The 72,089-nt window shown below is 46.8% G+C and overlaps 1 protein-coding gene and 1 pseudogene across 1 annotated transcript in view; both read right to left on the reverse strand.

Annotated features, from left to right (window-relative positions):
- Positions 1-14,503: 14,503 nt before the first annotated feature.
- On the reverse strand, positions 14,504-18,418 carry LOC123080827 (receptor-like protein kinase FERONIA; annotated as a pseudogene).
- Positions 18,419-72,075: 53,657 nt separating this feature from the next.
- Positions 72,076-72,089, reverse strand: part of LOC123076636 (polyubiquitin-like) — a 654-nt gene continuing 640 nt past the window's right edge. The window contains exon 1 of the mRNA XM_044498783.1: positions 72,076-72,089. This exon is cut by the window's right edge and continues 640 nt beyond it. Within this exon, the coding sequence (XP_044354718.1) occupies positions 72,076-72,089 (14 nt within the window).

Here is a 72,089-nt window from a genome sequence, read left to right on the forward strand (position 1 = left end):
TATGAAGTGGGAATATTGTCTCCCATATGCCGAGTTCTCCTACAACAACAGCTTCCAAGCGAGTTCGGGCAAGGCCCCATTTGAAATTCTCTATGGCAGAAAGTGTCGTACTCCTCTCAATTGGTCTGAGACAGGTGAACGCCAACTTCTTGGCAATGACTTGATCACAGAAGCCGAAGAAATGTGCAAAGTCATTCGTGAGAATCTCAAAGCCGCGCAATCGCGCCAGAAGAGCTATTATGATGACAAGCACCGTGATGTGGCTTTTGAAATCGGAGACCATGTCTATCTCCGCGTCTCTCCAATGAAAGGCACTCGTCGCTTCGGTATCAAAGGGAAGCTTGCCCCTAGATATGTGGGTCCTTTCAAGATCATTGGCAAAAGAGGCGATCTCGCCTATCAACTTGACCTTCCGTCAAACTTTGCAACGTGCACGATGTGTTTCACGTGTCACAGCTTCACAAGTGCTTCAAGATGCCCGAGCGCACTATCAACTTCGAAGAGATTGACCTCCAAGAAGATTTGTCTTACCATGAGCATCCCGTTGCTATTCTTGAAGAAACTGAGCGCAAGACTCGCAACAAGTCAATCAAATTCCTGAAAGTGAAGTGGTCACACCATTCCGACCGAGAAGCTACCTGGAAACGCGAGGATCACCTCCGTTCCAAATATCCTGAGTTCTTTCAGTCCAAGATCTCGGGACGAGATCCTCTCGTAGTGGGGGAGTGTTGTAACACCCCGGATATAACTTCCCATATTTGTAACTCCAACTCTTGCCATTTTCGGCTATGTGCTATGAGATTTCCTTCGTGGTTGGGTTTTGTCTTCGTTTTGCATTTTGTTCATGTCATGCATTTTTATCATGTCATCATGTGCATCGCATTTGCATACGAGTTCGTCTCATGCATCTGAGCATTTTTCCCGTTGTCCGTTTTGCAATCCGGCACTCCTACGTCCTCCGGCGTCCCCTTTTGTCTCTTTTCCGTGTGCGTGTGTTAAACGTTCTCGTAATGGACCGAGATTTGCCAAGCGGCCTTGGTACACCACCGGTAGACCGCCTGTCAAATTTCGTTCCATTTGGAGGTCGTTTGATACTCCAACGGTTAACCGGGTAACCGCAAAGGCCTCTTTGGTTTGCAGCCCAACACCCCTCCAAAGTGGCCCAATTACCCATCCAAACCTATCCCATGCTCTCGGTCGTTCGATCACGATCGTGTGGGAGAAAACCGCACCTCATTTGGACTCTCCTAGCTCCCTCTACCTATAAATATGTGTCTCTTCCCCGAAATTCCCGCAGTCCAAACCCTAGCCCCGCTCCCTCTCCGCCGCCGGACACGTCCGGGCAGAGCCGGACGCGTCCGCCGCCGCGCCCCGATGAATCCGCAGCCGCCACGTGTCCGCCGCCGCCGCCCACCGCGCCGGCCCACAGAGCCCATCACGGTCCCGCGCGAGCCCGACCGCCGCCGGCCGCCACCGCCGTCTTTGCCCCGCCGCCGGCTGCTTCCACCGCGCCTCCTCGCCGCCGGCCGCCGCTCCACCGCGCCCTTCGCCGCCGGCCGCTGCAGCTCCGCCGCCCCGCGTCCGCCGCCCGCCGCCGCACTCCCCGCCGCCGGCGCCGCCCCGCGTCCGCCGTCGGCCACGCGCCGCGCTGCCGCCCGCCGGCCACCACATCCCCGGCCTCTCCTTCCTCCGCCGGCCCGCGCCGCTCCAGCGAGCTCGAGCCCGAGCCGGCCCAGATCTGGATCCGGTCTTTAATTTTCATATTATATTGCCATGTTCATCGCATCATATCTCATCATCCGTAGCTCCGTTTTATGCGTGTAATATGTCAAAATGTTCATCATAAGATGCTCTTTATTTTGTTCCATTGTGACATATTCGTTTGAGTCCATCTTGATGCCCAAATCATCATTGCAAGAGTGCTATATGATGTTAACTGCTGTCTGTTAACAGAACTTGGTGATTTGTCATTTTTATTACATTTTGTGTGTGCATCCTATGAGCATGCTGTCTACATGTGTTTTGTTCATCTCCATGTAATATTTACAGTGGTGCAAGCCTTGTATTTTTATATGTTCTGTAGTGAGTGCATCAAGCTTGCAAAGTGTGCTACATGATGTTGCTGATTACAGGGACTGTTCTGCTGTTATTTTTATGCCATGTAAACTTGTTGCTACCATCAGATCCATGCAAATTTAGAGGTAGTTCAGTAAGAGTGTTTTATAGATATGGTTATGATCCATCCATTCATGCTTCTGGTTGTAATTATAGAGTGCTCTATCATGTCTTAATCTTGCTCTACTTTTGCTATAAAATGTTCCTGGCAGTTTGTTTACATGTTATTCACTTTTGCCACGGTTGTTGCTAGTGATACATGCATGCTATGAACTTGATCTTGCTATGATTATCTACATAAACATGTCATGTTGCTGGTAGTATGCTTGTCTTGTCATGCAAGGCCTTGTGATGAGTGATTTGAGCTTGCAAAGTTGCCTTCATGTTGCTGTTTATGCCATGCTCTCTAATTCTGAATCTGTAACGAAACTTGCTATGTTTACATGAGTGCCATTATATCTTCTGTGCTTTTTTGGCTAATGATCATTAAAGGACTTTTGTTCTATGCATTTAGTAGATTCATGCCATGCCTTGTTTTGCTCTTATATGTTTCTGTAGCATGTTGTTTGCTTGCTCTAAACTTGGCATCGTGATGTTAATTTCTGGCATGTTAGTATTTTCATGAAATCTGTGAAGCTGATATCTTTTGCACTTTTGCCATGCTTGTTTGAACCTGTTCTGGTGTGATTTAGCCGTAGCTCAGTGTTCATGTTTTGTAAAGCATCTTGATTACATCACTTCCATATGCTTTGTTGTGATGTTGGAGTGCAGTAGCTTAGTTACTTGTTGCATTCTAAATGGCATCATGCTGTTAATCGCAGAATTGTGCCACTTGTTTTGCTTGCCATTTGCAAACCGTGCATCCGAATCCGGTGATCTTTATATCGATTTCAACCGAAATCATCTCATCTTTCCAGCGGCATACTTGGTTTGACAAGTTGATTCCTTGTTCATCATTTTTCCTTCCGGAGCACGCATATGCATTGCATATTACATCCCGCATATCATGCCATGTTTTGCATCATGTTGTTTGAGCCTTGCACCGATTTGATTGTTGTTTCATTGCTTGTGTTCTTGCTTTGGGTAGAGCCGGGAGACGAGAACGTGAACGAGGAACCTGTTGAGAACGCTTACGAGGATCAAGCTTTCAACAACGCTGAGAACTTTGCAGGCAAGATGGCCATACCCTCGAAATCACTTCTATCTTTGCTTGCTAGTTGTTCGCTCCATTGCTATGCCGCGCTACCTACCACTTGCTATATCATGCCTCCCAAATTGCCATGAACCTCTAACCTTTGTCACCCTTCCTAGCAAACCGTTGTTTGGCTATGTTACCGCTTTTGCTCAGCCCCTCTTATAGCGTTGCTAGTTGCAGGTGAGGTTGGAGCTGGTTCCATGTTGGAACATGGATATTTTGGGATATCACTTTTATCTCTTATTTAATTAATGCATCTATATACTTGGTAAAGGGTGGAAGGCTCAGCCTTATGCCTGGTGTTTTGTTCCACTCTTGCCGCCCTAGTTTCCGTCTTACCGGTGTTATGTTCCTTGATTTTGCGTCCCTTACACGGTTGGGTGATTTATGGGACCCCCTTGACAGTTCATCTTGAATAAAACTCCTCCGGCAAGGCCCAACCTTGGTTTTACATTTGCCTACCTAAGTCTTTTCCCTTGGGTTTTCGCGAGCCCGAGGGTCATCTTTATTACCCCCCCCCCCCCAGGCCAGTGCTCCTTTGAGTGTTGGTCCAACCTGTCAGCCGCCGGTGGCCACCAGGGGCAACTCTGGGCTGGCCTATCGGAAGTTTGGACAATCCGGTGTGCCCTGAGAACGAGATATGTGCAGCTCCTATCGGGATTTGTCGGCGCATCGGGCGGCTTTGCTGGTCTTGTTTTAACCTGTCGAAATGTCTTGTAACCGGGATTCCGAGACTGATCGGGTCTTTCCAGGAGAAGGAATATCCTTCGTTGACCGTGAGAGCTTGTGATGGGCTAAGTTGGGACACCCCTGCAGGGTATAAACTTTTGAAAGCCGTGCCCGCGGTTATGTGGCAGATGGAAATTTGTTAATGTCCGGTTGTAGAGAACTTGACACATGACTTAATTAAAATGAATCAACAGCGTGTGTAGCCGTGATGGTCTCTTTTCGGCGGAGTCCGGGAAGAGAACACAGCCTTGTGTTATGCTTGAACGTAAGGAGTTTCAGGATCACTTCTTGGTCTTTCTAGCTTTCGACCGTGTGTTGCCTCTCTTCTCGCTCTCATTTGCGTATGTTAGCCACCATATATGCTTAGAGCTTGCTGCAGCTCCACCTCATTACCCTATCCTACCCATAAGCTTAAATAGTCTTGATCTCGCGGGTGTGAGATTGCTGAGTCCCCGTGACTCACAGATTCTACCAAAACAGTTGCAGGTGCCGACGATGCCAGTGCAGGTGACGCAACCGAGCTCAAGTGGGAGTTTGATGAGGAACTTGGTCGTTACTATGTTTCGTTTCCTGATGATCAGTAGTGGTGCCCAGTTGGGACGATCGGGGATCTAGCATTTGGGGTTTATCTTCTTTTCAATTGTACTTGTCTGTAGTCGGACTATGTGTGCACTCTGGATGATGTATGTTTAATTTATGTATTGTGTGAAGTGGCGATTGTAAGCCAACTCTTTATCCCATTCTTGTTCATTACATGGGATTGTGTGAAGATGACCCTTCTTGCGACAAAACCTACAATGCGGTTATGCCTCTAAGTCGTGCCTCGGCACGTGGGAGGTATATCCGCATCGTGGGTGTTATAGAGGATCTACAACTCATGAGAACATTCTAGTTTCGGCACCTTCTGTCATTGGTTTCTATAGGATGGTTCTCAACAGGCAAGAATCTTTTCACCTTCGCTCAACATTTATTTATATTCAACTTAGTTTATAACACATTACATAGATGGTACCTAAACCAGAAAGGTTACCTGTTAATCATGCATCTACGAAGGTTTGAGCGATCGCGTCTTGTATTCCGTATCCTGCTTAGCGGACATTATCTTTCTCACTTCTGTGTCAGGTTAGCTTAATTGTATATCGGGTATTGATGTACGTATTGTTTTGGTTCAGCTATACAAAATTGACCTCGCCGGACTGCATTATCCATTCAAACATGTGCTAGCATAAGTGCTTTGAAATGTGCAAGGATATAATATACTCCCTCTGTCTCATAATATAAGAGCATTTTTTACATTAGTCTACTGTCAAAAACGTTCTTATATTATGAGACGGAGGGAGTAGCTTTCAAATGTGCAATACAGTTGTATTGTATGTTTACGGTGTGGTTAGAGTTGGATGACACGTGAGTACTCTTGAACAATTAGCTGCCGTGACAAAATACATGTATCCCATGTGCTGATGCTAGGGTATCAGACTTTGTCCTTGGATACATAAAGGCATCAGCTCCTTTAAATGAGTTCACTGATGTCTCAGCTTCTGATTTTAAGAACCCATTCACTGTACTTTCTGTTGTGTTGAGCTCATCCTGGAGACAGTTTTTTTTTACTATACACAGTAAGGGAAAATCCCCGCTGCAAATATATTTATCTATTAAGAAAAGGGGAATCTTTGATATGGCCAGATACTTTCATGTATGTCTTGGCACAAAATATGGAAAGATTGGGCTGCATCATAGTACATATCGGTAGTACATATATCAATTCAACAACGTACAGTATTATCAATTAGGAACATAATCAGAATGTACAGTTGCGCAGACAGATATATGAAACTGCTAAACAGCAGACCCGCTAGTACATAAGGAGCAAATCCACCTGTAAATCTTAATCTACCAGCTTTACAAAATCAGCAGATCGTAACTAAATGTCCTGAACGTACAGGAGTTCCGTCTTATCGGACATCTGGATGCATGATCTCTGAGAATACAGCTTTCTGTCCTGAGATGCTCATTGCTGAACCTGAAGATGGTCGCACCCCGGGGGCCATGAGTGATTACGTGTTCAACAATGGCGTCTCCTCGGAGACATTGTAGTCATCCTCCTGCAGCTGTAGTGCGACCTGGAGGCTCCACAAAACATCACCCATAGATGGCATATCCACGCTATGTTCAGCAACACATTGCTCTGCAGTTTCTGCAAATTTTCTGAAGCACTGGGGGTGATTTTGTCTATAAGATAGGGGTCGATGATCTCATTGAGCACACCTCTCCTCTGGCAAGACAGCTCCCATTCACGCAAGCCCACTTGCTCCTCCGGAAGCTCAAGGTCTATTACTGGACATGCGCACATGGTTTCAACAAAGTTATATGTTCTATTCCGTATCTACACCCATTACAGTTTAGGTACTTCTACTGTTTGAAAATACTTGGCCCATTGGAAAATACGTGTGCATGCGTTCTTTTGCACAAAATAATGTTCTATTCGACGTACAAAGAAAAATAAATATTATACTTATAATATGAAATATCCTTAACTGACCTGATAACCATTGGAATATGATTGGAGTTTTTTTTTTTAAATGAGAAAGGCAACACCCTTAAAGCTGAAATAGAGACAGGAAACTAACGAAAGAGTGTGTATCGAGAGAATGGGAAATGTGAGAGGATTTTAAAGGAAACAAACAATACAAAGACCCGCACTCTCGTCAATGGCATGCCAGACAGAACAAATCAATAACTTTCATGACTGACCTACAAATTGCCCTGAATGGCATCTCCAGAATTGACACCTCCGTAGAAAGTGACTGCTTTTTCTTTTTCATATTTCAATTTGCAATTTCTAGCAAAGAAGTGAATATGATGGATGACCTTGACTCGTAAATTATACAGCTAGATATTTAGTACTTAGCTATTGAATCAGAATCGAGATAGACAAATATAATGTCCCCACAAAACGAAAATCTTACATTAATTACTAATTGGAGTTTCCTTTCATGCTACTGTAATGGTCCACATCAAGTTAGTTGAACAACAGGATATTTATTTTGTGGCTAGAATTAAATGAGGGATTTTGTTGCTCGGAGTCCATGGAAAATATCAGGCCTGCCATGCATGAGGTTTATCTATCTCAAATCTCGATGAAGCCTGTGTTTAATTACAAGGATTGTTTACAACCAGTAAGAAAAGGGGTTGCTTTCAAAGTAAATAGCCCAAACAGGTCATGTCAGTAAGCATACGCACACTGTTCTTATCTAGCTCGATGGAGGTATGTCGATAAGAAGGCGTCCAACTACATCCATTTTTTTTAGCTGTCCAGCCAGATCCTTGTGGGGACTGGAGTTGGGAGAATGGTCTGAACTGATGAGCATTTCTTGGGAGATTTGCCTTACTGTGCAGGATGATTCCGTTGTTTGGTTACATAACTAAGCATACGTATGGCGTGCTTATGTAGCTTGATGGTGGTACGTAGACAAGAAGCGTCCAGCTACTCCCTTGGGTGATCTGGAGTTGTTAGGAGAATGGTCTGAACTGATGAACATTTTATAGGAGGTTTACCTTACTGAGCAGTGTTAGCTAATCTAGTCGTTGTGCTTAGGCTAGTTTTTTTTTATTTCCGTTGAAATAATCTGGCTGCATGAGACGCGGGGTGTGCGTGCCATGCAAGTAGCTTGCACGGGCCGGCTGGACGTGGTCACCACGATCAGCCCGGTAGTCTCGCAGGTGGCTTAGGAGGCACGATCAGCGCTCTTGTTAGGAATCTAGACTCTCACAACTCACGATCACAGAGGAGACGAAGGTTTTGCGTTGCGTGCAAACTTGCAACTTTTCCGATTTTTTTTCACTGCTATTTATTCGTTACAAGGAAGGGGAGGCAGGTAGCGATCCTAACTATGCGCCACGATCCGCCGTGCTCGCGCCATCCCACGAGCGCTCATCGTGCCTCCTAAGCCACCTGCGAGACTACCGGCCGATCGTGGTGACCACGTCCAGCTGGCCCGTCCAAGCTACTTGCATGGCACGCACACCCCGCGGCTCATGCAGCAAGATTATTTCAACGGAAATAAAAAAAAACTAGCCTAAGCACAACGACTAGATTAGCTAACAAATCATCCCCCTAATCTTGGCGTTGGCGTATTATTTCAACCATGCCGATCCTCCTTCTCAGCCTGAAAGGCGAGACGCCCGAGTGCTTTCGTCAGAGCGTCGGCTAGTTGCTCGCTGGTTCTGACGTAGTCGATGAAGACGCGTCCCTGCTCCACGCACTCGCGAATGAAATGGTACCTGATCTCAATGTGTTTGCTGTGATCGTGGAAGGCAGGGTTCTTCGCCAGGGAGATCGCCGACTTGTTGTCGACGAGGAGCTTCGGCTGCGCGGCTTCCTTGTTCAGCATCTCGCCAAGCAGTCGCGACAGCCAGATGCCCTGACAGGCAGCGGCAGTGGCGGCCATGTACTCGGCCTCGCACGAGGAGAGCGCCACCACCCTCTGTTTCTGGGACTGCCAGCTCACCGGGCTCTTACCGAGGAAAAAGATCACCCCCGTTGTGCTCTTCCTGTCGTCCGTGTCCCCGCCGTGATCTGAGTCGCTATAACCGGTCAGCTGCAGTCCTCCGTCGCCGCGCTCATATGCGCAGCCGTGATCCAGTGTCCCCGCCACGTAGCGCAGGAGATGTTTCACCGCAGCGTAGTGGTCGGAGGCAGGCTTCTCCATGAACCTGCTCAAGTACCCAACTGCGAAGGATATGTCAGGCCTTGTATGAACTAGATACCGCAGTCCTCCGATGATGCTGCGGTACATCGTCTTGTCCTCCGGGGTGGCGGTGCTTTCCTTGCTCAGTTTGAGCCGAGCCTCCATCGGCGTGTTGCTGGGGTTGCAATCCTCCATGCCCGTGCGCTCCAGTAGCCGCTTGGCATAGGCTGCCTGCCCAAGCCCGATCCGATCGCGCTTCTGGCTCACCTCAATCCCGAGGTAGTAGATGAGCTTGCCCAGATCGCTCATGCGAAACAGCTTGGTCATCTGCTGCTTGAAGGCGTTGATCTCTGTCGTGGCCGCCCCCGTGATGATGAGGTCGTCCACATAGACCCCAACGATCAGGAGAGAGCCGCCCGTGCCGTGTCGGTACACCGCGTGCTCCGATGGGCAGCGCTCGAATCCCAGCGCACAGAGGCTCTCGTCCAGCTTTGCGTTCCAGGCCCTCGGCGCCTGACGAAGCCCGTAGAGCGCCTTGTGGAGGCGCAAGACTTTGCCCTCCTCTCCGACCACAGCGTACCCCGGCGGCTGCTGCACGTAGACTTCCTCCTGCAGGTCGCCGTTCAAGAACGCGGACTTGACGTCCATGTGATGAACCTGCCAGCCGTGGTGCGCCGCGAGCGCGACGAGGACGCGCACCGAGTCCATGCGTGCGACCGGCGCGAACACCTCTTCAAAATCCACGCCGCGCTTCTGGACATAGCCCTTCATCACCAAGCGCGCCTTGTGCTTAACAACGGCACCCTGGGGATTCTTCTTGAGTTTGTAAACCCACTTCAGGCCGATCGGTTCCCATGTGCGGTTGGTGGTGATGCTGCTCATTTCTTCGTCCATTGCAGCACGCCAACCTTGCTCCGTTTCGGCCTCAGCAAAGGAGGCCGGCTCTTCTCCCACGAGCATGCACATCTCGCTGTCGCTGTAGATGGCCTCCACCTCTTCGGTCGTGTCCCACAGGTTTTCCAGCGTGCGGTACCGGCGCGGCGCCTCCGCGCCAGGTACTGCTTCTGAAGCGCCAGTTGGTGGCGACGCATGTTCAACACATGTGGGTGTCGAGATTGGCGTTCCGTACGCCGGGGAGGTAGGAGTGGGCGCGGTGAGCGCGCTCTGCGGCGTGGACGGCTCGGCGTCGGGCGCGGGCACCGTGTGGCGCCCGATTGGGGAAGACGCTGGCTCCACCCGCACGCTCGTCGTGGCCACGGGCTCCAGCTCGACTGTGAAGGACTCAAGCCCCTCATCACGAACAGGTGAAGTGGCGCCCCAATCCCACGACGTGTTTTCGTCGAACACGACGTCGCGGGAGACGTGGGCGCGGCCTGACGGCGGATGGAAGACGCGGTACGCAACCGATCCGGGCTCGTACCCAAGAAACACCATAGGCACGCTGCGATCGTCGAGCTTCTTCGTGTTCGGGCGCGTCACCTTCACGTGAGCCACACACCCGAAGGTGCGGAGGTGCTGCACGTTGGGCCGACGGCCGCACCAAGCCTCATACGGTGTCATGTCGGAGACACTCTTCGTTGTTGCGCGGTTCAGCAGGTATACTGCCGTGGTCACGGCCTCTCCCCAGAAGCGTGCTGGGACGCCCTTCGCCTTGAGCAGACACCGCGCCATGCCGACGATCGTCTGATTGCGCCGCTCCACCACCCTGTTTTGTTGTGGCGTGTAGGGGGCGGTGAGCTGCCGGTGCACGCCTAGCTCTGCGAAGAATTCGCCGAGGCTCGAGGAATTGAACTCACCCCCGCGATCAGTGCGCAGGGTCTTCAGGTGGCGACCGGACTCGCGTTCTGCCGCCGCCTGGAACTGCCGGAGCGCCGTCTCTGCCTCGTCCTTGGTCGTGAGCAGGCGCAGCCACATGAACCGGCTCTTGTCGTCGACGAGCAGGAGGAAGTAACGTTTCCCTCCCGGCGTGGCCGGCGTGATCGGCCCGCACAGATCCGTGTGCACGAGCCCGAGTACGTCCTCGGCGCAGTTCAGGGCCTGACGAGGGAAGGGGGCTCGCCGGTGCTTGCCGGCAAGACACGCCTTGCAGAGCCGATCCACCTGATCGACGAGCGGCAGGCCGTGAACCATGTCCTCACGCGCGAGCGACCGAAGGGCTTGGAAGCCGATGTGGCCGTAGCGCGCGTGCCAGAGCCACACATCCTCGCCTCCATGTGCAGCGAGGCAGACCGGACGAGCCACGCTGAGGCTCAGCACGTACAGGCGCCCGTGGTTGCGCTGCACGCGCGCGAGCAGACGCCCGCCCGGGTCTCGTAGCTGAAGGACGCCCTGGCTGATGTGCGTGTCGTAGGCGTTCTCGTCCAATTGGCCCAAGCTCACGATATTGCTGCACAGACGGGGAATATAGTACACTTCAGAGAGTACCAAGTGCTCACCATTCAGACACTGGAACATGATCGTTCCCCTCCCTTCGATCTGCACCGCGGACCCGTCGCCAAGCCTGACGGAGCCGCGCACGCCAGTGTCCAGCTTGGAGAAGATCTCCCGCCGCCCAGACATGTGGTTGCTGGCACCGGAGTCCAGGAACCAGGAGGGGTCGCAACCTCCATCATCCGAGGCGGAGCGCGCCTGCGAGCGCTCCTCGTTCAGCATCACGTGCTACACGGCCGCCTCCGTGGTCGCGGTGAGCGCGCTCAGACTCGCCAGGAGGAGCGTGGTCTCCTCGGTCCCGCCCTCGGCGAGATTGACCTGCTCCTTGCGCTCGCGCCAGGGCTCGGTGCAGTCCCGCGAAAAGTGCCCCGGCTTGTTGCAGTTGTAGCACTTGACTTTCGTCATGTCACGGCCGTCGCTGCGACCGCTGGACCCGCCAGAACCGCCAGCATTCTGAGGCGGACGCGTTCCTCCGTCCCTGATTCTTTCCGCGGCGGTTGTTCTGCCCGCCGCCGCTGCCGCCGCCGCCGCCGCCGGAGCCTTGGCCGCTCTCGCGCGCCTGCTTGCGCGCCTCCCACTGCTGCTCAGTGAGGTATAGCTGCCCACCGCCTTGGCTCAGCGCGGGCGCGGCGCAGCGCTCCTCGGCGGTCCTGAGCCGCCCGATCAGCTCCTCAACCGAGATCGTACTCAGGTCCAGGAGAGTTTCGATCGCGACAGTGATCAGCGAGTATCGGGGGGGGGGGGGGGACAACACGCAAGAACTTCTGTACGACGCGTACCTCCTCGACGTTGTCGCCGAGCGTGCGCAGCTGGTTGACGAGGCTGGTGATGCGCATGCCGAAGGCGTCGAGGGTCTCGCCGTCGTGGAAGGCGATCTGCTCGAATTCCGCGCGGAGTCGTTGCGCGGTGGCCTCACGCACACGGTGCACCCCCATCCTCATGACCTTAATCGTGTCCCAAGCCGCCTTGGCCGTCTCCTTGACGACGAGAACGCCGAGCATCTCCGGCGGAACGGCCCGGAGAAGGACGCCGAGCGCCGACTTGTCGTCGCGCACGTGTTGCGCGTTGCCTTCGATCGCATCCCAGAGCCCCCAGGACTCCAGGTGAACCTTCATCACCAGCGACCACTCGATGTAGTTAGTCGAGGTGAGGGTTGGGAACGTGGTGCCGGCGCCCGGCACGAACGGCGCGCGCTCCGTGGCCGCCGCCTGGTGGATCACCACCTGCCGTTCCCGCCTCACGCGGCTTCGCCCGCGGCTGCGCTCCCGTGGTGGAGTCGCCGAGCGCGCCAGACCGCCTCCGCCTGCGTTGAGGGCCGCGGCGGCCGCCGCCGCAGCCGCGTCCGGCTGTTCTCCGTGATCGGACATGATCGCCGGGATCGCTAAATGAGGCTCTGAATACCACTTGTTAGGAATCTAGACTCTCACAACTCACGATCACATAGGAGACGAAGGTTTTGCGTTGCGTGCAAACTTGCAACTTTTCCGGTTTTTTTTCACTGCTATTTATTCGTTACAAGGAAGGGGAGGCAGGTAGCGATCCTAACTATGCGCCACGATCCGCCGTGCTCGCGCCATCCCACGAGCGCTGATTGTGCCTCCTAAGCCACCTGCGAGACTACCGGGCCGATCGTGGTGACCACGTCCAGCCGGCCCGTGCAAGCTACTTGCATGGCACGCACACCCCGCGGCTCATGCAGCAAGATTATTTCAAAACTGAGCAGGATGATTCTGTCTGTTGTTTGGGAGTTCACTTATAACAAGGTGTACACGGCTAAATATTTGTATCATGCTTTGACTTGCAGGGGATGGAGCGGCTGATACTCGTCTGCAAATGCTTTGGGGGCTTGGGATTCCTCTCAAGAACAGAGTTGTTTGCCTGACAAGTGATTCAGAGCAGAGTTCCTACAGAGAACAACTTCAGAAAAGAAATGGCCCAGGGAATGGTCTTTTCCCTTGTTTTGACCTTAATGAGAGTGTTGATAACCTTTTCTTTTCCTGTCTTGTTGCATCTTCTGTTCGGTTTACTGTGAAGGGTGTTTCCAGTTAGGCACCTGCTGAATCTGCAGCCAGGGTAGTTCTAGATTTGGATCAGACAGTTGCCTTTCTTTACGGGCAATAGCAGGAGCTCTGCATTTTCATTATAGCAGGGGAGACGAAAACAAGTTATAGGTTTGGTTTGTATGTTCAGGTACAAGAGTACTGAACAGCCCAGAGAAGCAACTCAGAAAGAGAATCAGGATTAATCAGTGCAGCATTGTGAGTCGATAGGAGTGACATTGCCATGGTTTATCGCCTCGAAATATCCTCTGCAGGCCATCATTTTGACATGTGCCAGATGAATTTATAAATACAGAGTTACTCTGCAGATGCAAATTACTGAATATTGGGACCTGCTCTTCGTATGAAATGCTTATATCTAATGGTATGTACCAAGAATTCTTTTTGCTGATGCATTATCCCTCCGTTTATGCTTATTTCTAACAGATGTACATGCATGCTCTGTTCTTCAGGGGGGGGGGGGGGGGGGGGGAATGCACTTGAGGATCAAAAACTTAAGAGGATATCCTAGGTTCTCCACCTTCTGTCATTTGTTTCTTTAGGATGGTTCCCAACAGGCAAGAGTCTTCACCTCCGCTCAATATTTATTTATATCCAAACAGGGGGGGGGGGGGGGGGGGGGAATGCACTTGAGGATCAAAAACTTAAGAGGATATCCTAGGTTCTCCACCTTCTGTCATTTGTTTCTTTAGGATGGTTCCCAACAGGCAAGAGTCTTCACCTCCGCTCAATATTTATTTATATTCAACCATGGTTCAATCATGCGTTAGAGAATTTAACAACTTGCAGGCATTCTTCTCCCTGGGCAACAGAGCATGTAGTATGCACCTAATTGGACAATCGTTGACTCTTTAGTGGTAAGCACACGATATCTGATCTTGCCACCACCTCAAGCCTGAGTTGGGACTACAAATGACAATTGACATTCAGTTGTCGACCAGTACGTACGTGGATATGTACACATGGCAAGCACAGCAATGACATCTACATGTAGTTGACACTTGACCTGGGCTGAACTGACATGCACAAGTGTTGCACTGATAGCACACAGCAGCAAAAGTGGAGGAAAACAAGTGAGCTCAGGGATCGACCGGCAAACAAGGGCAGTCACATTCAAGTGCTGAGTAAAGGTACGCTCGTACTAATGCATAGTTACTAGCTAGGCTCCTAAGAGGATACCAGCATTCAATTTACTTTTGCTCTGCACTTGGATGTTCCAGGCAGCAAGATTGGGCCCTCATCATAGTACATAATGGTAGCACATGTATCAATTCAACAACTTATGGTATCATCAGTTCAGAAGATAATCAGAATGTACAATACCCAGACAGATTTATGACATCGTCCAACAACACACTTGCTATACATAAGGAGCAAAACCACCTGTAAATCTGAATCTACCAGCTTCACAAAATCAGCAGATGATAACTGAAAGTCCTGAACGTACATGCGTTTTGTCTTATCGGCCATCTGGATGCATGAGCTCTGAGAATACAGCTTTCACTCCTGAGAGGCTCATCACTGAACCTGAAGATGGTCGCACCCTGGGGGCCATGAGTGATGACATGTTCAACAATGGTGGCTCCTCAGAGATATTGCAGTCCTCCTGCAGCTGTAGTGCGATCTGGAGGCTCCACAGAACATGACCCATAGATGGCCTATCAATGCTACGTTCAGCAACACATTGCTCTGCAGTCTCTGCAAATTTTCTGAAGCACTGGGGGGTGATCTTGCCCATAAGATAGGGGTCGATGATCTCAGTGAGCACACCTTTTCTCTGGCAAGACAGCGCCCACTCACGCAAGCCCACTTGCTCCTCGGGAAGGTCAGGATCTATTACTGGACGTGCACACAGAACCTCAAACAAAACAACCCCAAAGGAGTACACATCTGATTTGTTGGTGAGTCTCTGCCGCCGGAAGTACTCAGGATCTAGATATCCGAAGGTGCCTTTCATAACCGTGCTCACATGGGTATTGTCCACGTCTGCACTAGCCTTAGACAACCCAAAGTCGGAAACCTTTGCCACCCACTTGTCATCCAACAGAATGTTAGTACTCTTCACATCACGGTGGATGATGGCCCTCTTTGCACCGGTGTGCAGGTAGTGCAGCTCCAATGCATATCACAAGACGGTGCTCCCATGGTAATGGTGGTTTGTTAGTGTTGTACAGGTGCTCCTGAAGTGTCCCATTGGCCATGTAATCATACAACAAGATCATCTCGGACTCCTCATCGCAGTAACCAATCAGTGACACAAGGTGGCGATGCCGGAGATTGGTCAACATTTCGATTTCATTCCGGAATTCCTGAATGCCCTGCTGGGACAGAGGGTTACCACGCTTGATTGCCACCTTCTTCATACCAGCTATCTGACCATGGTATACATTCCCAAACCCACCTTTGCCTAGGAGGAAGGCCTCATCGAAGTTATTGGTGGCTTCCTGGATTTGCTTGAACGAGAAGTTGTGGCAGAGCTTCAAATCCTTCGAGTGCGAGGTGGCCAATAGCAATTCTCCATCTCCGTTGGGAGGATTCCCATTGGTCTTGCCATGAGTGTAGTTAGTTTTCTTCCGCCTGTACATAACATAAATGCAGAAACTGGAAATGAACAAAGCCAAGACACCAGAAGCAGCTCCACCTCCAATGATCGCTGGGATTCTAGCATTTGTTTTATCTTGACCATGAGATTCTGACCCATCACGATTTTGCTTGGGCGTAGGGTTGACACCAGCAAGATTATTATTGCTGTTATCCTGTAGTTTGAAGACCTCCAGACCATTCAGAATTGCATCATAATATTCTGTACCGACACTGAGATCAGGGTGGAGTGCTACCCAGAGATCTGTCTGACCATGACCAACTGTGACAATGACGTAGTTGGTGTAAACTGGTATACCAATTCCTCCGCTCCAATCAATGACATCCATCTGCTCCACTGCTGTCTGGTTGTTGATGTATATGACGAATTGCCTCTGGCCTATCTTGGTCATTGGATACTGGATCTCACAGAAATGGAACCTCAAAAGGTAATAGAACCCTGCATCGACAGGCAAAATCCATGTAAGATTGTACCTCATGTTGTTACGTGCATTCCACCCCATAGATCTTTCTGTCTCATAGATATCGATTGGTGCTATGTAATCCGGCATGCTAAGCGGGTAACTGATTGTGATGTTGTTGTCTTTGAAAAAATTCATGCCATCAGATCCATAAATATAGAGGGAGTCCTCTTCCCATGAACGGTAAAAGCCCGAATCATGTTTCCCAGAGATAGTCACGCCCCCAACATTAAGACGGTACATTGTTTCAAGGCCTATGCTAGAGGAAATCGGGAATAGATCTGGGTTCCCACCATTCGCGAATCTTGGCACTGGTATCGTGAAAATGTCAGGAGTGTGCACAATTTCAATGCCATTCACAAACGCGTAAGACCCAGTGTGGCGTGGTGATGGGGAAAATGTGACACTAAGTTGAGATGAAGTAACATTCAAGGAGTATTCACGGATGAGGTAACTATGACCCATGGCCTGAGCAGTCTGGGAAGGATTGAAGTCATTTAGAAGGCTATAGGTCCCTGCAGTGACACTAAACAAGGCATCTACGGCAGAATGTTCGCCATAAGCAGTTGGATAGAAGTAGAGCCGAAGGAACATGCGGCCAGGGTCAACCCCAAGACTATATGTGGAATTTGAAGTGAAGATGCGTGCAGTCATGTAAGGTACTCGGGATGGAAGTGAGGGGTCTAGGTATGACGCCTTGGCTGAAAGACCAGGAAGTGCTAGCCCAAAGTTAGCATCCCCTTCCCATGTTCGACCATCGGAATCACTGGCACTGCTCGTGGCACCACATCTCATGAGGAACTGGTCAGAGCCTTCGGACAGCACGGGAAACAACAAGAGAGCTATCAGTGTGAAGCATAAGTGGGCAAATAGCTGAACCGGGTAAGCCATTGTAGATCAAATGTCTGAGAGTTTCTCTTCGTTGATATATTATTCCAAGAGCAATTGTATCAAGCGAGAATATTGGACTGAGGCATTGTTGCATTGATTTTTAGAATTAGCAAACAAAGTTGATCTGTGTATTATCCTTGCTTATTGGCGTGGCAGTTGCACAACAGGACCACACCTGAACTTGCAGAAAAGAAGGACAAAAAGAATTAGTTGCAAACTGTGTGAGGACACCCATATAGTAGTCAATAAAAAAGTATTCCATTATAGCGTTCGAAGGTACTAGGACAGTTAGGAAGAACATTATGTCTAGCCATCAACTACAAATTTACAAACCCTACAAGAGCTAGCAGTAGAAAGCTAATAATTTGAAAACGAATCAGGACTACATGCTGCTGGGACATGGGAGTAGCAGATCTTTTCCCAGCCAAAGCCATATTATGTACTCCTCCGTTCCATAATGTAGTGCATATAGTTTTTTTGAAAAGTCAAACTTTGATCCAATTTATAGATAAAACTATTTATATCTACAATACCAAATATATAAAATATGAAACTACATATTATGATAATGATATATACTTGACATTCCAGATGTAAATGTTTTCTCGACAAACTTGGTCAAAGTTTGTGAGGTTTGACTTTTCAAAAAAATCTATATGCACTACATTATGGAACAAAGGGAGTACTAAAACGGCATATTATGGTTGCCATAAATGTCAAGCTTCCATTTAAAATGGTTTCTACTTTGTGTCCTACTGTTATGTATGTGTTGTACATGGCTAGATAGATATCCCCAAAAATCAGGGATATATATTATTAGTTGGTAGCTTTAGGTATTAGCTTTACATAAGGAGGTCCTCTTGCACTCATTCCAACTAAGCATGGAATAAACTGATCTAATCCCTGCTGGATGCTGTAAAGAAAACTGATATAATCCCAGAAGCGTGTCTGACATGAAGGTGCCGTCATACCTCTTGCCGTTCAAGTTAGTTATCCTACCATGCTCCATAATACCTCCCCGTAATAGTGATGAAGTTTAGCAACCATTATTTAGCTAACAAATCTCAAGGAGTGCACAAAAAGAGAGAAGTAATCAAAAAAGGGATTGGAGAAACCATAAGGTTATGTTTACCTGATAAGATAGCTGAAGTTGCAAATTGCCGGTGAAAGCAAGGTCGAAAATCTACAGGACAGATGATACATATCTGGTAGCTATGCCCTTGGTTGGTGAAGTGACTCAGGGACCAGGTGATGATGTTTGGTGGGGAAAGGGAAGATATGGAGTGGAGTTTGACAGACAAGTACCTCACTTTCCCCAAAATTGGATAAATAACTAATTATTTTTCTTTACATGAATAATTTCTGTTTTAATCTTGCTGACACTCTGATTTCAGCACATCAATTTTATGTTCTCTGAAACATTATCTTGTTATACATCATGTTTATAAATTATGTTTGCTTTTTCTTACCTGAGAATTCACACCTTGACAGAAGTAACATGGCCTTCTAAAAAAAGGATGGCATGTCTACACCCGTTACAGTTTAGGTACTTCCACATTTTTAATATTCTGGTACTAGAACATGGTAAAATACGTGTGCCTGCAATTTTTTTGTACAAAATCATGTTCTATTTAATGTAGAAAGGAATAAAATGTTATAATTATATTATAATAGTAATATGATAGCAGTTTCTTTTACAAAAAGTAAGAAAGGCAACGTCCTTACATCTGAAATAAGGAGAAGAAAGTAAGGAAAGAGGGTGTAATCGATAAAATGGACAATATAAGAGGATTTCCAAGAAAGAAAACAATACGAAGACCCACACTCTGGTCAATGGGCATGCCAGAATTGACAAAACAATTCAGTAGCTTTCATGACTGATTTACGAATGACCTGAATGGTACCTCAGAATTGACAGCTCCATAGAAAGTGATTGTTTTTCTTCCATGTTTGGATTTATAAATTATAATAAAGAAACGAGAATGATGGATGATCAAGCTATATCGCTGCATACAATTATTATTCAGCTACATATTTATTACTTAGCTATTGAAATCAGAATCCAGATAGACAAATATGATGTCCGGGAAAACCCAAAACATCTTGTATATTTAATAATTGGAGGCTTCTTTCATGCTACTGTAATGGTCCACATCAAGTTATTTGAAAAATTGGATCCTTATTATGTGGCTAAAATTAAATGAGGGATATGGTGGTACAGAGTCCATACGAAATACTAGGCCTACCAGGCATGAGATTTATCTACCTCAGGTCTTGATGAAGCCTGTGTTTAATTACAAGGACTGTTTTCAACCATATAAAAAGAGGGTTGTTTCCACAGTAAATAGTCCAGACAGATTACATAATTAAGCATACGTATGGCGTGCTTATCTAATTTGATGGAGGTATGTAGACAAGGGGATCTGGAGTTAGGGAAATGGTCTGAACTGATGAGCATTTTATGGGAGATTTGCCTTACTAGGCAGGATGAATCTTTTGCCAGGGAGCTCGCTCTTATAACAAGATAAGATAAAATATACACGGCTAAGTATATGCTTCTAGCTTTGACTTTCAGGGGATTGAGTGGATGATACTCGTGTGCAAATGCTTTGGGGGTTTGGGATTCCTCTAATGAACAGACTTGTTCACCTGCAAGTGATTCAGGACAGAGTTCCTTGAGCCTAGAATTGCCCCAGGGAATTATATATCTTTGTCCTTTTTGTGGGCTTAATTGATGAGAGTGTTTCACCTTCCCTTTTCCTATCCTGTCGTGTCTTTTGCTTGGTCTACGTACTGTCAGGGACGCTTTCAGCTGGGAGAGGGCACCTGAATCAATCTTCTGTGATTGTTTGATTTTTTGAAGGCAAACTCTTGTGACAACCTGCTGATGGAGTTCACAAACTGACCATCTTCTTGGTGCAGCATTGCCTGGCTCTTTCAGGAAGATCCACGCTGGCGGATGCTGACTTGATCATCAACAGGCTTCATTCAGGCAACGGTCAGTTGATTTAGGCTCATGAGTTGGTCCTGGGTTGTGGGTGGGCTGATTGGCCTTTCTGGCTGCCATTTTGGTTCTGTTGCATGCTCTTTTTTGGACAAAGAGGTAGCACAAGTTACATCTGTGACATAGCGATGCTTGATTCTAAGACTGCCTCTGCTGCATGTTGTGGTGTTATGTTCTCTATCCCTGAACCTGCTGGGTCGGGTCTGTATGAAAGCTTGGCATGCATTCGTACGTACGCCTGGTCTCTGTAGGAAGCGTTCAACTACGTACGTTGGTGTACCATGCATGAGATTTAATTAAAGTTTGTGCTTAGTTGCAAAGATTGTTTTCAATCAAGTAAAAAGAGAGGGTTGTTTTCAACCAATAAAGAGACGTTGTTTTGAAAGTAAATAGTCTGAACATGTTAGATAATTAAGCACACGCATAGCATGCTTATCTAGCATGATGGAGGTATATTTGTAGACAATAAGTGTCCAGCTACAAGGGAGTCAATTGCAAGAAACCACCACATTTGTGGCTAGGTTTGCAGGAAACTACCAAGTCGTTAATCTGTTGCAAAAAACACCGTAAAATCTCTTAACCCGTTGCAAAAAGCACTGAACAGCCGTTTAGCCTCGTTTGATCTCTTTTCCGACAGGTGGGCCGCGAAAACGCTGACGTGGCATGCGGACAGGAAAACGGCGCCGTTAGGAAGAAAACGGTCAAGACGCCGCGCCGGTCGGTCCGGTTCAGACAGTCCCCCCCCCCCCCCGCCCCTGTCCTGTCTCTCGCCCCGCTCCCCTCTCCTCTCTCGCCCCTGCTTGCCGCCGGTGATGGCCACCTGGCGTGGCAGTGATGATGGCGGTGGCGGTGGTGCTGGCGATGCATCTGGTGGCAGTGGTGCTCCTGCAGATCCAACAGAGGTTTGTGGCAGTTCAAACCCATCTCAGGCTCCGCCTCTTCCACAGCCGCCGTCGCCGTCTTACTGTGTTGAGTACGCGGCGGCGAGGGCATTCGCCAAGGCCGTGAAGGAAGATCCAGAGGGGAGCCATCACTACGCATCCTCCTTCGGCGGTGTCTCGTAAGTTTTCTCTTTCCATACCCCGATTTGGTTTCTAGGGTTCTAAGTGTATGTAGTAGGCACCGTCGCCATTATTGTTGTTGTAGGTTGTTTATGTGGTCAGACATGTAAGTGAAGTGTTTATGTAGTTCTAGGGTTCTAAGTGTATGTAGTAGGCACCTAAACATTAACTGAATTTTTAACTGAACTTTTAACTGAATTTTTAACTGAAACTGTATTTTTAACTGAACTTACTTTAACTGAATTTACTTGAACTGAATTGCTTTACTTGAACTGTAGATTGAATGATGAAGTGTGGGAAGTCAGATTCCATTTCCATGACAGAGATAATCTTGAAAGAAGCCTAAATGTGGATGATATCACATTTTACAATCTGATTGCACTAATAGAGCTTGAAGGATATGGGATGACAGACTTTATGTATTATGTCAGAGATCCAGGTGTTGGGGTTTCAGGTATGGAAGAACTGACAGATGATGATAAGGTGGAGGAAATGTTGGATGACCTAGTTATCAAAGGTCAGAAGGTGGTGAACATAACAGTCATCAGAAGTGATGCTCCAAGACCTAGTGATTTGAACATTGGACCAGTTTGTGAGGAGCAGGTTCCATTATCTGAAATAGGTGTGCCAGTGGTGTATGAGATAGATACAGCAGGAGTACTGTTTCCTAGCCCAACAAAGCCACAACAAGTGCCAGTGCAGGTCATTAACACACAGGAGAGTTCATTTTTGAAGCAGAAGTGTGCACCAGTAGCAGAATTTGCAATGGAGCAAGACCAAGATCAAGAGCAAATTGAGCAACTGATGGAGCAGAAGAGGAATGAAGAGATTGAGAAGTTCAGGAAAAAGGGGAAAGAAAAAGAGAAATACAAGGCAGCTAAAAGAAAACTTCCAGAGCTAATGGCTGAAGATTTCACTGATAGTGACAGTGACACAGATTTACTAGCAGATGAGGATATAATTGCTAGGCTTGAGGCAATGAAGAAGCATAGAGATGATCCACTTCATCATATTGAAGGGGACACTGATGTGGATGAGCCATATGAAGCAGATGACGAGGAGGAGGAGAAGGCACCAGAGGAGGAGGAGGAGGAGAAGGCACGAGAGGAGGAGGAGGAGGAGGAAGGGAGCAGCATAGGAGGAAGTAAAAGAAAGGGGCCAACTACAAGATCTCATTCTAGTTTGGATGAGATTATTGAGGAAGATTGGTTTCCTTCATCTGATGAGGAGAGCAACCCTGGTGACCTAAGTCAGGAGGACAATGATGGGGCTCAAATACCATGTGTGAAGCTTCCAGCTGATAGGAAGAGCAGGGCTAAAAAGAGGAAGCCTAGAGTTTGGTATGATGAGCAAAGGGAGAACCCAGAAGAGCAATTTATGAAGAAGCTTTGTTTCCTAGATGTGACCCAGTTCAGGAGGGCACTTCTTAATTTTCACATCTCACAAAATAGGAACCATGCCTTCCACAGGAACTGTCCAGACAGGATTATAGCTGTCTGCAAATTTGAGAATTGTCCATTTTTCATTGCAGCTTCTCAGATAGCACATGAGAAGACATTCTGTATAAAGAAACTGAACTTGCACCACAGCTGCCCAGTAGTAGGAGAGAGCACAAAAGTTACTGCTAAGTGGTTGGCACATGAATGTGAGCAACAGTTGAGGACAGACCCCAACACACCTGTCCAGACTATAATTTCAAACTTGAAGCAAAAGCATGGAATAGAGGTATCTATACATATGGCCTATAGGGCAAGAAAGCTAGCTAAAAATGTAGTCCTAGGAGATCAGAAGGCACAATATCATAGGATAAGGGATTACCTAGAAGCTGTGCTAGAAACCAATCCAGGAAGTAGATGCATTGTCACAACAAAGCATCTGAAACTACATCCAAGCAAAAACCCAAGATTCCATGGCTTGTTCATCTGCCTCAATGCTTGCAAAGAGGGTTTCCTTAATGGTTGCAGACCATTCATAGGTATGTGCACACCTACTAATTAACTAGTGACTCTACATTTATATGTGCACACCCACTAATTTGTTGGTAATCTACTTGTGATCTTGTATGATAGGTGTTGATGGTTGCTTCATAAAGTTGACAACAGGGCAGCAAATCTTGGCTGCCACTGGAAGAGATGGAAACAATAACATATTTCCCATTGCTTTTGCAATAGTGGACAAGGAAAACACAGCAAGCTGGTCTTGGTTTCTTACTCAATTAAAATATGCCATTGGTGGTGAGTCAGGCAAGTTTGGCTACTACACTATTATATCTGACAGGCAAAAGGTACTACTATCTCTACTCTAATCATTGCTTGCATTGCTTATTAATTGTCTTTGTTTATTAATTTCATACATGGCATTGTTGTAGTATTCTCAAACTGTAGTTCATTCAAACAGGGCCTTCTTACAGCCATAAACAATGTATTCCCCAATTGCAAACAAAGATTCTGCCTTAGACATATTTATCAGAACTTTCAAACTGCTGGTTTTAGAGGGGAAGAGTTGAAGAAATACATGTATCAGGCAAGTTATTCCTATACTGAGCATGGTTATGTAACTGCAATGGAAGGCATGAAAAAGGAGTGTGAGCCAGCTTGGAAATGGCTATCTAGGATACCAAAACATACATGGGCTAGGCATGCCATGGACAACAATTGCAAAACTGACTTGGTAGTGAACAATATAAGTGAAGTTTTTAACAAGATGATACTTGATGTCAGAGCCAAACCCATTAGAACTATGGTAGATGGGATCAGGACAAAGCTGTTAGTGAAGTTCAATGCAAATAGGACAAAGACTGAGACTGCTAAGTGGCAGATATGCCCAACATATGCTGAGAAGCTAGAGGAAGCAAAACATCATTCTAGGTTTTGTCAGTCTATCAAAGCTGGACCTGATCTCTTCCAGGTGACAAGTGGAGAAAGCACATATGCAGTTAACTTGTTGCTACATACATGTGGTTGTAGGAAGTGGGACATGTGTGGAGTACCTTGCAATCATGGTGTTTCTGCAATCAACAAGGCAAAACTACAGCCAGAAGATTTTGTTCATGATTTCTTCAAGAAACCAATGTATAAGGCAGCTTATAGTCCAATAGTTTTCCCTGTGCCTGGGCCTGATTTGTGGCCAAAGACTAGAACCCCTGACATTGAACCACCAGTGTTCAAAGAAAAGCCAGGAAACAAAGAGACAAAGAGGAGAAAGAGCAAGTTTGAAAAGCCAGCTCCAAAGGATACATCTAGGATGGGAACTATCACTTGTAGCAATTGCAATAGGACTGGGCATAGATACACTAGTTGCAAGCAGGCTCTTAAACCATCCCTAGCTATGAGAATGAACCAGCACCAGGTAACTATTGTTGTAGGTTTTTGTACAATTTCACATACTAGTTTCTAACATTTGTATGCTATAATTTCAGGAAAACAGGAGAGATGATACACCCAGAACTGTATCTGCTCCTGCTCCCATGCCACCAAGGAGAAGTGCTCCTTCTGCTCCTGCTGCTGCTCAAACTGCAGCTCCAGCTCCACCAGCTCCAAGGGCTCCAAGGGTATCAAGGAGAGCTCCTTCTGCTCCTGCTTCAGCTCCCAGTGCACCAAGGAGAGCTCCTTCTGCTCCTGCTTCAGCTCCCAGTGCACCAAGGAGAGCTCCTTCTGCTCTTGCTGCAGCAGCTGCTCCTCCTGCTACAAGGGCAACAAAGAAAGCTCAAACTACAAGGACTGCAACTTCTACTGCTGGTGCTGGTCCAAGTTCTACTGCTGGTGCTGGTCCAAGTTCCTCTACTGCTGCTGGGCCAAGAGGAAGAAACAAGTTCATCCCCCCAAGAGTTGCAGGTAGTGGAAGAGTGAGGAAGCCATCCTTTAAGATGTCTGAGTGGTCAACTGTTCTCAAGGGAGCAGGTGAAGTTGTGTTAATTTGTGGTGAAAACTTGTGTTGCTTCTGGTTGTCATGAGTACTTTCATGTTCTAAACATGTTCTAAACATCTTTATTCTGGTTGTCATGAGTACTTTCATGTAAGGTACCTAGTGGACTTGTTGGTCTGTGGTGAGCTGATAATGTTCAAAACATCTTTATTTTGGTTGAGTACTTTCTGGTTAGTTGTGGCTCCTAATTTTCTTATTGTTTGCTAATAAGTGTAATGACCTAATTTGATCATCTAGGGTGCCTCGGCGTCGACGGCATCCAAGATAACCTAATATGGTCATCTAGGGTGCCTCGGCGTCGACGGCATCCACGATAACCTAATTTGATCATCTAGGGTGCCTCGGCGTCGACGGCATCCACGATAACCTAATATGATCATCTAGGGTGCCTCGGCGTCGACGGCATCCACGATAACCTAATTTGATCATCTAGGGTGCCTCGGCGTCGACGGCATCCACGATAACCTAATTTGATCATCTAGGGTGCCTCGGCGTCGACGGCATCCACGATAACCTAATATGATCATCTAGGGTGCCTCGGCGTCGACGGCATCCAAGATAACCTAATTTGATCATCTAGGGTGCCTCGGCGTCGACGGCATCCAAGATAACCTAATATGATCATCTAGGGTGCCTCGGCGTCGACGGCATCCAAGATAACCTAATATGATCATCTAGGGTGCCTCGGCGTCGACGGCATCCACGATAACCCAATTTGATCATCTAGGGTGCCTCGGCGTCGACGGCATCCACGATAACCTAATATGATCATCTAGGGTGCCTCGGCGTCGACGGAATCCACGATAACCTAATTTGATCATCTAGGGTGCCTCGGCGTCGACGGCATCCAAGATAACCTAATTTGATCATCTAGGGTGCCTCGCCGTCGACAGTATCCAACATATCATCATTCCATCATTTACTGGTGCCATAGTTAACATCAATGACATAGTTAACATCATACTTAACAACTCTAGTCACTAACATAGTTAACATCATACTTAACAACTCTAGTCACTAACATAGTTAACATCATGACACCATAGTTAACATCATACTTAACAACTCTAGTTAACAACATAGTTAACATCATGACACCATAGTTCAAAGCTTACAAGACATAGTTCAAGGCTACACCCTACTTCAAATACTGCAAATTGCCACTAGTTCACACATTACAAGCCATAGTTCAATGCTTGAAACTTAAGATAATGACCCACATGGTCAGATTACAAATCACTCTTCATCGCAAATATCCTTGATGTCCTTCAGCTTTCTCTTGTTCTTGTCACTAGCTTTGACAAGATCAGCAATGTGAAACTCCAAATTCCTCCTCTCAGTGCTCAACTTTTCCTTCTCCTTCAAATGAGCAAACTTCAGATTCCTAATCACATTACCTTGGGCAACCTGAATGCTCTTCAACTGGTCAACCTTTTGCTTCAGTTCTTTGTTATCAGCATCCATTGCACCCAGCTGTTCCTTCAAAGCTGAAATATTGTTGACCAAAGGAGGAGTGATCTCCTCATGTTCACCTTGTTGGACTTCATTTTCCTTGGGAATATTGTCCTGGGTATCAAGTAGGTTGTTCACATCCTCAACAAGCTTCTCATAAGTCTCCTGTAGCTTGTTCTTCTGTGATATGAGATTGTGGACAAGTGATGAATGTTCCAGACATGCCATCCTATTAGCACGCTGGCAATCCTCATACAAAAGCCATAGTTTGTGAAGAGCATTCTGCAGATGCTCTGGCCACTCCTCATCTACCCAATGAACAACACCACAACTGCTTGCTTCCTGCAAAACAACAAGTACAAATGCATTTACTTCCTTTTTCACTTCACTTCTATTCAGTCCAATTCAAAACAACTATAGTATACTGCACATGCACATTCAGCTCAATTTTGAATTTATATCTGAATTTTTAACAGCATACTACACTGAATTTACTTCATTTATACCTTAATTTTTAACAGCACAATACAATTCAGTTCAATTCATTTACTTCATTTATATCTATGAACAATGCACTATCATACTTTTTAACAGCACAATATACCTCACTCAGTCACTATGGATACCTTAATTTTATATCTTTGTACTTAATTTTTAATAGCACAATTTAATTCATTTACTTCATTTATATCACTGTGGTGTTGTTCATTTATATGTATGAACAATTCATTTACTTCACTCAGTCACTATGGTATGGTACATGACAGTACCTTTAACTAAACTACTAGGTGAACAGTGAACATGAACAATGAACAGTGAACATGAACAATGAACAGTGCATATGAACAATTTATAGTTTCTTCACAAAATGAGCAAACTACAGATTTTTGCTAGCACTCACATCAAGTCCACAGGCAATGAACCTCCTCCCAGTGCTAATCCCTTCGAAGCAAACATGCCTCTTCGCCAGCTGGCCATGCTCACACATCACCATCACCTCATCATCAACACCAGAGTAGTTCGGGTCCTCGATTGTAGCCGGGATCTACATCAACAAAAGAAACGCACAAAATCCATCTCACGGGTTCAAATCGAGCAGGAAAAACAAAATCCCCAAACCGAAACCCTTGCTCAAAGAACCCTAGCTACGAGTACAAATCACTGACCTTGATAGGGGAGCCGCCTGAAGAGTACTCGTAGCCCGATTCCTCGCTGTCGTCGCTCCACGAAACCATGGCGGACGGCGGCCAGCTGGCTTCTCACCGACGGCGACCAGAGCCAGAGAGAGGAGGCAGAGGAGAGGGGCGAGAGAGAGAGAGAGAGAGAGAGGGCGCGGGGCATCTGTCTGGCGAGCACCGACAGGATCGACCGGCGCGGCGTCTTGACCGTTTTCTTCCTAACGGCGCCGTTTGCCTGTCCGCACGCCACGTCAGCGTTTTTGCGGCCCACCTATCGGAAAAGAGATCAAACGAGGCTAAACGGCTGTTCAGTGCTTTTTGCAACGGGTTAAGAGATTTTACGGTGTTTTTTGCAACAGATTAACGACTTGGTAGTTTCCTGCAAACCTAGCCACAAATGTGGTGGTTTCTTGCAATTGACTCGCTACAAGGTGGTGCACGTGAGGGATTATAAAGCCTTTCAGCTAAGCACAGTCCCAACCCCCGCGTCGCTCTCCCAGGAGCGGCTCGGGCGGATCTCACACGCCGCCGCGGCCGGCTCGCTCCTGCCTCCTCCCTCACCTCGCCGTCGCCACAGGGCGCCGCCGGGCAAAGCCCGCACAGCGTCGGCGGCGGCGGGGCTGTCTTCTCTCGCGCGAATCTCGGCAGATCTTGAGCGGCGGCGGCTGATGCGTTTACGCCGACGGTGCGTGGCTAGGAGTGGGGTGGTCCTGGTGCCTTGCCTCGCGTGCCGGGGTGGCCGTCATCGCCGCTGGAGGCTAGCAGCTGCGGTTGGGGGCGACTGCCAGTGCTCACGGTGACCGGATGCCGGGGCGGCGGCCCCGGAACTTGGGCGGTGCTCCTGTGCGTAGCGAAGGTGCTAGCTGCGGACCAGAGCGCGGCAGATCGAGGGATCTGGCGCCCTGATCTGGAGTCAGATCGGCGACGCGTGGAGGGACTGGTGAGGAGATGACGGATCTCCGCCGGATTACCGACGACAGCATACGTCTTCATGGCGAGGCTCCGCTCGGTTCCAGCTAGCCGCGAGATCGGGACGGCCTGGCTTCCGGTGAAAATCGCGCCTGACTGTGGTCATGGTGGGCGATGGCGGCGTCTCGGACGTCGTTCCCTTCTCGAGGCATCGTCGTTGCAGGTCACGTCAACCTGATCGGGAGGTTCCGGGGGATACCCTAGATCTGGGTCTACCGGATCGGACGATGACGGCATTTTGATGTCGTTCTCCCTCCTGGGGGCATCGTTTTGGAGCAAGTGCTGGATGGAGGGGACAAGAGGAGCAGCGGCGTGGCATCTGGCACGTCGACAACGGCGAGCTCAGCGGCATGGAGCAGCAGGGTCTCGCTGGTGGACGTGTGATGATGGACGAGGGCAGGATGGTGGCGTTGTTTGACGTGGTGGTGGCGTCGACGGCAGCTAGACCGGGCAAGGTAGATCCAGCAGTACAGCACTGAAGATGGATTGGTGGCAGGTGGCTACGGCGGCCTCATACCCGGCAGGCGTCCTGGTTGAGGAATGCGCCGGACTGGTGGGTGCCCCATACCCGGCAGGCGTCCTGGTTGGGACCTCAGGTCTTAGATGTTAAGTTTGGGTGCGAGGTCTGTTTGGTATTAGGCCCAGACTATCAGCATCCTTTCATCAACTGAATAGGAGTAGCGATAGATGTTGCCTAAACGGTGGCTTTAGTCTTACTGTTGTATGACCTTGAAAGGTCTTATGAGAATAATTAATAAAGTGTCGGGGGTCCACCTCCTTTTCTAAAAAAAGTGTCCAGCTACATCCTTGGGGGGTCTGGAGTTGGGAGAGTGGTCTGAACCAAGGACCTTAGTGCCTTACTGAGCAGGATGATTATATCTGCTGTTTGCTACATCACCCCTATACACGGCTAAGATATTTATCGAGCTTTAACCTTGATGGGAGTGTTATACACGGCTAAGATACTCCTGTGAAAATGCTTTGAGGGCTTCGGTTTCGTCTGCAGAACAGAATTGTTCTCCTGGCAAGTTATTGGGACAGAGTTCCTATGAGGGGAACAGCTTCAGAAAAGATAAACGAAATTGCGCAGGGAACAGCCATTTCCCTTTTTGTGAGCTTAAGGAGATTTGCGCCTCAGCGCGCTTTATCCGTGCGAAGATATGTGGCGCACTATTGCTTGTTTGAGTTTTAGAAGTCAAGCTTCTCTGACAGCCTCCTGATGTAACTCGCAGGTCGACCGTCTTCTTGCAGAGACCACCAGTTGGTTTCGTCTCGAGTGCTACATTCGGCTGTCGGTCGGGCGTAGCTTCTGGGTGGGCTGATCCGCCAGGACCTAGCCGCCATTTTGGTTCTGCTGCATGCATGCGCTGGTGTTCTGTTTAGTCTTGATTCTTGAGTCAGGTTTCCCTTCCCCTGGGCTGTTTGTGTCCCTGAACCTGCTGGGTCTGTATGGGAGCTGGTCCCTGGTCCCTAAACGGAGCGTCCAGGTCACTACCTTGGTATACCGTATCATTGTTCATTGCTAGTCACGATGGAGTTGCTTTGTGAATTGTTGATGTTTAACAGTCAGATTGAATGTGGTACTGTCTCGGCAAATCGTACGTGATGGGGGGCATTCAATCAACCTGCCCTGGGCGTGGTCACCGCGGTGCAATATGCATTCAGTCACTGAGGTAATATTTATTGATGGCGGATATGCTGTTTTGGCGATGAACTGCAGGGCGAGGAGATGGCGGTCATCGGGGACTCCGGTAATCGTTTGGCTTGTCTGATGGCGTCCTAGACCTGGTTTAACAAGGCATGCTGCCATGTGTGTGTGTGTGGTCAATGCTCTGCTTTCCCCCAGACTAACTGGTCGATGTACGTTTTCTCCTCTTCTTAATGCAAAGATGGGAGCTCCTAGCCCTCTGATAAGGTTTTGCCAAAAAAAATGTTACAAGAATTATTGAAAAGACTTGGGTTCCACCTCTGATTTTCAAACTCAATTCTGACTTGGCTGTGATGCATCACCTTGATATGGTACAAAAGATGCAATAACAATCTTCTACCTAAAGAACTTGCAATCACGTCAGAGTGTTCGGCTTTTGCCTGACTGCAGTATGTGGGAAGGAAAGAAACGAGTCCATTGCTGCTGCAGACTGTATTTCTTAATCAAGTGATGTCCATACCGATGCACTCTTAAACCATTTTTTTTGTCTATTGATAGGTAAAAAGAACTACTCAACACATTAACCTACTACTAAATGATATACATACCTTTTTACTGATAAGTGATAACACACCACTGCTGGAAGGGAACAAGAATGGAGCGATACTGGTACAAGAATGATAGGTTAACTGGTAGCACACCATTACTGGAACTTAAGAGTGCAGCCAAGTAAAAACTGGTTGCTCAATAGCAGGCCATGTACGTATCTCAGCAACCGCAAAGGCAGGGCACCAAATAAAGTTTTTTTTTCACTATGAATGTTGTAGTCTGCCAGGGTTTGCCACATCTCCAGCAGCTTCCCTACAAAGATGAGGCGCTGCTGTCTCGGGTAAGGGGCAAAGTTCATCTCGTATAGCTTCACCATGACACTCTCGACGGTATCCGAGCTCCCAACCTCGAGAGAGATGGTTTTTCCTTTTAGGTTCTCCGCATGGATCTGCATTATGTCTCCTTTCGGAATGCATGGGAGGATTCATGCTGGATATGTTGTAATCAGCGAGCGTACGGTTGTTGTCTAGCTTCACCCCGTTGGAGACGAGGAAGTGGCGTTCCTGGATCATTGCCTTGATAGATCCCAAGGTATTTAATAGGTTGACCCTGAGACGGATCGTGGTACGGGCGGGGTTCTTGACGAAAATGTACATTGTTCTAAAATTGGGCAAAAAAAACAAACACATCACTAGTTGTTAGAACTATGCACAGAAACGTTCAGCAAATCCAACAGGCGGCAGTGGCACCAAGAGAAACCTAGCTAGCCGGAAAGGTGGACAAATACACAGAAATATAGCAAATACTAGTTTCTTCCGCAAGAAAAAAGAAGAACAATTTGTAGCATTGCGAAGACCAAACCGAGATGAGCAACGAATTCTATCAGGCAACCATCCAATGTAATCCTACCTTGACACACTTGACAGTACGCTCTAGCTAGCTATAGTCTAGAGATTATACACACATCGTATAGTATACATAAGCAAAACACTGCGGATCGACGTTGATCGATGCTTGTTGCTTCCACCGGAGAGGAGAACCATGCGGGAGATGGATCGGAGGTACCTAGTAGCAGAGTTAGGGTTTGGGGATCGAATATATAGATAGCGTTGTTTTTATAGGGTCCAGTCCAATCGGTTCCGTTTTACAGTACAATACAGCCGATTAAATCAGGTAGAGTTCATCTTTATTTGCCTACATCACTACATATATGCCATAATTAATTTTCAGCCACAAAATTCATAAATACTATTATTCTTATAGATGTACAGTACCACATGTTTCTATGGAAAATATAACATTGCAGAGTTTCTGTGCCATACGGGCTAGACGTGTTTGAATGATTAATCATTGCCATCTCTCTTCAAACTAAACTAACGCACCCTTGTAAGGTCCTACGAATATAGAAAAAAGCACATTTTATTTAACAAAAAATGTTCCTATGATTCATGAGAATTACTGAAACATAGTCTGGTGCATCCCGGTGTAGCACTCCTGCGGCCTTGGACGGTTTCGGGAAGAGAAGCCGCCAGAACATGCAACCCCCCCCCCCCCCCCCCCCCCCCCACCCAAATAGCGAATTGACGAGATTGCACATTTCTACAAGTTAGCCATTAGTCCAGTAGCATCACCAAACAGCGCCAGAAGCTCTTTCATAGACAGCAATTCGCTCTCTTTTGGTTTGAGGAAAGGCACTGCATCATCTGCTTATAGAGACAGGCGATGACGCACACCCCATCTATCCAGGGGTCTGAACACACCAACAGCCTCTGCCTTGTCCACCATCGTAAGAACATCCATGATCCGAAGGAACAAGAGGGCAAGAGGGGATCTCCCTACCTCAACCTGTGCGCGTGCCAAATACGATGCCCCGGTTTACCATTCATCAACATCTTCGAACTTGCTGTGGTAAGAAGCAAAGAAACCCAAGAACACCATCTTGGCCCAAAACACCTTTTCTTTAAGACTTACATCAATAGAGGCCACAAGATGGAATAAAAATCTCGCACGATATCCAATTTAAGGAATATGGGAGGGACCTTGCGACAATGAAAGGTTTTCACCTATTGATAGATCAGTAGGAAATTATCTGGATTGATTGTCCAGGGATGAATGCGCTTCGAGTCACCATAATGAGCATATTCAACATAGAACTCACCTGCAACACAAGTGCCTTGGCGTAAATCTTAGCTAAAACATGAATCAGACTAATGGGTCGCATGACTCGCGCTGTCTCTGGTCATAGATGGCTGAGTTTTGACGCGGATCTTCATACAACTCCACATATCCTCTACACTGTGCGTCAGAGTTTTGGTTTTCGGCTTCTGTTTTTTTTCCTGCCCAGGCCAAGATTGCTGAATTTTAGTCACTTAAAAAACATTCAACAAAATCTCGAACGAAATCGCAAAATCAAGATTTAAATTTTGAAGGAAATTTGATCAAAATTTGGCCACAATTGAAATTTGACCAAATTTTTGAATAGGCTGGAAGGTACTTTTCTGCCCCAAACCGAGATGGCCGAAATTTGGCTGAAATTGGATTTTTGGGGCCGAAAATCAAAATTATGGTGTGCATTGAGTGGACGATCGACTACGGCAAAATCTGAGTCGTTTGCTCAAGATTTTGAATGGCGATGATGCCTCCAGGGGTGATGATGACGCCTCCGTGCTGTCTTGGTGAGGCCCTCTTTGGAGGGGTGTGCATGTGGTATCTGTTTCGCTCGGTTTTCACTAATAACGGGGCAATCTGGTCTTCGCTCGATTCTCTCTAATTAACCAAGCAACTCTTTTCTTATTAATGATGAATGCAAAAATCCTGCCATTGCAAAGAAAAACATTAACCCGTACTAATAAATGATACGTCGTACTAACTGGTAACACATCCCTACTTTGAAGGGACAAGACTGGAGCAAGATATACTAACACAGTAGAATGATAGTTTTTACTCATAAGTCATAACACACCACTAATTTCAGCCGGAAGGAAGACTCCAGCAAAATAAAACTAGTGGTTGCACGGGCATCCATCCATCTCAACCACCACGAAGACGTAGACACAAATGAAGGGTGCACTCATTCATAACCTTGTAGTCCGCCAAGGTGCCGCTCTCCAGCTGCCTGCCAGCAAAGATGAGGCGTTGCTCTTTCGGGAAAGGGGCGTAGTTCCTCTCATAGATCTTCACCTTGACGCTATCAATGGTGTCCAAGCTCCCAACCTTGAGAGTGATGGTCTTCCCAGTCAGCACCTTCACGAAAATCTCCATCATGTCTCCTCTCGGAATACATGGGAGGAGGACAAGAAGTATTGTGGACTCCTTGAAGATGTCGTGGTCTGCCAAGGTGCGGCTCCCGTTCTCTAGACGCTTGCCCGCGAAGATGAGGCACTGCTGATCTATGGGGAAGCCCTCGAGGTCATAGATCTTGGCCTTCACGTCGTCGATAGTGTCTAGGCTGTCAGTGTCAAGGTTGTTGATTATCCTGCCCATTAGTGTCTCCATCACGTACATCTGTGTCTTCTCTTCAAGGTCAAGAATGGAGTCCTGCTGGATGTTGTAATCGGCAAATGTACTGTCATCCTCTAGTTGCACTCCACTGAAGATGAGGTGATACCGCTTCTGGATCTTCTCCTTGACGGAACGGAAGGTGTCTAATGGGTGAACCCAGATCTGGATGGTTGTTCCGGTGGGGTTCTTGACAAAGATGTTCATTGTCCTGGATGAGCAAAAACCGAACACCAGTAGTCGTTAGACACTTACATATTTAGGCTATAGAGCAATGCACAAAAACGTCAACAATTCCAGCTGATACGTAGTTAAGCAACAGGAGAAATCAAGTTACAAAGGTTGAGCAGTACATATAAAGATAGTTTCTTCCCAAGAAAAGTTAATGCTGAACAGTTTATAACATTGTCCTAAGATCTAGCTGAGATAATCAGATGCATGAACAACAAATTCCATAAGGCAACCATCCAATGTAATCCTAGCGAACACCGACATGAGATCCTCGAGCACAAAACAACAATGAACAGCTCTGTACCTTGAAGTGGATCGACCACACGTCGATGCTTGTTGCTTCCGTCGGAGAGAGAGCAGGTAGGGTGGGAGATCGATCCGGAGTAGTACGAGAGTTAGGGTTGGGGATAGAATATATAGATGGCGTTCTATTAGTTAGAGGATGAATTCTGTCTGTGTTTCCATTAGCTCATGGGAAGATTACATATAGGAGGAGACCTCAACGGCTCCATGAAGTTAGGCACGTCCTAGGCGTGCGTGAGCCTATCCAGATCCTATAGACTAGGGGAGAGTTACATTATGAACAAGTCATACAATATACAACACACTAACACCCCCTGCAGCCGGAACTCCTTCTGGAAGGATGTTGAGGCTGAACCGGAAATCTTGGAACACCGCCGTGGGGAGTCCTTTGGTGAAGACGTCCGCAAATTGGGAGCTGGACGGGACGTGAAGAACTCGTGCTTCGCCAAGGGCCACGCGATCGCGAACAAAGTGCAAATCAATTTCCACATGCTTGGTCCGTTGGTGCTGAACTGGATTGGTCGACAAGTATGTGGCACTGATGTTGTCGCAATAGACTATGGTGGCACGAGAGGGGGGCTGATGCAACTCATGAAGAAGCTGGCGCAACCAGCAAGACTCGGCAACACAGTTAGCAACAAATCGATATTCTGCCTCGGCACTGGAGCGGGACACGGTGGGCTGCCGTTTGGATGACCAAGAGACAAGGTTGGAGCCGAGGAAGACACATAAGCCGGAAGTGGACTTGCGTGTATCGGGACAGCCGGCCCAATCGGCATCTGAGTAGGCAACCAGGTCATGCGAGGTGGACTTGAAAAACCGCAGCCCAAAGTGTGATGTGCCCTTGAGATAACGTAAAATACGTTTGACGAGGTTCATGTGAGAGGAGCGAGGATCATGCATGAACAAGCATACTTGCTGAACCGCGTAGGACACATCAGGCCGAGTCAGCGTGACATACTATAGGGCCCCGGCAAGACTGCGATAGAGTGTGGGGTCCGAGACAGGAGGGCCGTCAGCGGCAGACAACTTGGCTTTGGTGTCGATGGGTGTGGCGATGGTGTTGTAGTTGAGCATGTGTGCACGGTCTAAGATCTCTAGGATGTATTGCTGTTGAGACAAGAAGAGGCCGTCGGGTGAACGAGTGACATTGATCCCGAGAAAATGGTGAAGATCGCCTAAATCCGACATGGAGAATTCGGACTTGAGGGACGATATAATGGAGTGTAGAGTGGCAGTGGTGTTGGCGGTGAGGATGATATCATCGACATATAGGAGAAGATACGCCACATGGGAGCCACTACGATATATGAACAGGGAGGAGTCACATTTGGAAGCAATAAACCCTAGAGAGAGAAGGAAGGACTTGAAGCGAAGAAACCATGTCCGAGGGGCTTGCTTCAAGCCATATAGTGATTTTTTGAGAAGACACACATGGTTGGGGTGAGTTGCATCAAGAAAACCCGCCGGTTGAGCACAATAGACAGTTTCACCAAGGTGGCCATGGAGGAAAGCGTTTTTGACATCAAGTTGATGGATGGGCCAAGAACGAGAAGTGGCAATGCTGACCACAACACGTATAGTGGCCGGTTTGACGGCCGGGCTAAAGGTTTCGGTGTAGTCCACACCCTCACGTTGAGTGAAGCCACGGACCACCCAACGTGCCTTGTAACGAGCCAGGGAGCCATCGGGATGGAACTTGTGGCGATAAATCCACTTCCCGGTCACCACGTTAACACCTGCAGGTCGAGGTACCAAACACCACGTCTCATTCTTTAACAAGGCATTATATTCATCAAGCATAGCATTGTACCAATGGGGATCCTTAAGGGCAGTCCGGTAGGAAGACGGAAGGGGAGAGATGGGATTGGGCGAGGAGGAGACAGCGAATAAACGCTTGGGTTGGGCAAATCCGGTTTTAGCACGCGTTGTCATTTTATGTGAGTTTGGGGGGGGGGGGGGAACAGCTGAGACAGCCCTGGGTGGAAGACGAGGTGTAACAGGAGTTGGCGGTGACGGGTTCGAGGAAGATTGCGCAGCAGAGGCGTCAGGGGCGGCAGAGGAGGCATGTGCGGAATCAGAGGCAGATTCGATGGGTCCAGGCAGAGTGGATTGGGCGGAGGACGTGGGCGTGCATGGGGAGCGGGCGGTGTGGTTGGTGGGAGGCGATCCGGACGCGGATTGGGTGGAGGAAGCGGGCCCGCGGGACGCGTGGGGCGGAGTGGGCGGGTGCGGGGCGTGGGGCGCGGGATGCGAGGGCGATCTGCTGGGGCCGCCCGCGTCCGAGGTTGCCGGGACGTAGATCCCGGGGCGGATCACGCCAGAGGCTAGGTCAGAGGGAGGATCCGGTGTGGCGAGTGCTCGTGTGGCCGTGGGTGTGGGTGACTCGTAAGGAAAAATTGTTTCATCAAACGTGACATGCCGAGAAACAATTACCTTGCGCGAGGTTAAGTCAAAGTATCGATAACCTTTGTGTTCGAGTGGATAGCCAAGGAAAACGCACCGAGTGGAGCGAGGGGCAAGTTTGTGCTGGCTTGTGGCATAGAGATTGGGAAAGCAGAGGCACCCGAACACATGGAGGTGATCATAGGTAGGAGAGCGGCCGGTGAGGAGGAAGAAGGGTGTGTTGGAGCTAATGGCACTAGAGGGTCGCCGGTTGAGTAAATGGGTGGCGGTGTGTAGAGCTTCAACCCAAAATTGGGGAGGAAGATTGGCTTGGACGAGAAGAGTGCGGACGATGTCGTTTGTGGTGCATAGTAAACGTTCTGCCTTGCCGTTTTGAGGAGAAGTATGGGGACAAGAGAGGCGAAATGAGATCCCATGGTGAGAAAAGAACGAGCGGAGGGCGGTGTTGATGAACTCGCCTCCGTTATCACATTGCATGCATTGGATGAGAACATGGAATTGGGTGAGGATATATTGAAAGAAACGTAGAAGAGTGGCGGAAGTGTCGGATTTAGCACGCAATGGAAACATCCACGAATAATGGGAGTAATCATCTAAAATAACAAGGTAATATTCATAGCCAGAAAAGCTTGTAACAGGGGATGTCCAAAGATCACAATGGATTAATTGAAACGGGGCAGTAGTAACATTATGGGAAGAAGGAAAAGCCAAGCGAGGTTGGCGTCCAAGTTGACATGCTTCACAAAAGGAGGGTGTAACATTATTACAATCAGGTAAAATAGAACTAATGGTGCGAGCTAATGAAGATTTGCTGAGATGTCCAAGCCGACAATGCCACAAGTCGCTGGTGGTGATGGAGAAGGCCCGGCCGCCGGTGGAGTTATTGCCAAAGAAGGGGTAAAGGTCGCCGGAGCTACTGGACGTCATGAGAACCTTCTGGGTGCGAAGATCCTTCACATAAAAGCCATGAGGAGTGAAAGTTATAGAGACATTGTTATCGATAGTAAATTGGCGAACAGAGCTAAGATTAGGAACAATGAAAGGGGAGGCTAAAACATTGTATAGAGAGAAGGGGGTGGGGGAGAGGTTGACGGAACCAGACGCCACAATAGGTAAATGCTGCCCATTGCCAACAATAATGCTTGAGAAATCGTGCCTCGGAAGAGAAGGCGACGAGAGGATACCTGCATTACCCGTCACGTGAGAAGAGGCACCGGAGTCGAGGAACCACTCGTTGGAGGGCAGGCCCGACTGATGGGCGGCGTGGTTGAAGAGAGCCGCATGATCCCAGGAGGGAGCCGGCTGGTAGCCGTGCTGCATGGAGTATGGCGGCGGCGGCGGCCCGGAGAACATGACGGGGTAGGCCTGCGAGTGGACGCCCGGACGGGGGCCGAGCACACCCGCCGCGTTGGGGGCAGACCAGCCGGGGCGCGGGGGCCGCAGAGCCATGCTGTACGGTGCGAAGTAGTCGGTGTAGGGGACGGGTGGTGAAGGGGGAGCGCCACGGCCGGACGAGTCGCCGTGGCCACGGCCGCGCCCACGGCCGCGTCCACGTCCGCGGTCACCGTTGTGGCCACCACGGTAGCCACCACCACGCCCGGAGGAGCCATCGGAGCCAGCGCGGTCGCTAGCCGGAGGGCGAGAGACACTGCGGTCGCCGGAGCCGCCAGGGCCGCCGGAGCCGCCAGGACCGCCAGAGCCACCCGATCCGCCGGAACCGCCAGGGCCGCCGTGGGTGATGGAGAGGGCGGCGGCGCCATCGGTGGCCGAGCGGAGGTTGAGGTTGTACTCGGCCAGCTCGAGCCGAGAACGGACGACGCCGAAGGGTGGGAGCGGGTTCGTGTCGCCCAGCACGATACGGATCGTCTCGAACCGGGGAGAGAGCCCGTGGAGGAGCTGCATGGTGAGGTCATTGTCGGAGACGGTAGCACCCGCGTCGGCGAGGCTGTCCGCAAGAGCCTTGAGGCGTCGAGCGTATTCGATGACGGGAAGGTCACCCTGCTGCAGGTTGCGGTACCGGCGAGTGAGGTGGAGGATCTGAGCGCCCTGGTTGGCGAGTAAGTAGTCGGCGATGCGGTGCCAGGCCGTGTAGGCGTCGAGGACGCCGCCAGAGATGAGCTCGAGGAGAGGATCAGCCAGGGTGAAAAGCATCCAGAGAACTAGACGCTGGTCAACGGCGAGCCAATCGGCGTCGGCACCGCGAGGGGGCGGGCTGTCGACATGATCCTGCACGCGATACTGAAGGAGGACGATGCGGAAGAAGGTGCGCCACTTGGAGAAATTGTTCTCAGCAGGATCCAGTTTGAATTTGACATAGTTGGAGATGTGATCGTTGTGGATGCTGAGAGGGGAGTGGCTGGAGGAGGGAGCAGTGGAGGAGGAGAGGGCAGCGATGGTGGTGGAGGATGCAGCAGGAGCAGAGGGAGAGGTCCCAGAGGAGAGGGCGCCGGAGGAAGGGGAGAGCGCCGCCGGAGAGGGAGGTGGGCTGAAGAGGTCCTCGAAGGCTATAGCAACTGATACCAAGTTAGAGGATAAATTCTGTCTGTGTTTCCATTAACTCATGGGAAGATTACATATAGGAGGAGACCTCAACGGCTCGAGGAAGTTAGGCGCGTCCTAGACGTGCGTGAGCCTATCCAGATCCTATAGACTAGGGGAGAGTTACATCATGAACAAGTCATACAACAGAATTACAATACACAGTATGTATACAACATATACAACACACTAACACTATTTACAGGGTCCAGTCCAATCGATTAGGTTTTACAATACCATCGCACATATATACACCCTTAATTAATTTCTGTCACAAAATTGGTATATCATTTTTCTTGTTGCACGGATCCCACTAATCTTGGCCGATTCTTTTCATTGGTTTCCTGACCCCGGTTTTCCTTTGCTTTTTATGCGTTTCTTTTTCTGGATTCATGCTGCTTCCTTCGTCCGGGTTTTTGCCTTTCTGCTTGTTCTTTTTTCTGTTTCTTTTGTTTTCCTAGTTTTTAAACATTTTTTACAAAATACATGAATATTTTTAAATAATTATAAATATTTTAGAGAATTATGCATTTTTTCAAATCTTATGATTTATTGTAATTTTGTAAAAAAACAATTTATGATTTTTGAAATTTCATAAACATCCTAAATTCTATAAAATAATGCTTTTTTCGTAAGAGGAGTTGCTGGCTTTTTAACCTGTTTTTTGGGTGGATTCGGTGTTCTTTTGGACCGAAGGTGCAACGCTGCAGCGCTATTGGTCCTGGCCAACAGTGAGTACTCCAATCATCTACTCCCTCCGTTCCTAAATATAAGTCTTTCTAGAGATTTCAATAAGTGACTACATACAGAGCAAAATGAGTGAATCCACACTCTAAAATATGTCTATATACATCCGTATATGGTAGTCCATTTAAAATCTCTAAAAAGACTTATATTTAGGAACGGAGGGAGTATTATTCACCGTGGGTGATGCCATGTTATTATCAGTATTTTTGAAAGATATGTTATTATTTTTAAGAAAATAGTTGCCACAGGTATGAATATTTCCCAGAAAATTAATAAATAGTAGTCTTAATTTATTTTAGAATAATTGCCCGGATGCTGTTCAGTTTGTAAGCGAAGTGCATCACAATTTTTCCGCAACTTTCTCAGTTTTTACCACACACGCCACGTGGGCATGCCATGTGATCATGCCAAGTTTCATATTTTTTTCAAAATTCATTTACACCTTTTTAGAAATCAAAATTCATTTATCCCAATTAAATACCTAAAAATTCATTCACAGCTCGCACATGCGACGATCCTGCCGACAGGACAAACAACTCCAACTTTCCCTTCAAACCCTAGACTCTTTGCCGGCTTTGGTATGGCTGCTGGACCTCTTTGCTTCTGAGCGCTGCCGACATCGACCTCCACCACCACACCATTCGTCCAATGGCCCTCGGCGCCGGTCATCTTCGGTGCTAACAACCAACAAGCACCCGAAGCACTTCCCACTCGTCATCCCAAGAACAAGCTCAAGGGGGGTGTCGTGATGCTGCAGTTGCTGGTGTTGACACCCCCGACCCCCTGGCGCTGTGCGCTCTTCACCGGCGTTCCCGCCGTTGTCAGTGACGGTCGCCCCCACCGCTCAAACTCAATCAGCCCTAGACGGTAATGCGGCGACTTCGGCCTCTTCTGACACTACTGGCCATCTGACGAAGAGTAAAAAAAAGTGGTCTTTGGTGTTTCAAATGCAGATCATATGACCATCTATCTAAGGATTGCACGGTGGTTCATTTTTGTTGCATTTGCAACAACTACAAGCATCATATGCACCGCTACCCTGTTCTCAAGCAATCAAGGCCAGCCGCCGCTTGGTGGATGCGGTTTAGTTATTACAGTGTTTGTGCAACTTCTGGACTCACTCTTCAAGGAGAATCTTGCACCACCTACTTTGCAGACTGCTTTGGTTACGATTTTGGGTGGTTCCTTGTCTTATTATGTGGTGGAGGCCGAGGTTGCAAAAATCTCCGCGGTTCGAACGTCGTGGAAGTGGGTAATTGTGCCTCATGGAGCCAATGCTTTTTTAGTTTCTTTCCTTTCTGTGGAGATTTTGCAGCATGTGACAACGTTTGAGTATAATGTCAAATCACATGACGTGAAGATTGCTTTTAGTGAATGGAATGTCGAGGAGGTTCCGCGCTACTTCCCTTGCAGCTTGTTTGGGTGCACGTCACTGGATTTCCACCACCTCTACGCTATTTCCTTGGTCTGTGCGCGGTGGGATCAGGTATTTGTGCCACTCAGGATGTTGACTTGGTTTGCTTGCGTCGACACGATATTGTGTGGATCCATGTGGCTGTTTATAACATGGATATTTTAGTCAAACATGATGGGTCTGATGAAGCCTCAGTCTCCTCTGATGCTTATGTCAAGTTTATGGGGGTGCATTTCGGTTTGTGCTAGAGGAGGATGATTTTATGGCTCATGATGACTTCATTCCTCAGATTTGGGAAAACCATGATGATGGGCATGCTGATGGTGCTAACAGGGATGAGGATATGCCAAATAGAGATGCTAGTAAGCGAGAGAAAAACGTCCGAATTCATGGTGGTAATACGACGTCTGGGGCATAAACTGTATCCATTGTTGTCCCCATGCAGACTACTCATGTGGGCTTTGTACATGCGTCACCATTGTTTCTTCTACATTTCTTGTGACAACCGCGTCTGCTCAAGCGCTAGCGTCATCCGACGCTCCTTGAGGCCAAGGAGCCGTACACATGCATGTGCAGGGCAGCGTCCATGCTTCCAATTATTGAGATTTCTGCTGTCTCCATTTATGAAGGGACCCAGGGTGCCAGTTTGAGGAGTTTTTTCTTTCTTTCTTCAACTAGCAAAGTGATCCGCGCAATTGCGCGGGCTAGACCTTAAGTATTTATTTATATTTAAAAAAATTAATATACCAGAAAATAATAGGTTTTGTTGTCAATCATTGTAAACTTTGTGACTACTCAATCTCAAGATATTATTAATTTTTTTTGATATTGAGTGTTTTATTTTGTTGTTGAAATATGGAAAATCCATGTATTTTTTAGTGCAACATGATGATTTAATAAGTAGCAATACAATGCATTCACTTATTGAAAGGTGTTCATTCAGTATACCGGGTTTGGTTTGATTTAGTGAGCATTAAGTGTCCATATCAAGCAATAATCCACACTAACTCTTTCCTAATAAATGGTTCATCCATAAGAAACAAGCAATAATTCTTTCTTGATAAAAAATGTATCCATATCAATCAATAATCAACAATAATTCTTTCCAAAAAGATGCACTTTTTATTGTCCTTTTTTCAGGTAGTAGTTTATAGAAGCCACGTAGTTCCATATCCTTAGGATATTATATATTGTCCCTTTGCTTTGGTTGGAATGTATCATGCAAGAATGGATGGAAGGTCTGCCACTGCTTGTTTACTGGTGATGCTTGTGTTGTTCGGAAGCACTACATTTGGAGGTATGTTCTCCGTGTTGTTGTTTATGTAGAGTTCCTAGTGCATATGTTATTCCAAGCAAGAACATCGAAAAATATAAATAAGATTTCAAGATCGTATTACCAAAGTTTTCTCAAATAGTACGTTGATGCACATTTTGCGTATGTCCTTTACGATTTGGGTACATCTTAGTACATTTATGCAGCGTGGTAAGAATCATGTCATTACAATCAATGTCTCACCTTTATGTATAATTTTTATTATGTTTGCGGTATGCAGAGAAATGTGCGGTGGTTCAATTTCCGCTCGTGATCTGCAACAATCTAGCATGCAAGCATGAATGTGAGTTTTGGGGACAGGGCAAGAAGGTTCGCGGATTCTGGTGCAATCGGATGCTCCGTGGCACCTGCAACAGCAAGATTTGTTGGGATGAATAAACTTAATTGATACGCTAAGCATAATTAATGTTATCAATAATGAATTCATTGTTGGGGAACGTAGTAATTTCAAAAAATTCCTACGCACACGCAAGATCATGGTGATGCATAGCAACGAGAGGGGAGAGTGGGTCCACGTGCCCTCGTAGACCGAAAGCGGAAGCGTTACAACAACGCGGTTGATGTAGTCGTACGTCTTCACGATCCGACCGATCCAAGTACCGAACGTACGGCACCTCCGAGTTCAGCACACGTTCAGCTCGATGACGTCCCGCGAACTCCGATCCAGCAGAGCTTCACGGGAGAGTTCCGTCAGCACGACGGCATGATGACAGTGATGATGTTGCTACCGACGCAGGGCTTCACCTAAGCACCGCTACGATATGACCGAGGTGGAATATAGTGGAGGGGGCACCGCACACGGCTAAGAGATCCAAGGGATCAATTGTTGTGTCTATGGGGTGCTCCCTGGCCATGTATATAAAGGAGTGGAGGAGGAGGGAGAGGGCCGGCCCCTATGGCGCGCCCTGGAGGAGTCCTACTCCCACCGGGAGTAGGATTCCCCCCTTCCAAGTAGTAGGAGTAGGAGTCAAGGCAAGGGAAGAGAGAAGAGAAGGAAGGAGGGGGCGCAGCCCCTCCCCCTAGTCCAATTCGGACTAGGCCTTGGGGGGCGCGCAGCCTCTCCTCTCTCTTTCCCCTAAAGCCCAATAAGGCCCATATACTCCCGGCGAATTCCCGTAACTCTCCGGTACTCCGAAAAACACCCGAATCAAATATATACCTTTGTTCACTTTGCCATCCTTCTTATCCGCCAAATACTTGGGGTAGTTCCGCTTCCAGTGACCAGTCCCTTTGCAGTAGAAGCACTTAGTTTCAGGCTTAGGTCCAGACTTGGGCTTCTTCACTTGAGCAGCAACTTGCTTGCCGTTCTTCTTGAAGTTCCCCTTCTTCCCTTTGCCCTTTCTCTTGAAACTAGTGGTCTTGTCAACCATCAACACTTGATGCTTTTCTTGATTTCTACCTTCGTCGATTTCAGCATCACGAAGAGCTTGGGAATCGTTTCCGTTATCCCTTGCATATTATAGTTCATCACAAAGTTCTAGTAACTTGGTGATAGTGACTAGAGAACTCTGTCAATCACTATCTTATATGGAAGATTAACTCCCACTTGATTCAAGTGATTGTAGTACTCAGACATTCTGAGCACATGCTCACTAGCTGAGCAATTCTCCTCCATCTTGTAGGCAAAGTACTGTCAGAGGTCTCATACCTCTCGACACGGGCATGAGTATGAAATACCAATTTCAACTCTTGGAACATCTTATATGCTCCATGGCGTTCAAAACATTTTTGAAGTCCCGGTTCTAAGCCGTAAAGAATGGTGCACTAAACTATCAAGTAGTTATCATACCGAGCTTTGTCAAACGTTCATAACGTCTGCATGTGCTCCTGCAATAGGTCTGTCACCTAGCGGTGCATCAAGGACATAATTCTTCTGTGCAGCAATGAGGATAATCCTCAGATCACAGATCCAATCCACATCATTGCTACTAACATCTTTCAACTTAGTTTTCTCTAGGAACATATCAAAAATAAAACAGGGGAGCTAAACGCGAGCTATTGATCTACAACATAGATATGCAAATACTATCAGGACTAAGTTCATGATAAATTAAAGTTCAATTAATCATATTACTTAAGAACTCCCACTTAGATAGACATCCCTCTAATCATCTAAGTGATCACGTGATCCATATCAACTAAACCATAACCGATCATCACGTGAGATGGAGTAGATTTCAATGGTGAACATCACTATGTTGATCATATCTACTATATGATTCACGCTCGACCTTTCGGTCTCAGTGTTCCGAGGCCATATCTGCATATGCTAGGCTCGTCAAGTTTAACCTGAGTATTCCGCGTGTGCAACTGTTTTGCACCTGTTGTATTTGAACGTAGAGCCTATCACACCCGATCATCACGTGGTGTCTCAGCACGAAGAACTTTCGCAACGGTGCATACTTAGGGAGAACACTTATACCTTGAAATTTAGTGAGAGATCATCTTATAATGCTACCGTCGATCTAAGCAAAATAAGATGCATAAAAGATAAACATCACATGCAATCAATATAAGTGATATGATATGGCCATCATCATCTTGTGCTTGTGATCTCCATCTCCGAAGCACCGGCATGATCACCATTGTCACCGGCGCGACACCTTGATCTCCATCGTAGCATCGTTGTCGTCTCGCCAACTATTGCTTCTACGACTATCGCTACCGCTTAGTGATAAAGTAAAGCAATTACAGGGCGATTGCATTGCATACAATAAAGCGACAACCATATGGCTCCTGCCAGTTGCCGATAACTCGGTTACAAAACATGATCATCTCATACAATAAAATATAGCATCATGTCTTGACCATATCACATCACAACATGCCCTGCAAAAACAAGTTAGACGTCCTCTACTTTGTTTGTTGCAAGTTTTACGTGGCTGCTACGGGCTGAGCAAGAACCGTTCTTACCTACGCATCGAAACCACAACGATAGTTCATCAAGTTAGTGCTATTTTAACCTTCTGAAGGACCGGGCGTAGCCACACTCGGTTCAACTAAAGTAGGAGAAACTGACACCCGCCAGCCACCTGTGTGCAAAGCACGTCGGTACAACCAGTCTCGCGTAAGCGTACGCGTAATGTCGGTCCGGGCCGCTTCATCCAACAATACCGCCGAACCAAAGTATGACATGCTGGTAAGCAGTATGACTTGTATCGCCCACAACTCGCTTGTGTTCTACTCGTGCATATAACATCTATGCATAAAACCTGGCTCGGATGCCACTGTTGGGGAACGTAGTAATTTCAAAAAAATTCCTACGCACACGCAAGATCATGGTGATGCATAGCAACGAGAGGGGAGAGTGTTGTCCACGTACCCTCGTAGACCGAAAGCGGAAGCGTTACAACAACGCGGTTGATGTAGTCGTACGTCTTCACGATCCGACCGATCCAAGTACCGAACGTACGGCACCTCCGAGTTCAGCACACGTTCAGCTCGATGACGTCCCGCGAACTCCGATCCAGCAGAGCTTCACGGGAGAGTTCCGTCAGCACGACGGCATGATGACGGTGATGATGTTGCTACCGACGCAGGGCTTCACCTAAGCACCGCTACGATATGACCGAGGTGGAATATAGTGGAGGGGGCACCGCACACGGCTAAGAGATCCAAGGGATCAATTGTTGTGTCTATGGGGTGCTCCCTGGCCATGTATATAAAGGAGTGGAGGAGGAGGGAGAGGGCCGGCCCCTATGGCGCGCCCTGGAGGAGTCCTACTCCCACCGGGAGTAGGATTCCCCCCTTCCAAGTAGTAGGAGTAGGAGTCAAGGCAAGGGAAGAGAGAAGAGAAGGAAGGAGGGGGCGCAGCCCCTCCCCCTAGTCCAATTCGGACTAGGCCTTGGGGGCGTGCAGCCTCTCCTCTCTCTTTCCCCTAAAGCCCAATAAGGCCCATATACTGCCGGTGAATTCCCGTAACTCTCCGGTACTCCGAAAAATACCCGAATCACTCGGAACCTTTCCGATGTCCGAATATAGTCGTCCAACATATCGATCTTTACGTCTCGACCATTTCGAGACTCCTCGCCATGTCCCCGATCTCATCCAGGACTCCGAACTACCTTCGGTACATCAATACACATAAACTCATAATATAACCGTCATCGAACTTTAAGCGTGCGGACCCTACGGGTTCGAGAACTGTGTAGACATGACCGAGACACGTCTCCGGTCAATAACCAATAGCGGAGCCTGGATGCTCATATTGGCTCCCACATATTCTACGAAGATCTTTATCGATCAAACCGCATAACAACATACGTTGTTCCCTTTGTCATCGGTATGCTACTTGCCCGAGATTCGATCGTCGGTATCTCAATACCTAGTTCAATCTTGTTACTGGCAAGTCTCTTTACTCGTTCCGTAATACATCATCCCGCAACTAACTCATTAGTTACAATGCTTGCAAGGCTTATAGTGATGTGCATTACCGAGTGGGCCCAGAGATACCTCTCCGACAATCGGAGTGACAAATCCTAATCTCGAAATAGGCCAACCCAACAAGTACCTTCGGAGACACCTGTAGAGCACCTTTATAATCACCCATTTACGTTGTGACGTTTGGTAGCACACAAAGTGTTCCTCTGCACTAGTAGGAAAAGGGGCTTTTGCCCCGGTTCATAAGGGCCTTTAGTCCCGGTTCTGGAACCGGGACTAAAGGGTCGTTACTAATTCCCTAGCCCTTTAGTCCCGGTTCTTACACGAACCGGGACTAAAGGCCGTCCACGTGGCCGGTGCGGGGAGCCCAGGCAGGAGGGCCTTTGGTCCCGGTTGGTGCCACCAACCGGGACCAATAGGCATCCACGCGTCAGCCCCTAGCAGGAGCTGAGGTTTTTGTTTTTTTTGAAAGGGGGTGGTTTAGGGGTTTTGGGGGGTTAATTTAGGTGTTTCATATATTGTGTTAGCTAGCTAATTAATAGAGTGAAGTGTCCTCTCTTATCTCCGTGCTTGGTCGACGCTACGTACTATATACGTATGGAGAGGAGTAGACACGCTAGCTAGTAATCAAATGAAGGAAACAGAAGATCGTCATGAACATATGCAGACAGAGAGAAGTGATATCGACCACCTCTCCTTCTTCGAGATATTGGTCGAACAACAAGTTCTCGTATATCTATCCGACACTACCGGCTACATATATACAATAATTATCTCTTACAATACAATCTCCTAATTATATTTTAGGAACACAGGGTCCACATAGTATTCTCCGTTTTCAGCGATCACGTGGTCAAGGAAGAATGCCGCCAATTCCTCTTGAATTCCTCGCATACGATCTTCTGCTAGGAGTTGATCCCGCTTCCGAAAAATCTAATTTGAAGAAGGGGGTCAATACATATATATATGAATAAATGAAACTCAACACAAATGATGGTAATAAAATAAAATTGTGAATATTATTGCTTATGCACTTCATATTGTTCTTCAGTGTAGCCCCGCTCACAGGTATGGTAGCGGATGGACTCGCAAACGTAGTATCCACAGTAATTATTCCCGGGTTGCTGCCGCAACCACTTTACAAGAAATAGAGGTCAATCAAACTGATAAGCAAGCATGCTAAATGGTATTGATCAAACTAGCGCTTGAATCACTAGGAGATGCGCGGAACATGCTACTATAGTACTTACTTTCGGGTGTCTAAATTGCAGCTGGTTCGGCAGTCCCGGGGCTTTTGAGGTGAATTTTCTCCAAACCCTGCCAGACAAAGAAAACAATTACTTGATATCAGGAAATGAACAAAGTTGCTGATATGATGGATAATGATCGATTTAACTTACTTCTGGAGCATTTGAGTCATGTTCGCATAGTCCTGGAGATCTTTTCGTCTCGAGTCTAAGACGGTTACTACTCCCGGCTCAAGCTTAATCTCTAGGAGAATATAGTGGAAGTTGCGCATGCATGCATAAGTCATCAATTACATTACTATAACCTGGACTAATAAGGGAAACCGAATATGCACAAGACAGTAACACTCACTTGAAGTTGTAAGGAAAGAGTATTATATATCTTTGTTTTGATTTAATACCAACGATTGTAGCAAGTTGGCCTCGGCTTCTTTGGGATTTTTTTCAACCGTATATGCATCTATGAGATTTGTGTTAATGAACCCAATATCACCGATTTGTCTTTTCTTCAATTCGGCGATCTTCAATCTGCATAATATAGAGAGGATAAGTATAAATACATGCAATGAAAGAGCTGACCTATATAGAGAGACTTAATGACAGAAGTAGTACTACTTACAGACAGTAGCAAGTGATCGTTGTTTATCGAGGGACTTTAGATTGTAAAACTGGAAGAAATCCTCAAATGGAACATTCAGCAGTTCAATTCCAACGAGGTCATGCTCCGGTTTAACTCTCAGCGTCAAAGTACTCATCCCATCAGACTCTCTGCAGGTTTTCATGTACCAATCATGTAGTCTTCGCATCATCGTGCTTAGAGATCTGACATCTTTGACGAGAGGCTTCCCGTAATGGTATTTGTGGTTGTCCACCTCCATGATTTCATAATGTACATCGTCGGGCAGGTAATCTCCAAGATTGCTATAACCGGGCACCATACCCGGATCATTAGCGACGATGTCTTTTGACACCTTGAGCGGGGGGCACGATTGGTTCGCTTGTTCGCCGAGCTGGGCAATTTTTTTCCCAGCTCGTCGTTCTTTCATCCTTTTATCACTGACAGTACTTCCCAACCGCTCCGCTTCGGCATATGCCTTTCCAAGAACACGCTCATAGTTGCCTCTTGGCAGAGACTTTGGTGGTTTTGCCAGGGCAGCCAGAGTGCGCTTTGCTTTCACCGGATCTACCTTCTCCTCCGGAGGTGGATGTTTCTTTGCTTTGACCCCTTCAAAGAAGTTCTTCACTTCGGCTCGCACGATCTTCGCGTTCTCCTCCTCGGTCCTCTCATATGGTAACTTCTCTGGAGTCTTCAGAGAAGGACCGAATCTGTATTGCCTCCCGCCTCTGGCAGCTGTACTGCTAGACGCCGGCAGAGCAGACGGAGCAGCTGCGGCTGTCTTCTTTCCTTGCTTACGAGGTGGAGGAGAAGGACTACGACGCGCCGGAGCAGCCGCAGCGGCGGCGGGTCTCTTCCGCCCTTGCTCACGAGGCGGAGAAGGAAGAGGCTGGCTGCCCTGGCGCGCCGGCGCTGGCGGAGAAGGAGGCGGAGTGCCGCCATGCACCGGAGAAGGAGGCTAAGTGCCCTGATCAGTCGCTGGAGGAGGAGGCGGAGTGCCCTTACTCGCCGGAGCCGTCCGGTTTGGAAGCTTGATGAGCTCCTTCCGCCATAGGCATGGAGTCTTCAGAGCTAAACCCAGCCGAGTCTCCCCTTCACCGGTAGGGTGGTCAAGCTGGAGGTCCTCAAATCCCTCCGTTATTTCATCCACCATCACCCTAGCATATCCTTCTGGAATCGGCCGGCAGTGGTAGGTTGTGCCGGGTTCAGTAGGTAAAACAGAGCCAACAGCCGCCTTGACTTTCAAGTTCTGCCATTCCGCCATAAGGTGGCAATGTTGAGACTCCGTGATAGCATCCATGGGGTAGCTAGGAGTAGCCGCATGCTCCAGCTGAGGCAGCTCGGTGGAAGCCACGCTGCTTCTACGCTGAGATGGCGGTGTAGCTTCGGGGGCAGTTTCGGCATCTCTATTGCCGTCTCGTTCCTCTAGCACTTGAACCCTTTCGTGCAGACGCTGAATTTGGATCTGCTCCACTTTTTTCCTCCTCTCCTGGGTTTTGTAACCGCCCGCGTCCGGAAAACCAGCCTTCCACGGAACGGAGCCTGGCGTGCCTCGTGTCCGTCCAGGGTGCTCAGGATTCCCGAGGGCCATTGTGAGCTCGTCGTTCTCTCTGTGTGGAACGAATGTCCCTTGCTGCGCTGCATCGATATAGTGCTTAAGCTTCTTGACGGGTATTGCAAGTTGCTCGTCCGTCCAACGACACCTCCCTGATACAGGGTCCAAGGTTCCGCCAGCCCCGAAGAACCAAGTCCGGCAACGGTCTGGCCAATTCATTGTCTCTGGTTCGATCCCTTTATCAAGCAGATCCCTCTCAGACTTGGCCCACTTAGGCCGGTCTTTGAGGTAGCCACCTGACCCCGTGCGATGGTGAAGCTTCTTCTTCGCAGCATTCTGCTTGTTTGTCGCTGACATCTTCTTACTCTTTTCTAATGTCTTGTGGGCCACAAATGCGGGCCAGTGATCTCTGATCTTCTCATACCGGCCGACGAATTCTGGTGTCTCTTCTTTGTCGACAAAAGTTTTCAGCTCATTCTTCCACCTCCTGAATAGGTCTGCCATCTTCTTAAGAGCATGAGACTTGATTAATTGCTCTATAACTGGCTTCTCCGGATCCTCCTCTGGCGGTAGGGTGAAATTTGCCTTCAGCTCAGTCCAAAGATCATCTTTCTGCATATCATTGACATAAGACACCTCAGGGTCTTCCTTCTTAGGCTTATACCACTGGTGGATGCTGATAGGGATCTTGTCCCTAACTAGAACCCCGCACTGAGCAGCAAAAGCATCCTTTGTCTGGAGGGGTTCAATCGGTTGGCCGTCGCGCGCGATTGCTGTGATCTCAAACCTTTCATCCGAGCGCAACTTTCTCTTCGGGCCTCGTCTCTTTACCGCAGTTGTGCTCGATTCGGAGGGCTAGAAAAAAGAAGAAAGACAAGTGTTAATTAATATGTGTACATACCAAAATAATGAATGCATCAATTAGCTAGTCAGCACAGGCTTAACTAATATATTTACCTGGCCGGACTCTATTCGGTCACCGGAGCCGTCACCACGGGCTCCTTCTTGCACCAGCATTGGGTCACCGGAGCGATCATAATCATATCTTTCCTCCTCCACTCTTCGATCACCGCAGCCTGCTTCTTCACCCTGTTCTTCCAGACCATCATTGTCGTTAAGATACGACAAGATATCACCTCCGGCTAAGATTATGTCCCCCAACAGATCTTCTGCTTGCTCATCTCGTCCGTGCTCCATTGTTTCTGCAAATATTACAACATGGCAATTATTACACAAACATGACAGCAGGTGGATATATTAGTGCAAACGTAGACCTAGCTTATTCCGGGTTTGGGGTGGCCTAGGCAACGCTTCAAGGGTAGGGGCGCGGCGGGAGGGGGTAGGAGACCGACATCTTTTTTTCTAGGGTTTGGGTGTCCTCGAGAGTTTTGGTCGAGCGAGAGGGCCGGGGGGTGCTCCCGTGGTATAAGTTATCACGGTCGAGAGTGGGTATACATATCGACCGTCCATCATGTCGAAGTTATCTGGGAGGGAGTTATATATATCGACAACGACGACATACATACACGGGAAAATAATGTTATCGGGGAGGGGGTATATATCGACCCCCCCCCCATGTGTTGAAGTTATCGGGAGGGGGTTTTATATCGACAACGACGACATACATACACGGGAAAATAATGTTATCGAGGAGGGGGTATATCGACCCCCCCCTCGTGTTGAAGTTATCCCCCCTCGTGTTGAAGTTATCGGGAGGGGGTAATATCGACAACGACAACATACATACACGGGAAAATAATGTTATCGGGGAGGGGGTATATCGACCCCCCCCCCCACGTGTTGAAGTTATCAGGAGGGGGTTATATCGACAACGACGACATATATACACAGGAAAATAATGTTATCGGGGAGGGGGTATATCGACCCCCCTTGTGTTGAAGTTATCCCCCCTCGTGTTGAAGTTATCAGGAGGGGTATATATCGACGACGATAGACCCGATAAAACATAAGAAAACGAAGAAGAAGTAAAAAGAGGAGAGAAGAAGAAAGGAATAGAGGAGAGGATTGAAGAAAAAAAAAGAAGAAAAAGAAGAGGAGAAGAAGAAAGGAATAGAGGAGGGGTATATATTCTATTTTTTCTTCTTCTCCTCTATTCCTTTCTTCTTCTCCTCTTCTTTTTCTTCTTTTTTCTCTTCTTATTTATACCTCCTCTTCTTCCTCTCCTCTTCTTCTTTCTTTCCTCTTCTTATTTTCTTCTTTCCTATCCATCTTTTTCTTCTTCTTCCCTTCCTAGCTAGATATATAAAACTTTTCTAAAATTGTAACTTTTGCATATATAAAACTTTTCCATGTGGATCATCATTTCTCATATATATCGAATATATATCCATTGTCATATATAAAAACTTTCTATATATGAACAAAAAAAACATTTTTGACATATATATTCATACATTTTGAACATCTACATACATACAAAAAAAATTTGTTCACATATACATTATAGCCACATACACATATACATCACATATGAAAAAAAAATTAAACTAATAAAAATAAAAAAACAGAGCCGGGCGGCAGCTCTCACAGCGGGGGCGGCTAGGATGATGGCGACGGCGGGGGCGGGGGCGGCGAGGGCGCCGGCGCACGGGGCCGGGACGGGGCGGGGGCGGCGAGGGCGCCGGCGCACGTGGCCGGGACGGGGCGAGGGCGCCGGCGAGCACGCGCGGGCCGGGCAGGGGGGCTCAGGCGGCGCGCGCGAGCAGGGGAGCACGAGGCGGGGCGGCGCGTGGGGGCAGGGCGACGGCGACGAGCACCGGGCGGCGACCCGTCGAGGCAAGGGCGCGGGGCGACGGCGATGAGGAGCGGGCGGCGACGGCGAGCACGGGCAGCCTGGCGGCGTCAAGGGCAACTGGCGAGGTATGTTGAAAATTTCCTAAGTGTGGACTTATATAGCAAAGCCTTTAGTCCCGGTTCGTGGCACCAACCGGGACTAAAGGTGGGCATTAGTCCCGGTTGGTGCCACCAACCGGGACCAAAGGCCTCTTTTCAGCAGCCCAAAGGGCGGGAAGCGGCGGCCTTTGGTCCCGGTTGGTGGCACCAACCGGGACTAAAGGGGGGTCATTGGTCCCGGTTGGTGCCACCAACCGGGACCAAAGGCCTTGCGCTGCCCGCGGCCAAAAGTTTAGTCCCACCTCGCTAGTTGAGAGGGGCTCGGAGTGGTTTATAAGCTCCACTGCGGCTGCCCTCTCGACCTCCTCTCAAATGCAGGCTTACGGGCCTAATGTCACACTGTGCTATCTGTTGGCCTATTGGGCCTTCTGCGGGCCTGAATCCTGGCCCAGGTTGGGTTTCTAGTCGTATTCAGGCCGTGGTGGCCCAATAGGTGGCAGTTTTTTAAATTTTTTGCATTATTTATTTTCTTTGTTTTTTGCTTTATTTTTTAATTCTTTTTTCTTTTAGGTCAGCAAAATTATAAACTGTCTGTTAGTGCCATTAGTTTTAGAAAACATATAAACTTTCTATTAGTGCCATTAGTTCTTTATGAAAATTCTTTTTGCTGTATTTAGTTTTTTATTTTCTTTTTTGCTATATTTATTTTGTTTTATTTCTACTTACAACAAAAAAATTATTTATTTTATTTTATTTTGTTTCTAATTACTTATTATTTTACTTTATGATAATTCTTTCTGCTATTAAAGTTTCTATCAAAAAAGTTCTTTATGAAAATTCTTTTTGCTTTTAATGATTAAAACTAAAAAAGAGGCGCAATGCGCGTTGATTTGCTTCAAGCCTTTCGGAATAGTGTAGACTGCACTGCACACAGCTCGATGCAGTCTACCTTATTCCTCAAGGCTTGAAGCTAAGCAACGTGAGCATTGCGCCTCTTCTTCATCGTCTCTGCACTCAGGGCTTATAAACCGCTGCTAGTGCCTCTCAGCTAGCGAGGTGGGACTAAAAAACTGCTTAGCTAGTAAGAAACTCTAGTACCGGTTTGGCGGCGTGGTGGTGAGTTTAGTCCCACCTCGCTAGCTAAGAGAGAGCCGCACCTGTATATAAGGTGCGGTGTGCCTGAGCTGTCGAGCTCCTCTCTAAAGCAGGCTTACGGGCCTAACATCTCTGCACTCAGGGCTTATAAAGCATTTCAAATGAACTCTGAAAAGGTTGAAAGTTGGCATGGTATCATCATTTCATCCACATAGCATGTGCAAGAAAGTTGAGAGGGTTACGGCAAAAACTAGATGCACTTCTTGTACAAAACGGACAATGGTATCATACTCGTCTATTACAAAGTTGGCATGCTATCATCATAATAGTTGCGGGAGAAAGTCTTCACTTTTTCTTCGCTTGTGTCATTTGCTTATTGCGCCGTAACCATGGATAATCTTCATCGTTTATCAGGATGCTTGGGTCAGCCTTGACTTTGAAGGGAGGAATTTCATGAAACTTTTCATAATCTTCAGACATGTCTGTCTTGCCCTCCACTCCCACAATGTCCCTTTTTCCTGAAAGAACTATGTGCCGCTTTGGCTCATCGTATGATGTATTCGCTTCCTTATCTTTTCTTTTCCTCGGTCTGGTAGACATGTCCTTCACATAGATAACCTGTGCCACATCATTGGCTAGGACGAACGGTTCGTCAGTGTACCCAAGATTGTTCAGATCCACTGTTGTCATTCCGTACTGTGGGTCTACCTGTACCCCGCCTCCTGACAGATTGACCCATTTGCACTTAAACAAACGGACCTTAAAATCATGTCCGTAGTCAAGTTCCCATATGTCCATTATGTAACCATAATATGTGTCCTTTCCCCTCTCGGTTGCTGCATCAAAGCGGACACTGCTGTTTTGGTTGGTGCTCTTTTGATCTTGGGCGATCGTGTAAAATGTATTCCCATTTATCTCGTATCCTTTGTAAGTCAATACAGTCGAAGATGGTCCCCTGGACAACGAGTACAAATCATCACAAACAGTGGTGTCACCTCTGAGACGTGTTTCCAACCAACTGCTGAAAGTCTTGATGTGTTCACATGTAATCCAGTCGTCACACTGCTCCGGGTGTTTGGAGCGCAGACTGTTCTTGTGTTCATCGACATACGGGGTCACCAAGGTAGAGTTCTGTAGAACTGTGTAGTGTGCTTCAGACCAAGAATATCCGTCCCTGCATATTATTGAGTTCCCCCCTCCAAGCGTGCCTTTTCCAGTCAGTCTCCCCTCATACCGCGATTTAGGGAGACCTATCTTCTTAAGGCCAGGAATGAAGTCAACACAAAACGCAATGACATCCTCTGTTTGATGGCCCATGGAGATGCTTCCTTCTGGCCTAGCGCGGTTACGGACATATTTCTTTAGGACTCCCATGAACCTCTCAAAGGGGAACATATTGTGTAGAAATACGGGCCCCAGAATGACAATCTCGTCGACTAGATGAACTAGGACGTGCGTTATGATATTGAAGAAGGATGGTGGGAACACCAGCTCGAAACTAACAAGACATTGCGCCACTTCACTCCTTAGCCTTGGTATGATTTCTGGATCGATCACCTTCTGAGAGATTGCATTGAGGAATGCACATAGCTTCACAATGGCTAATCGGACGTTTTCCGGTAGAAGCCCCCTCAATGCAACCGGAAGCAGTTGCGTCATAATCACGTGGCAGTCATGAGACTTTAGGTTCTGGAACTTTTTCTCTGGCATATTTATTATTCCCTTTATATTCGACGAGAAGCCAGTCGGGACATTCATACTGAGCAGGCATTCAAAGAAGATTTCTTTCTCTTCTTTCGTAAGAGCGTAGCTGGCAGGACCTTCATACTGCTTCGGAGGCATGCCGTCTTTTTCGTGCAAATGTTGCAGGTCCTCCCGTGCCTCAGGTGTATCTTTTGTCTTCCCATACACGCCCAAGAAGCCTAGCAGGTTCACGCAAAGGTTCTTCGTCACGTGCATCACGTCGATTGAAGAGCGGACCTCTAGCTCTTTCCAGTAGGGTAGGTCCCAAAATATAGATTTCTTCTTCCACATGGGTGCGTGTCCCTCAACGTCATTCAGAACAGCTAGTCCGCCGGGACCCTTTCCAAAGATTACGTGTAAATCATTGACCATAGCAAGTACGTGATCACCGGTACGCATGGCGGGCTTCTTCCGGTGATCTGCCTCGCCTTTGAAATGCTTGCCTTTCTTTCGACATTGATGGTTGGTCGGAAGAAATCGATGATGGCCCAGGTACACATTCTTCCTGCTTTTGTCCAGGTATATACTTTCAGTGTCATCTAAACAGTGCGTGCATGCGTGGTATCCCTTGTTTGTCTGTCCTGAAAGGTTACTGAGAGCGGGCCAATCGTGGATGGTTACAGACAGCAACACGTGCAGGTTAAATTCCTCCTGTTTGTGCTCATCCCACGTGCGTACACCGTTTCCATTCCACAGCTGTAAAAGTTCTTCAACTAATGGCCTTAGGTACACATCAATGTCGTTGCCGGGTTGCTTAGGGCCTTGGATGAGAACTGGCATCATAATGAACTTCCGCTTCATGCACATCCAAGGAGGAAGGTTATACATACATAGAGTCACGGGCCAGGTGCTGTGATTTCTACTCTGCTCCCCGAAAGGATTAATGCCATCCGCGCTTAAACCAAACCATACGTTCCTTGGGTCAGCTGCAAACTCAGCCCACTACTTTCTCTCGATTTTTCTCCACTGCGACCCGTCAGCGGGTGCTCTCAACTTCCCGTCTTTCTTACGGTCCTCACTGTGCCATCGCATCAACTTGGCATGCTCTTCGTTTCTGAACAGACGTTTCAACCGTGGTATTATAGGAGCATACCACATCACCTTCGCAGGAACCCTCTTCCTGGGGGGCTCGCCGTCAACATCACCAGGGTCATCTCGTCTGATCTTATACCGCAATGCACCGCATACCGGGCATGCGTTCAGATCCTTGTACGCACCGCGGTAGAGGATGCAGTCATTAGGGCATGCATGTATCTTCTGCACCTCCAATCCTAGAGGGCATACGACCTTCTTTGCTGCGTATGTACTGTCGGGCAATTCGTTATCCTTTGGAAGCTTCTTCTTCAATATTTTCAATAGCTTCTCAAATCCTTTGTCAGGCACAACATTCTCTGCCTTCCACTGCAGCAATTCCAGTACGGTACCGAGCTTTGTGTTGCCATCTTCGCAATTGGGGTACAACCCTTTTTTGTGATCCTCTAACATGCGATCGAACTTCAGCTTCTCCTTTTGACTTTCGCATTGCGTCCTTGCATCGACAATGACCCGGCGGAGATCATCATCATCGGGCACTGGTTCCTCTTCATCTTCAGCAGCTTCCCCCCTTGCAGCATCATTGGGCACATCGTCTGGTTCCTCTTGATCTTCAGCAGCTTCCCCCGTTGCAGCATCACCGTATTCAGGGGGCACATAGTTGTCATCGTCCTCTTCTTCTTCGCCGTCTTCCATCATAACCCCCATTTCTCCGTGCCTCGTCCAAACATTATAGTGTGGCATGAAACCCTTGTAAAGCAGGTGGGCATGAAGGATTTTCCGGTCAGAGTAAGACTTCGTATTCCCACATGTAGGGCATGGACAACACATAAAACCATTCTGCTTGTTTGCCTCAGCCACTTCGAGAAAATCATGCACGCCCTTAATGTACTCGGAGGTGTGTCTGTCACCGTACATCCATTGTCGGTTCATCTGCGTGCATTATATATAATTAAGTGTGTCAAAAACCATTACAGAACATCATGAATAGATAATTAAGTGACCAAATTAATAGAAGTTCATCATCACATTAGAACCAAAGTACATACATAGTTCTCATCTAACAACATATATATAGCTCTCCAGAGCATCTAATTAATTAAACCATACATTGAAACTATGTAAAACATTTCAATGCGAAAACAAATGCGATCATAATCGCAACAAAGGTAACAATTGATCCAACGGCATAATGATACCAAGCCTCGGTATGAATGGCATATTTTCTAATCTTTCTAATCTTCAAGCGCATTGCATCCATCTTGATCTTGTGATCATCGACGACATCCGCAACATGCAACTCCAATATCATCTTCTCCTCCTCAATTTTTTTTATTTTTTCCTTCAAGTAATTGTTTTCTTCTTCAACTAAATTTAACCTCTCGACAATAGGGTTGGTTAGAATTTCCGGTTCAACCACCTCTTAGATAAATAAAATCTATGTCACGCTGGTCGTTATATTTTTCATAAACAATAAATGAATCAAATAGTTATAAAAAGATAATATATACCACATCCGAATCATAGACAGGACGAGGGCCGACGGGGGCGGATACCAAAACCATCGCACTATGTAATAAGAAGGAATAAAATAGTAAGAAAATTAGACAAGTATCTATCTTAAGTAAGAATTTTTTTTCTTTCAAAAAGAAGATAAGAACAAGAGGCTCACCACGGTGTTGCCGGCGACGAGATCGGCACGGGCGGTCGACGGCGGTGAAGACGGGAATGGGACGTGACGGGCCACTAAACCTAGACAAATCTCGAGGAAAATGGAGCTTTGAGGTCGAGCTTCAAGAGGACAAAGCTTAACTAGTGTGGCTCGGGCATTTCATCGAACACCTCATGTGCATAGGAGGTGAGCTAGAGCACCACAAAGCCCTCCCCTCGCCGGCCAGAGAAAAACAGAGCACTGGAGTGCTCTGCTCGCGTGCGAGGGGTATATATAGGTACCTCGTTGGTCCCGGTTCGTGGCATGAACTACTAAATCCGGGCCTTCTGTCCCGGTTCATGCCAAGAACCGGGACAAATGGTTGTGGGCCAGGAGCGAGGACCATTAGTCCCGGTTCGTGGCTCGAACCGGGACAAATGGTTCCATACGAACCGGGACCAATGCCCACGAGGCCCCGGCCGGCCCCCTGGGCTCACGAACCGGGACGAATGCCCCCATGGGTCCCGGTTCGTGACTGAACCGGGGCTAATGTGAAAACTGCCCTGTGACCTATGCCCTGTTTTCTACTAGTGCCGGTAAACGGGAGTTGCATAATCTCATAGTCATAGGAACATGTATAAGTCATGAAGAAAGCAATAGCAACATACTAAATGATCAAGTGCTAAGCTAACGGAATGGGTCAAGTCAATCACATCATTCTCCTAATGATGTGACCCCGTTAATCAAATGACAACTCATGTCCATGGCTAGGAAACTCAACCATCTTCGATTAACGAGCTAGTCAAGTAGAGGCATACTACTGACACTATGTTTGTCTATGTATTCACACATGTATTATGTTTCCGGTTATTACAATTCTAGCATGAATAATAAACATTTATCATGGAATAAGGAAATAAATAATAACTTTATTATTGCCTTTAGGGCATATTTCCTTCATTCATAACTTTGTGTCCCTGAATCACCCATTTATGCATGGGATTCTATTCTTGGGAGAGCACCAAGGGATAGAGAATATTAATCTATATTGTGTCATGGAAAAACTTCTTCAAAGACGAATATCATATAGTTATGAACAGATATAGCAAACGAAACTGATATAGTACATTAATTTTATTTAGCAAGCAGACTTCTGTTTTGAAAAAAAAATCGAAAATTTTACCCTCGTTTGGGAAGAGGAGACTCGGACCCGGATCATTGCTCCGGTGTCTGATGGTGAACCCAGATCCGGATCGTTGTTCCGGTGGGGTTCTTGACAAATATGTTCATTGTTCTGGATGAGCAAAAACTGAACACCGGCAGTTCTTAGACACTTGTATAGTTAGGCTATAGAGCAATGCACAAAAACGTCAACACTTCCAGTAGGTACGTAGTTAAGCAACCGGAGAAATCTAGTCACAAGGTTGAGCAGTACATATAAAGATATAGTTTCTTCCAAAGAAAGTTAATGACGAACAGTTTATGACGTGTTCTAGTATGGATTTTGGATTCGGATCAACTCTATTCATCTTAGTGCAGTTAAGGGAGCTCCCGGCCCGTTGATGAGTCTTCATAAAAGAAAATTGCTACGAGAGGTATTATCAAAAATTTCTTTCACCTTGCTTTATTTATAAAGTAATGACGAGCAAACAACCGAAGCATACAACACTCCACACCACACCACACACACACACACTCACAAACACACGAGGCAAGATATATGGGTTTTGAAGAACAAAAACTCCACCCCATACAACTCCAAACAAAACAACATGTAGAAAATAAGAATCACTATATTTGATTTAAAAATATTTCAAGTATCAAACAGAAAAGAAAATTTATAATTAGGAAGGACAAACATTAAAAGTGAAATAAAAGACAACATGATATCGTACATTTTTGAAATTTATAACTGCCAGAACAAAGAAAAGAGGAGAATCTAGAAAAGAGAAGAAAATTTTTAATGAATAAGTGAAGTAAAATACAACATATTATCTTACATTATAAAAATATTTCAAATATAAAAAAGATAAGATCTATTAAAGGAAGAAGTGAAATAAAATATAAAATATTATCTTACATTTTAAAAATATTTCAAATATAATGAAGAGAAGAAATATTAGAATGAAGAAGTTAAATAAAACACACCGTTTTATCTTACATTTTGTAAATATTTCAAATATAAATAAGAGAACTCAAATATTTACTAAACACTGTTAGAAATATAATAGAAAAAAGAGATTTGATTTTAAAATATTTAAAATATAAAAAAGAGAAGAAATATTGGAATTAAGAAGTGAAATAAAAGATAATATAAAATAGCAAAAGAATATTAGAATTTATAAAAGTAAATTATTTTAGTGCGCGGGTGAGGCTGCCCTGGGCCAGCCCACTCGAATTGGGGCCCAAGGCAGAGCCGCGCAGGGCACAACCATGGGGTGGTGGGAGTTTAATCCCAACTCGCCAAGCGAGAGGACGCCGCACCTGTTTATATACCCGGCTGCGACTCCTCTCTCAAGCTCATTGTTATGCAGGCAATGCATTGCCTAAACATCTGACCCTCTGCCCCGTGGGGCCTACTAGCAGCAGAGCATTCTGCTCCACGGGTCTGCATCCTTGCTCATAATTGGTTGGGTTTCTAGTCGTATGTAGGTCGTGGTGTATGAATTCTCCTGCCTCTTAGTAGGTGGGAATTATTTTTTTCATATGTGACATGTTAATGTTTTGTGTTTTGACCTTCAAATCACCTCCTAAATTTTACACATGGGCATTTTTTTGCATAGTGTATGAATTCTCCCGCCTCTTAGTAGGTGGGCATTATTTTTTGCATATGTGACATGTTAATGTTTTGTGTTTTGACCTTCAAATCACCTCCTAAATTTTACACATGGGCATTTTTTGCATATGTGATTTTTTCGATCACCTCTAAATCACCTCAAATTTTGCACACATGATCTCTTGCACAAACACAGCTAGGTTTCCAAGGTTTTATATTTTTTTTTGAATTTATACTGCCCTCTGGACCGACTGATCAAAACACCGGTCTATACCTCAAGAGGCATTGTAAAATACCTTTTTTTTAAACTTCTTTCATAGCCATGTTTGGCACACGTAGGTCACCATGTAAAAGAAAAATTGGGGTGATTTGAAGGTGGTCCAAAAAATCACCTTTATTCAATAACTGGCATAAGTTAGACCAAATGATCCCTCCGGAATGCGGTGATTTTTTCTTCCACCTCCAAACCACCTCAATTTTTGCAGACATGATCTCTTGCCCAAATACAACTAGGTTTCCAAGGTTTTATATTTTTTGAATTTTTTTGAATTTATACTGCCTTCTGGACTGACTGATCAAAACATCGGTCTATACCTCAAGGGGGCATTGTAAAATACTTAAAAAAATCTTTCATAGCCATGTTTGGCACATGTAGGTCACCAATAAAATTTGTCATATTTCAATATTTTATGTTATGTTTAAATAGAAAATTGAAAGATACAAATTTATGAAAACCTCAACTCCATGTAATTAAGTTTGCAACCTAAGTAAAAAAATACAAGTGTACTTTATAACAAAATAATAGTAATTGGTTTGGGATGAAGTAACATGTGACAGATGAAAAACAATAGTAACTGATTTGGGTTGAAAAACATGTGACAGATGAAAAATAGTAGTAATTGATTTGGGATGAAAAACATGTGACAGTTGAAAAAAAACCGCCCTTACTAGCAGTAGATTTCAACACAGACATATATATGCAAAAAAAAAGTGTATTACATGTAAGTGAGCATGCGTAAAATTTAGTTTGTGATTTGAAGAAGATCAAAACATTAACATGTCAATATGCAACAAAATGCCCACCTACCAGAGGTAGGAGAATTCATACACCACGGCCTGCATACAACTAGGAACCCAACCGATTATGGGCCAGGATGCAGGCCCATGGGGCAGAATTCTCTGCTGCTGGTAGGCCCCACGAGGCAGAGGGGATGATGGTTAGGCAATGTACTGCCTGCTTATGAGAGGAGCTTGAGTGGGGAGTCACAGCCCGGTATGTAAGCTGGTGCGACATCCTCTCGCTAGGCGAGATGGGACTAAACTCCCACCACCGTCTGCTCTGCCCTCGTGCGTCCATGCAATGGGCCAGATTAGATGGGCTTTCACAGGCCAGCCTAACCTGCATGCTGGACCATGCGTGGGTCTAGATGGCTAGGCTGGCCCATGCTTTTCCATTTGTTTAATTTTTTTCCTTTTCCTGTTGTTTACATAAAAATTACCCGACCCCTCAAAAAATAACATATAAATTACCTATTTTTTAATAATTCCCTATGAATTCAAAAGGTATTTTTTTATCAAACACAACTTTTTAAATATTTATATTTTCTTTTCTTATAAATAAGTGACATTTTGAAATTTCTAATAAGTAGGATAATAGAACTTTATTAAAAAATATGGTACATCTTCTAAATTTACATTTTATTTCCTTCACACTTTGATGATGGAATATTTGCTCTGTTATTGCAATAGTTGTTCAAATGATGGAATATTTGATCTTTTTGCTTATTCAAATGATGCAATGATGGAATGTGTGAGGATGAACAATTATCAGTAACTTCACTACTGGAATTAGCTTATTTGCCGTCTGCCAGTTCTTTGCCGTCTGCTGGCTGACGACAAAGAAGGTCTTTGCCGTCCGCTTCAGGAAAACGGACGACAAAGAACTGGCTGATGGCAAAGAAGGTCTTTGCCATCAGCCTATTCTTTGCCGTCCGCTGGCTTACGGCAAAGAGAGAGCTGGCCCCACTAAACGAGCTAATTGGAAAAAACTTAACGGCCCCCCTCTTTAACGGCCGAGCCCCACCCCGCCGTTGCCCCACCTCCTCTATCCCTATCCCCTCTCTCTCCGCCCCACCCCTCTCTCTCCCGCTCGTCTCTCCCTCTCCCTCCCACGAGAAGCTACGCCGGCCGATTCCGGCGAGCTCCGGCGGGATTCGACGACGCCTGCCCCACAGCCGAGAGCCTCCTGACCCTGCGCCGCTGCGCCACCTCGCCTTCGCCCGCCGGTGCGCGCTGCCACCTCACCATTTCCCCTCACCCTTGTCTCCCTCGCTCAGATCCGCCGCCGCCGCCTCCTCCGCCAAGCCTGCCGCCTCCTGCGCCAAGCCCGCCGCCCCCAAGGTCCGATCTTCCGTGTCCCTTCCCCTTCCTTCCCCGGCCCCGATCCTCTGTTTCTTTTCTTTTCTTGTTTGATCTCCTTTTTTATGTTGGATTTGGAAGCGCAGGAGAGGTCCATGGACGACATCGACGACAACGATGATGAGGACGAGGAGGAGGGGGAGGACGACCAGGACATGCGCGACCCCACCCCCGAGCCGGACGAGCTCGACGAGGACATCGTCGAGTCCGACCTCGAGCTCCACCACGACAGCGTTGTCCACCCTGACCACGACGACGCGCCACATAAGGTCCCCTGCTCTGTTCACCCCCCATCTCTGTTTCCTTGTTTCCATCGCCGTTCTGCTCTGCTCTGCTAGTCTACATTCACGGTCAACTCGCATCACAGCAAGCACTAGTTATCGCTCCTGTTCTTGGCCCCTTCGGGGGTTCACAGTGGACTGACCGGATGCAGGAAATGTGCCAACTTCCTCTGGCGAAACCCTGCTGCCTTGCCCTAGATGTCTAAATTGTTGCCTTTTAGCCCAAGATTATGCTGTTTTCTTCTCTAACTTGTCACACACCACTGTCCTGCTCCAGTCTAGCTCTTTTATTACCACCTGCAACCAAGGATGTTCTTTTTTTCTTCTTTATTTAATGATGATGATTCGTCAATCCTCACTGCCCTCTTACTGTTCTAGTCTAGTTGTTCATAACCATGTCAGCCTAGCTGTTTATGACCATGATACCTTGCTCCACATTGTTGTTACCTAACATAGCCTAGGATTATACTGTTTTCTTGTCCACAAGTCCAATGATATCTTGTGCAAGCAGACCGCTCTGAAGGTTGGTTCTTCATAATAACTTGCCTATCAACGTGCTTCTTCTGCTTCTAGAGGTTAATTAATTGTTCTGCCAAGCAGACTGCTCTCAAGGGCTTGTGCTTATCTTGTGTATCAACGTTCTTGTTCTGCTTCTAGCACCCTGTCTGTCCCTTCTATTGAGGAAGCCGGCTAGCAGACTGCTGCCGTCACTAAATCCCTAACGCTGGGGCCGTGTTAACTCCATTTGATTGTCAAATTGCTTAGATAACTCAATTTGATTGTGCTCATAGTGATTCTGGCATGCTATATTTTCATTGCGGTGAATGGTATTCTCTTTTCCCACACAGCATGATTTCCCCTTTTGGGGCCTCTCTGCTTCAAATTATTCCATATGATTGTAATATGCGGCCTTGAAAAACTCCTATGGTTTCTATGATGCACTCAAACATCATGTCGATCATATTGTATCAAGAGAGGGCATGACATTGCAACCCAGTGATTTTCCTATTTATGAGTTTTTAGGTCCTGTGAACCAATTAGGCCCCTGGTCATTTCTTGAACTCAATCAGTAACTCATTTGTGGAAAAAACTTGACGATGTGTGTACCTGTGTGTTCTGTTCTGTTTTGAAGTGGATAACATTGCCCCGTGTTTCACTTGGAAATAACTTATGTTTGTTGAATAATAGGAATTTATGCACCATTTCTATTTGTTCATAACTCTTAAACTAGCACTGCTCTCCTTAAAAAATTTAATCAGGCTGACTGCTGTTTTGTGCTCCACAGATACAACGGTCCAGCAAGCTGCTATGGTGGTCAAGTGTGTGCTGCCTAGGAAAATAGATATTTAGTTTTAGGTCATTTCTTGTAATTTCAGATATGGAGTGCTTGTCTTTAGTTTTTGTTTTTACTTTGTGAAACTTGCTACCTATGGATGAAACTGTGTAATATTGATGAAACTATGTATATGTATGGATGAAACTTGCTACTATTGGTAACATGTGTTGGATATCCTATATATATATATATATATATGTGTGTGTGTGTGTGTGTGTGTGTGTGTGTGTGTGTTTGATTTTCTGTGAAAATGAATGGATATAAGAAGAAACAGAATTAATGCCTATTTGGTCTCTTTGCCATCTGCCTTTGCCGTCAGCGGCGGACGGCAATGGCTGCCGTTAGACGCCTAACGGACTAACAGCGAATTTATTGCCGTAGGCTTTCTTTGCCGTCTGCCGCTGATGGCAAAGGCCCCTTTGCCGTCCACTTCAGAAAGCAGACAGCAAAGAAGCTCTTTACCGTAGCCTACTTTGTCGGAGCCTTTTGCCGTCCGCGGCAGACGGCAAAGTAGCTGATTCCTGTAGTGCTTTATTAAACCCCATGAACTATAATTCATGACACGGGTAATTTGAAACATTGCCAGATTCTAAATTTGGTACGATTTGCACATGGGCACAACATGTTGCACTTGCCCACAGCATGGATAAATGTTACAGCATGTCTAAAGCAACACTGAAGCATCATTTGTGATAATTGCACCATCGAAACTCGTAAACTACACATTAAAACAACATCTAAATAGAAGGTAGCATTCACCACAAATAAAGTTAAGGCCACACAAATGTAGATAGCATTCTAGCTAGATTACCACCACAGGTACCATCTAGTTCACAACAGATCTAGTTCAGACACATAATACATTACATTAATATATACATACTAGATTAGTAGAGCTAGTTCCCAACAGTTCACACCCAGATGCAGCTTTCAAAAGTAAAACATCATCAAATCTACTAATGATGAGTAGGGCTTCCAGCTTCTGATGATCAACATGATGTAGGGCAACTACACTGTATACTGGGCCTTCACGAGGGCAGCATGCTGCGCCCTGATCTTCGGGTCATCCCCGCTGACCGATGAAGCCTGTGCATGATCGAGAAGATGCTCATAGAGCCCATCCTTGGGATTTGGCTTCGTGCAGTAGGGGCATATGAACTTCTTCCTCTTGTAGTAGCAAGAAAGACCTTGGTCCATGTTCTTCTGCACCTCCTTCTCGATGAATGATTCGACGTTTGTGTGGTCCACTTCATCTCCAGAGTCATACTGCACACATGAATGAATTCCATTATTACTTATATAAAACCAGTGCCGATAATACAATATAGGCTTCAACCTACCATACATTTAGGAAAGCAAAGTTAAGCCAAATGTTATTAGAAAAATGTATAGTGAACATTAAAATATTTTAATCTAAAGTTGTGGAGCAAAGAAGGATACCCATAAACTCACTTTAGGTGTTTGTTTATACTATCAGCTCAATTACTTGCATAATCAGGCCTAGTCATTCAACATTGATTCTATTCAGGATTTGGAATTCAGCTTTCCATGTGTTACAAATAGCATTGTCGTACTGACTTCATGGTCCAGGTATCTTGTTGCACCAAAATTTATTGTCGAATATTTCAATGGGCTTTGCTTTGGATGCACATTGTTTAAAAAATATATCAAAAACCTCCCCTACGATATGCAACGTTGGGCTACTGGTCCGAAATAACATGATTAATCAAATAAACCTTAAAGGAAAAAAATGTCACTCTTTGAATCATGAAAGGAAGCAAATTATAGATTGGACCTAAGGCTAAGGGAAGTGAGAATATAGCTAACTAAAGCGGTGAGAATGTATTTCAATGGTGGCAAGAAGAGAAATTGAGAGAGCAATAAGTGATGATAACAACCAGCTTCAAACCTACATAGTGAAAACTGGAAGCTAAATTTTACAACAACCAGTTTCATTTTGACCACTCAAGGTTTGATCTTCTTGTAGGAAAGAAAATACATTGGATCACTCAAGATATATTCTAACATGATAACATGGGATTCTGATCAACTAGACCTGGCAGGAGTAAATCAAATTCTGGGTGTGTGCTACACTGACCTATACCTCCTTATAATCATATAGATTTGAATGCACAATTGTACAAAAGAGCCTTCACTTGCTTTATCTCACTAAGCATGTGAACCAAGGTGCCACAAAAAGTGTGGCTAACAAAATTACCACCACAAGTGTGGCAACATTTGGCAAAATATGGCCGCCAAACAGACCCTAATTTTCCGGGTGGGCTTACCTCAAAGACTTCGTCGTCACCATAGCCTTCAGCATACGGGTCTTCAAAGTCGGTCCTGTCCAGCTTCCTCTTCTTCTCCACTGAACCGTCCACCTAAATATAAAATTACATCCATTACTACTAATTACAGAAGCCAACTGTAAATTTTAATATGCACACATGACACATTGATCAGCTTATCCAAAACATGATCATACTTGCATTTTCCATTTTCATGCACACAATCTGAACAACATAGCTATATAACTACATATTCTGGAAAACTATAGATGACTCAAGTATCATCTAAATCAATTCATTGGCACATCAAAATTTATGCATTCCAATCTGTTTCCATCAAGTAGCATTGAACCACCGATCAAATCTAATAGTCATATATGTCTGCAGCATTGAACTACAGATCTAATAATCATATATGGTCTATCTGTCCTTAAATTCCATCATAAATAAGGTGTTCAACCTCATACTAATTAAAATCTAAGAAGCAAAAATTCAACTACTAATCTAATAAGCATCTGAAAAAACTACATCCCACAATCCAGCTACTTCTAACCTAATCTCATAATCATATGTGGTCCATCATTCTTGCGCGAATAAAATACAGAAAACCCTAATGTAGAGAAAACCCTCCATCCAACTAATCTAACCCAAGAAACTTCTGGCCAAACCCTAGAATCTAAAAACTACCAACTAAAAGGGATAAGCAATTACCTTTTGCTCCACCTGCTTCTCGCCAGAGCCGGCCTCCACCTTCTCCACCTTGTGCGCCTCACCAGAGCCTGCCTCCACCTTCTCCACCTTCTGCGCCTCGCCGGAGCTCACCAGAGCGGGCGCATCTGGCTGGACCGTGCCGCTCCAACCCGCCTCCACCTTCTCTAGATCTACAGCATCCGTTGCACCGCCCTAGACGCCGGCACCTCCCCTCACCCATGTGCCCGCCGTGACCTGCTGCGCCTGCGCCACCAGATCTGCACCCCAATCGGGGTGCTCGCTTCCTGCGTCCTCCATGCCGATGGAGGTGATGGAGAGGATGCGGTTGGGGAGAGGGAGACGACGAGGTGGGAGAGGAGAGGGAGACGATGCGGCGGGGGGAAATGGTGGGCGATGCGGCCGGAGGTGGTTCCCCTCCTCATTTATAAGATGGCACAGTTTTGGCAACTTCCCATGACATGTGGTGCCCCATGCGCAGGCGGTTGCACGCGAAAATGAATCGCCCGGCCATATACGAATACGACTATACGAATAGCAGACGAACTAATCGGGCCGTACGGGCCCCGCAGGGCTCCTCGACGGCTATACACACGGGCAAAAAAGACGACCGTGCCCCTCGTTTCGAACCATTTTTGGTTAATCCTGGCCGTCCTTGTGTTTCTCCCCCTCGCGTTCAGCCCAAGGAGGAGCACCGGAGCAGAAGCGCGGTACAATACAGCCGATTAAATCAGGTAGAATTCATTTTTATTTGCCTACATCACTACATATATGCCATAATTAATTTTCAGTCACAAAATTAATAAATACTACTCCCTCCTTCCCATAATGTAAGAGCATTTTTGACACTACACTAGTGTAAAAAATGCTCTTATATTGTGGGGTAGAGGGAGTATTATTCTTATAGATGTACAGTACCACATGTTTCTATGGAAAATGTATAACGTTGCAGAGTTTCTGAGCCATACGGTCTAGACGTGTTTGCATCATTAATCATTGCCATATCTCTTCAAGATAAACTAATGCACCCTTGTAAGGTCCTACGAATATAGAAAAAAGCACATTTTATTTAACAAAAAATATTCCTATGATTCATGAGAATTACTGAAATATAGTCTGGTGCGTCCCGGTGTAGCACTCCTGCGGCCTTGGACGGCTTCGGTAAGAGAAGCCGACAGAACATGCAACACCCCCCCCCCCCCCCCCCCCCCCCCCCCCGCCCTCCCCAAATAGCGAATTGCCGAGATTGCACATTTCTACAAGTTCGCCATTAGTCCAGTAGCATCACCAAAACAGCGCCAGAAGCTCTTTCGTAGACAGCAATTCGCTCTCTTTTGGTTTGAGGAAAGGCACTGCATCATCTACTTATAGCGGCATGCGATGACGCACACCCCATCTATCCAGCGGTTCAAACACACCAGCAGCCTCTGCCTTGTCCACCATCGTAAGAACATCCATGATCCGAATGAACAAGAGGGCAAGAGGGGATCTCCCTACCTCAACCTGTGCGCGTACCAGATACGATGCCCCGGTTTACCATTCATCAACATCTCCGAACTTGCCGTGGTAAGAAGCAGAGAAACCCAAGAACACCATCTTGGCCCAAAACACCTTTTCTTTAAGACTTACATCAATAGAGGCTACAAGATGGAACAAAAATCTCGCACGATATCCAATTTAAGGAATATGGGAGGGACCTTGCGACAATGAAAGGTTTTCAACTATTGATCGATCAGTAGGAAATTATCTGGATTGATTGCCCACGGATGAATGCGCTTCGATTCACCATAATGAGCATATTCAACATAGAAGTCACCTGCAACGCAAGCGCCTTGGCGTAGATCTTAGCTAAAACATGAATCAGGCTAATGGGCCGCATGACTCACGCTGTCTGGTCATAGATGGCTGAGTTTTGACACGGATCTTCATAAAACTCCACTTAGCCTCTACACTGTGCGTCAGAGTCTTGGTTTTCGGTTTCTGTTTTTTTTGGCCCAGGCCAAGATTGCTGAATTTCAATCACTTAAAAAACATTCAACAAAATCTCAAACGAAATCGCAAAATCAAGATTTAGACTTTGAAGGAAATTTGATCAAAATTTGGCCACAATTGAAATTTGACCAAATTTCTGGCTAGGGTGAAATGTACTTTTTCGCCCCAAGCAGAGATGGCCGAAATTTGGCTGAAATTGGATTTTTTGGGCATGTGCATTGAGTGGACAATCGCCTACGGCGAAGTCTGAGTCGTTTGCTCAAGATTTTGAATGGCGATGATGCCTCTAGGGGTGGAGTGATGACACGCCTGCATGCTGTCTTGGTGAGGCCCTCTTTGGAGGGGTGTGCATGTGGTATCTGTTTCGCTCGGTTTTCACTAATAACCGGGCAATCTGGTCTTCGCTCGATTCTCTCTAATTAACCAAGCAACTCTTTTCTTATTAATGATGAATGCAAAAATCCTGCCATTGCAAAGAAAAACATTAACCCGTACTAATAAATGATACGTCGTACTAACTGGTAACACATCCCTACTTGAAAGGGACAAGGCTGGAGCAAGATATACTAACACAGTAGAATGATAGTTTTTACTCGTAAGTCACAATACACCACAAATATAAGCCGGAAGGAAGACTCCAGCAAAATAAAACTACTGGTTTCACGGCCATCCATTCATCTCAACCACCACGAA

The sequence above is a fragment of the Triticum aestivum genome, chromosome 3D (genome assembly GCF_018294505.1).
Source record: "Triticum aestivum cultivar Chinese Spring chromosome 3D, IWGSC CS RefSeq v2.1, whole genome shotgun sequence".
Lineage (NCBI taxonomy): Eukaryota > Viridiplantae > Streptophyta > Magnoliopsida > Poales > Poaceae > Triticum > Triticum aestivum.